Below are 72,089 nucleotides of genomic sequence, written 5' to 3'. Positions count from 1 at the left end.
CTCTAGGAAACTGTGTAGGTGGAAACTGGATCCTGCCATGGGTCTTTGGTGATTTTGCAAGAGGGACTCGGTGTGGGTCCACTTACTGTTTTCTAGGAGTGAGAAAGCCACTCAAGTGACAGCCTAATGACCCTTAACTCAGGACACCTGCCTGGAAAGGAGCCTGGAATGTCCTTTGAGATACATCAAAGAAGGACAGGAGGAGAGACAATATCACCAAGACTCTGCTAGAGGGGAAAAATGAAGAAGAAATGAGATTTTAATCTTCCTTCTAAGTCATATTATGCATAATAATTACTAATTCTAATCTTTTTGTAAGATGAGCAATAATTTAGATGCACTAAAGTCAATATTTAATTACCCATGAGTTCAAATAATTTCCCTTTGCTAATGTAAAATTCTTGCCATTAGGAAGAAAAATCCAGTTAAAAACGAGTAAGCTAAGGTTTAAATAAAGGCTGCTTTCAAACATGGTTTAACTTGTTGGGTTCATCAAATCATGGTTTTATGTTAAATAAGACAGAAAATGCCCAGAATACTGGCTCAGAAAATGTTCATTTATTTTTTAAACAAATTGTTATAATTAAGTTATAACATTTACAGATACTGTTATGATGAAGTTCAAAGGGGGACCTTGGGTGGGGGGACCATGGCAGGCAAGGGTGACCGAGGTGAAGAGGCAAACACGCCAGGCAGACAGAGCTTACGTGGGAAGTTTCATTAGAAAGAGGAGGGAGGGGGAAGGAAAGAGAAGAGAGGTAAAGAGACACAGAGACAGAGAGAGAACAGAAGAAAAGAGGGGGACAGGAAAAGTCCTGTCTGCCCCAGGAAGAAAGCAGGAAAGAGAATGGGAAGAGAGCAGAGAGAGAGAAGAGCCAGAAAGAGAGCATAAATGAAAGGGGTTCTTTGCACCTATATGCAGACTAGTAGTCATGGAACTCTGGGATGACCAGGGTACTGCCTGAGTGCATTCTGCCAGGTAATGGGGCAGGCCAGCATAATGCCTGAATCCTTACAGATACAAGTTACTGGCCTTTCCAAATTTGTCAAGAACTCCCTCACCCCATGCTTCCTCATTTTGAAAGAATTGAAAACGTTTAGCTTTTAAATTCTGCTGGATCCTTTCCACAACTCTTATCTATCTCAGATAAGGTAGAACTCACTCTGATTTGTGGGCTGGAGAGGCCAGATGGTCTCAACCGAGATCTCTGATCTGCAACTTGGATTTAGCTTCCTATGTAAAAGGGGTCTCCGCTGCTGACAAAGCAACCCGCAGCCAACACAGTTTGTCAAACACACCTACAAACAACACAACTGCACTCAACAGTTTCTAAATACACCTGCTGCCAACACGGTACATGCAATATACCTGCAGCCAACAAAACGCCAACAAATTTCAGTGCAATACAGGGATGTCTGTCTGTCTGTCCTTTATCTTTAACAACCCTGCCACAGATCAGCTGATCTCCACAGTAGTTACAACAGCTGATATTCTTTAGCAGGTGGTTAGTGTCATTGGGAGCTTTGGCAAATCACAGGGGACAGCACCCTTGCCCAGTAGGAGGCCTTCAGACAAATACAAGCAAGCCATGTATTTTGGATGCAATCAAGCTTTCCAGCAAATCTCTAGCTGCTCCTCTGCAAAGTGAAGGATTCTCTTACAAAGCCAATAATTACTTCCTAATGCACACGGTTGGCCATGCTGGAATACCATCCCCCAGGTTTGCTTAAAATGGGTATTTGCTAATCTGAGGGTTGGCCTCTGGGCTTAATTTTAATGAAAAGGATAAAAACAATCAAGGGAAGTGTGCTCTCATTGCATTCGTGTTTTGGAGGAGTTGGTGATAGATGGGTAGAGATGAAAATATCCTAATGGAAGGGCATTGAAAGTGGGGGTGGGGTGGATTGGTGGGTCACCAAAACCACCAAGATCACAGCACAGCCAGAATCCAAATGCCTCTGCTCAGTATCAAAATCTTTGGAATGTAGCAGTCTATAAAACAACCAAACCCGATGGTTAAGAGCACTGGCTGCTCTTGTAGGGGACATGGGTTCAGTTCCTAGTACTCACATGGTGACTCACAACTGTCTGTAATAAATATTTAAGCAACAACAGCAAACCCCCGGTTTTCCACACCTCACCAAAGGAAGGTTAATTCAGCAGCTGAGTGCCAGCAGGAGCTGGGGACTCCAGCAGAAAGAGTTACTTAGACTTGGGCAGTCAAGCACAGACCCGCTCACCCCACACCAGTTGATGTCTGTCAAAACCATTAAGGTGGAAAAAGATGCAATTAGTTGGAGATACACAATTTCCCAACCCAGAGAATGGAAAACTAAAAATAAAACCATTTTATCAAGCAGGGCCGGCCTGTGCCCTTTAAACTAATTCTTTGTACCACACATTCCCATGCTCCTGTCCTGTCCTGCTGCCATCAGACCCTCTGGGGAGGAAAAGAATCCAGCTTTGTCTCTCCCAGACCTTTAAAAGAATGTCGCCTTTTTGTCTCTGAGTTGTTTCTCCTTCACAAAATGCTGATAGAGTTTCTACAAACTGAAAGAAACCTGGTGGTGCGAACACAAAAAGAATTTTCCTTCCTGTGTCCAAGATAGGATGCCTTTAACGCCATTGTCTCAGGAACGGAGGGCATGTCCAGCTGGTTGCCTAGATCCTGCATGCTTTAGGGGTTCCTTGCTAGGACCCTAAGGCCAGCACTGTGAGAATTGAAAAGAAAAGTAAGCCTGCCCCCATCTCTGTGTACATTGAGGGTTTTAGTTCAATGTTCTTTTAGGTGATGTGGCATTTATTTATTTATTTATTTATTTATTTATTTATTTATTTATTTATTGAGACAGGATTTCTCTTTGTAGCTTTGGAGCCTGTCCTGGAACTCGCTCTGTAAATCAGGGCTGCCTCAAACTCACAGAGATCTACCTGCCTCTGTCTCTCAAGGGCTGGGATTAAAGGTGTGTGCCACCGAAGTCTCCATCCTGACTGCTTAGCTCAACCAAGCTCTTTGAACTTCCCTTTGGATTTTCTCAAGCCTCCATAGGCTGGACTTCTTGAAGCTGAGCAAGAGGGCGTTTTAGGAGATCAATGGCAGGAAACAGGAGACTGCTGGGCATCTCCAGTGTATAAGAGGCTCCAGCAATTGGGAGCAGAGTATTCGGATCAGTTCATTATTTCTGTGACTACGTTACTGACTCCTCCATTGCTAGAGTGTAATGGTTAAGACTGCCTTCTAATGAAATTTCAGTGAATGTCATGTCCCAGAAATAAGACTTAAAATTCAGGCGGGCAAACAATGGCGTCTGCCCTTCTTGGGGTCCTCAAAATAGAAATGTTCCTAAAGTGGGAGACACGACACAGATATAACTTCTACCCCAACCCCCAAACCTAGTTAGGCAACTCCAAGGATATTATGAAATCTATTTTTAAATTTTATTACATTTATTTATTTATTCATCTGTGTGTGCATGCGTGTGTGGGCATGCATCCTGTGATATGCATATACATAAATGTAAGCAAACATTTAAATAAATCTTAAAAATAATCATAAATGCAAATGACACACTTCTGCATTTGATAAAGTTGGAAGGACATAAGTCCAGAAAAACAAATTCTATCCTGAGACCTAACCCTACCATAACCCCAACCCAATGCTTATTTCTATACTTACTTTAGATACTGGAGCTCAAACTATGTGTATAATTTAGCATCTGGCCCTTTTTGCTACTGCCACCATTTGAGAGCATTGAAACCCTTTGCAAACATCTGTATTGATGGCTACATACTATTTCATTGTAAAGCCGTATCACAGCACCTATATATTTAAATATATACCCTTGCTCATTTAAAGCTGGCAGAAGAGTTATGTTTACATTGGTGATACATGCTTCTACTGGGAAATACCTTTCATTCCACCTATCTTCCTTTAAACCAAAACATATCCAACTTTATTCCTTACTAAACATTTTTACATTTATTTTAGGTGTGTAAGTGTTTGCCTCCATGTATGTATGTGCACTGCGTGTGTAACTTCTACCCTTAGAGGGCATTAGATCTCCTGGAACTGGAGTTACAGATGGCTGTGAGCCACCATGTGGGTGCTGGGAGTCAAACCCAGCTCCTCTGCAAGAGCAGCCTGTGCTCTTAACTGCGGAGCCATCTCTCCAGCCCCTACATTTGTTCATTTTAACCGTTTTAAGAGATAAATTCATGTCCTCGCCATGCTAGCACCAAGGGATCCCCTGGGCTGTTGTTATTATTGTTTGTTGCGTGTGTGTATTTACGTGGTGTGCATGTGTTCATGGGACACGCATATGGCAGTGAGAGGACAAGTTGCAGGAGTCAGTTCTCTCCTACTGCGCAGGTCCCAGGATCGAACTTCGGATGTCAGGCTCGGCGGCAAGCGTTTGACTGGCCCCTAAGGGAGTCTTAATTCATCTTTTTGTCATTTTTGCAAAGCACTGAGCTAAAGAAGTCCTGTAGGTATTACACAGAAATCCCCAAGGACTGTTGTTCCATAGAGACAGAAACCAAAAACGTAGCTCAGAAGTAAGCCACCACGCTCCCTGTGGCGCTTCAGTCAGCGGCGGGCTACGTATACGGCCGCAGTGCCCCCACTATAACTGCTTAGTTAGTGCAACCTAGGATGTTCCCATAAGTGCAGGGACTTTGGCCAAGGGATAAGGGAAGACTCTTAAGCTTTCCTGGAGACAAAGGGAGAGACCCAGAGCTCTGAGCATCCATCCGGAGGGACCTGCAGAGAGCGGCAGTGCTAATTAGCTGGAGTCCCTCATCCGGGCTGCAGGTGTTCCTGGGCATCACTCAAATGTCAACACTTAATCATGAGATGTTATCATTGGCTTTTCTGTAAGCTTTTCTCCTGTATGACTGTCTGTAACTGCGATCCTAGGCTGAACCCGCCTAGAGGGGCGAACATTCTAGAGAGATCTTTGCACCTTTATCTTCCCCTACCACTCTGTCACATTATTTTTTACTTGCAAAATGATTGTATTAATGTGGCTTGCTGGAGTTAGAGTCGGAGCTGTTTGCCAGAGAAAAGATTCATAAGGCTTCTGTCCTACATCTGCCAAAGGAATGGTCTACCAGATAAAGAATTCCACCAGGCAGATTTGGAAAGAGTGTGACCCTAGACCCCTCAGAATCTGATCCTTAATGCATGATCTGTTTTGAAGTTTATTTTTATTTGATGAGTATGAGTGGTTTATCTGCATGTATGTCTGTGCAGCACATGTGTGCAGTTCCCAAAGTGGCCAGAAGAGAGGGGGTCATGACCTCTGGAGCTGGAGTTACAGGTGGTTATGGGCTGCTAGGTGGATACTGAGAACCAAACTCAGGTCCTCTGCAAGAGCAGTCAGTGCTCCTAACTGCTGAGCCATTTCTCCAGCCTCCTCATAATGGGTGATCTTTTAGATCCCACTTTCCTCGGCCTAAACTCGAATTTAAAAACCTCTGTGTAGTGGAGAATGGCTATAATCTAGGGCCACCTCCCCTATCCAGGAGAGAGCTACTCAAAATGTCTGGCACTTAAGTTTCCATCTGTTTAATCTCCCTTGGGGCTTTCTGTCAAGAGTAAGGTGGCCATACGGGTGGTGAGACAAAAATTACACTTATTTTTACTCCATTTTGGCCAAACTGTAAATACTTTGGTTTTCCTTTGCCAATTTCTGGTTCCTAATTTCTTTTCAGACACTGCAGGAAGCCGAGACAGACCCAGCTGTTAGGTAATGTTGCTAGAGGTTTGTGTGTGCGGCTGATCAAATTGTCTCTGCCTTAAACACATCCAGAACCAAGTCACCTGTCCTCATCTGCATCCTTCCACCCAGTTAGTCTCCTGTACTTCACTGGGCAGGTTAGAAATCCTGCCTGCAATGCCCCCACAGGGTCCCTGCCAAAGTCTAGCTGTGAGAAGTGTACAGAGCAGGGCCAGTTTCTAAGGGCAGATTCTTATAACTTAGGTGGCCATGACAGAGTGTTCATTTCAGAAGCGGAACCTTCGGCCGTGGTCTCCCCGCTCTTCCAGCCTTAGCTGTCATCAACCACGGTTTTATTCTCTACTCCGATACATTGACATGTGGTCATAAATACTCACCTAGTCTATGATAAAAGTCTCCAAGAGCTTGTATGCTGATACAGACATATAAACTGTATGGCCACTACAGTTTGAATCCAGTGTGATCCTCAGCGGCTCAGGTGTTAAAAAGACCTGGTACCTAACTCAGCTCAACTAAGAAGAGGGTGGGACCTTTAAGGGGCGGGGCCCAATGGAGGCTTTAAGTCAATGGAGGTGGGCGTTGGAAATGATAACAGGACAGGGGACTTTTTTCTTCCCACAAAATGAGTCTTGTTGCTCCACCATACGCTCCCCACTGTGACGTACTGACTCACACAGACCATCAGCAAGAGAAACCTGTGACATCAAAAGCCAAAATAAATCTTTTCTTGTAAGTTTATTGCCTCTGGTATTTGTTTCAGGAACAAAAAGCTAATGGGCCAGGGCAAATAGTCAATGGCCTCCCTGTGCTGGAGCATCAACCCAAACCTTCTGCTGGGTTGCCAAGGAACAGCCTGACATGCTGACCTCCGACCTTTCTGAGGGTACATTTTCAAGCCCCTGCTTCTACAGGCTTCTGTCTCATCCTGAGTGCACTGGGCCAGCTATGAGATTTCAATTTTAGCCCCTACTGGTGGATTTACTGATGAAATTTATGCCTTTCTTCTTTTAAAAAAATTAGATTTATTTTATGAGTGTTTGCCTGCATATATTTATGTGTACCGTGTGCATGCAGTTCTCACAGAAGCCAGAAGAGGGTGTCAGGTCTCCTGGAGCTGGAGTTATAGGTGGTTGCCAGCTGCAAGATCAATAGGCTCTCTTAACCACGGAGTCATCACATCCCTCCAACCTTTTTTTTTTTCAGTTACCAGGTTTGTTTTTTTTTTTTGTTTATTTTTGTTATTGTTGTTTTGGTTTGGTTTTTTGAGATAGGGTTTCTCTGTGTAGCTCTGTAGACCGGCTGGCCTCAAACTCGCAGAGATCCACCTGCCTTTGCCTCCCTAGTATTGGGATTAAAGGCATGGGCCACTACTGCCTGGCTCAACCACAAGTTTTAAAATGACCATTTTAAAGTACTTTGTAAAATCCTATCATTTTCCTAAGCAAAGTCATCATAATGTGCTTTCAACTATGCATGGTGGGGTGGAGTGAGATCATGTCAGAGTTTACATGGGAGAGCACAGTGACTATCCCCGGCAGGTCTGATAGGTGACATTGTAAGCGGTCCTGGTATAAATGACAATATTCTACAGAGGCATGTGCGCCCTTCCCATTAACTGTCAGGCTGTTGAAACAACAGACTTCAGGGAATTGAAATTTTCTGAGAATCTCTTAATGTGGGAAGGGAAAGGCTGAAGTCTGCTGCCAGCCAAAGAAATAACTTGCCTTTTAGAAAGAGATTCCACACAGTTCTGACCACCTTGCAGGAGAGACTGGAACCAAGATAATGCTAGGTCAATGACAATGGACCATGACTGCTTAGCTATTATACCTCTCCCTTCTATTAATCCTGAACCTTATGTTAGGACCCTGAGATGAACCTGTGGGGAGGGGGCTCACTGAACCTCTTTGCTGATCCCTCTTCCTGAGGTGACCACACTGGATAAATCTCCTTTCTCTGGTTTTCACTATTACATGTTTCTTTACTTGATCTACTAATGGCAGGTGGCCATGCTTAGCTTGTTACTGTCGCCAGGACACAGGCCCTGTTCCAGCAGCTTCAGCAACAATCTCACAGGAACTTTACCAACATCCAGGCTCAGACCTCAGATCTCTCCTTTGTCTTCCTGTGGCTTGTCTTCTTGCCATAGTGCTCAGGGTAGATATCCCCCTTCAGAGACGTTCTCCCAATTATTCAGTGTAAGCTAACCTGCCCCATCATTGTTTTTGTCGGGCATGTCAATCGGCACAGCCAATTAGGTTAGCTGAGCTACAAATATAGACTAATACAAACAAACAAACAACATGTTTTTAAAGACTAAAAAAAAATATTCCCGGGGTTGGAAAGATGACTCAGTAATTAAGAGCACTTGTTACTCTTGCAGAGGATCTGGGTTCAGTTCTCAGCACCCACAAGACACCTCACAAGTGTAGCCCCAGTTCCAGGGGGATCTGACACCCTTTTCTAACCTCTGAGGGCACTAGACATGCACATGGTACACATACATACATACATACAAGCAAACACTCATACACGTAAAAATAAATATTTTTAAATGTCCTATTTTTATTCCGTGGTGAATTATCCCATAAAACTTGGCCCTTTCCAAAACTGGTAGGACTCTATCTCTGATATATCTCTGTCTCTGTCATATCTTGCTGTCAGCAAAGAAGTTTTTACAAGAATGAAAATAAACACATCAGCGCTGCTATAAATAAGAAGGAGCGTGGAGCCAGCTCAGAGGCATTCCTACGCTCCAAAAGCACAGAAGTTCACCCAGCAGCTGTTCGGGGGCATCACAGCACACCCTTGACAATGAGCTAACTGTGGTTTATAATTAAGAAGATGCATTTTGTACTTGGGCCCCATCACTCTCATTGTGTGTCAACCTGAGAATTCGCACATCTGAGTTCCTGAGGGAAACAAGACAAACACATGCCCAGGTATACTTAGTTATAAGTGGCATTTACGTTTTTGGAAAGGAGGAACATCTCCAACAACAGCAACAGAACCCTCCCCAAAGTATTTTTGGGCCTGCAAATTGGCCCCTTCCAAAGGAGTGACCTTATTTATAGTAGGTTAGGCTGTTAATTTAATTACTATGCAATGCAAGCCCAGTAAAACCACCACGTAGGACGTAAAGCACAGCCGGGTGTCCAACAAAAATCCCCATTCATTTGGCTCAGTGGGCTGTGCAGAAGAAAACCTGAGTGTGAGATATGACAACCACTCTATTGGAGCACTTTTAAACGGCAAAAGATCTACTTACTCATGCCCTAGGGTCTGGGCAAGAGAAGAAAAGCTAAAAAGTCACTTGGTCTGTTTAGAGCACCAGATGTGCCTCAGCCTGCCATTGTTTTATCCTAAATAAATACTAATGGTGTGATTCATTTCCAGATAAGCAATAAACATTGATTCTGGTTTTTGTTTTTGTTTTTACAGACAAGGTTTCTCTATGTAGCTTTGTAGACCAGACTGGCCTTGAACTCACAGAGATCTACCTGCCTCTGCTTCCCAAGTGCTGGGTTTAAAGGCGTGCGCCATCACCACCTAGCCATTGATTCTGTTTTTATAAAATTACTTCACCATGCAGAACCACCTAAATCAATCTTATATGAAGATAGAAATATCTTCCTAGGAAAAAGACAAGCCCAGGAGTGAATTTGATGAATTAACCATATACCTAAGAGAAAGAAGAGAAACCCAAAGGCCAGCATTTCTCTATGCTAATAACTTATTTCTGAATCATGAAACTTCTTGCCCATTTGTCTGTTTGTGGAAGAGAAACATACTCACAGTCATGAGCTACCGAATGGGAAGCCTGTGTTCTGAGGTTTTAAATCAACTCTGAGTTACTGAGTCAGTATAAACGGCCATATGGCGCATCTAAAAAGATTTTTATTCCCTTCAAGACAGTGTCTCATTCTGTTCTAGACTGTCTTGTAGCACACACTATAGTTCAGTCTGTCCTAGAACCCATAGAGATCATCTTGCTTCAGCCTCCCAAGGGCTGGGATTCCAGGCATGTGCCACTAAGCCCTGCTTAAATGGCATTTGGCCCAACTTTGTCCTTCTTCATCCTTCTCAGTGTGAAACAGACCTAAGTGAGAACTTCAGGAACTACAGGGAAGTTGCTTGAGTGTCTTGTCATCATTTCCAACAGATGCATGCACATGTTATATGACAAAACGTTTTTCTAAAGAGACACAGCACACCATGTCTGCTCACCCCAGATAGGGAGCCCACACCAGATCAAAGTATGGATATCACCAAAGTCAAACGTGGTAAACCAATGAGTTTTATTGGCTTACTTATAGGGGTATATCTGACTCAAAGACTGCTGCAACACAAAACCTATCCCAGCATGGGTGACAACTCACAAAGCTGGGAACTTGGAGCCCACTGCACAGCCTGCAAGCAGCTCAGCCAGTTAAAGAGTGTCCTTTCCAAGTGACTCTGGTGTAAACCTCTCCCAGGCTCTCCCAGGCTCTCCCAGTCTCTGCTTCTACCAGGCAGCTGATCTTGTCTCAGAGACTGCTTTGCAGCTCAGCTTCCTTCCATCTGAGGGGACCCTCAGCCTTTATTGTTTATTCCAGCAGGGTGGGAGGGGCCTAGTGAATCTGCTCAGTTCTGGGAACTTCCTGAAGCTATTTTGAGTCGTTTTCCTTCCTGTTTAAGGAGCTTCCTGCAGGGTGGAATGTTTTAGCCTCAGAGGAAACTGTTTTGCAACTGCCTGACCTAGTGATGTTGCTGAACTGATTTCATGAAACAGTTTGCAAAGCCCCAGGTACTATCTGACATAGGATGATTGCTTGTGTCTAGTCAATGTCATCAACATCCCTTCCTTTTCTTTCTACTCCTCTTTTTCTTATTTTCAATTTGTCTTCACCATCCCCTCCTCACCACTACCCTGCCCCCAACACACACACACACACACACACACACACACACACACACACACACGCAGATCTGTGGTAGAATTCAAGAAGGCTGGCTGAGTACATTCTAGGTCAGTGGTTCTCTGTTGGAGTGTCCTGCACTTTAGGTTGTAGTCCACCATGCCCAGACAGCTCTCTGGGCTCAGCACAGAATGGAGGACACCCTTTCCAGCAGGACTTCCTTCCTACCCGGAGAGTGTCTCTAGGCTTGGAGGCCTGACCCTATCTGGAAGCTGTCCCTAAGCCTGGATGCCTGACCTATCTCTCAAGAAGACCTTTGACACAGATCTCCTGCTCTTCTCCTGCTGCCCATATGATAATTAGGTTTTGTACTCCCAGCTGTATGGTAGGACAATACTGCCAAACACAAATTGGGTGTTGCCCCAGCTGCTGTTGCCCCTCACTCTGGAATAAAGCCAAGTTGTTGTAACACTGAAAAATGTCTCCCTGAAAGGACAAGCCATCAGAACACTGTTCCCAGCTTCTGCTTCCACCTCCATGGCAGACCGGTAGTCAACATCCTCGAGGAAGAAGGAGACCCACAGTTCTCAACCTTCCTAACACTGTGACTCGGTAATACAGTTCCCAACCATAAATTATTTCATTGCTGCTTCATCATTGTAATTTTTCTATCGTTACCAATCATAATGTAAATATCTGATATGCAAGATGTCTGATATGTGATCCCTATGAAAAGATAGTTTGATCCCTTAAAGGGGCGGAAACCCAAAGGTTGAGAACCTCTGTCTAGGCCCTTGCCTTCTGCTGCAGCCTTTGAAGCTGGAGGAGGATTGAGAGGTGTGCACAGGGCTCAAGCATTGGTTCCCATCCGTGCCCTGGGGACGGATGTGATTCCTCAGAGGAGAGTCAAGACAGGCAGGGGTACCCATGCCCCTTTTGCCTCTTGCTCATGTTGGCTGCTGTTCTATCAGCTGGCTATTCTTCTGAAGCTTCTTGCCTGGGTAAGATCGTTCCTCACATCTCCATTCCTGTTAGCATCCAACCTGAATTCTACATTGCACCTGGAAGTTTCTGGTGTGGCGTGTGCTCTGAGCTCACTAAGAGCTAGGGGAAGATAATTTGTCAAGTGTTAACTGTGGATAGTGGAAACTGCCAGGGCTAAAGTTTTACACCTTCCTATCAGTATGTGATGTCATCTGTGACTTCTAGTCTATTGTAGCACTGTTGGGTGTGCATTGCCTACATTGTGAAGTGTGCTTCTTGGCTTTTAAAAAACATTAACAGGGATTGGAAAGCTGGCTCCACAGTTTAGGGCACTGGCTGCTCTTACAGAGGACTTAGGTCCAATTCCCAGCACCCACATTGCAGCCCACAGCAGTTTCAGGGGATCCAACACCCTCTTCTGAAATCTGTGGACACGAAGCACACACGTGGTGCACAGGTATGCGTGAAGGCAAAATCTCTATACAGAGTAAAAATAAAATGAAAGAAAATTGAACTATAACAGGGACTAGTGAGATAGCTCCTCAAGACCACCTATTGCTGCAGCATAGGAAGTGAGTTCGTCTTCCAGCACCCAGGTCTGATGGTTCACAATTGCCTGTAACTCCAATCCCAGGGGAATCTGATGTCTCTGGCTTTGATGGGCACGAATGTGCAGGTGAACATATGCACAACTCTCCCCCCACACATGCAATTACATTTAAGAACGACAGATAAACACCCAATCACCGTGTTGCCATCTCTTCCACGAGCACCTTACTGAAGTACTGCCAGTTGTACTTTAATGTCACTTGGCTGTACAATTGGGGTCAGACAAGTGACAATAGAGAAAACAACACAGAAAGGAACATTTTGAGAAAAGCATACCAAGTACCGGAGGAACTTTGAAACTGCTGGACTGTGCCTACTCAGGGGCAGAGGTCAGCTTTGATCCCGAGTCACAAACAACTTCCCACCCACACCCCATTCCAATGCCATCCAGTCCTGCACCTCCACAACATTACCCTCCTCCCCACCTCTGCTTTCCCTGCCTACCCAAGACAATGCAACAAATGTAATAAAGGAATGCTTTTCCAATGGGAAGATGGTAGGAGACTCTCAAAAGATAAGAAACAAAAACAAAGACAACAGTTTTTAACACTTCCTTATTTTGTCTATTTAACAGTCCAATTTTCAGTGTCTCCTGAGGAGTTACTATTCCTTAATCCCTGACATCAAAGGGTTGCTTTGCTGTCTTTCACATGGCTGCTTTATAGGATAGGATCTGCGTGAGGGAAAACAGTCAGTGATTTTCTTTCTGAGATTAGTTTATTTTGCTTAACATTACATCTTCTAGGCCCATCCATTTTCCTGCAACGTTCCTGATTTGGGTTTGGAAGCACTGAGGAACTCTGTAATAATTCTAAAATGCATCATTGTTGCTGAATCAATGCACTTTCCGATTAAAAACGAATATGAATACTAACTAGCCTTCGTCAGACCACTGCAGGTCTGTCGTCATGGATGTAAGCCACATGCAGACCACCAAGCTGGCCAGGATATCCAGGTTCTGAGTAGGACCAGCACTCAGTACAGTGTGTGCAATGAGCTGAGGAGTTTGCAGATGTGTAAGGTCTCTATTGGAGTCAGATCCAGAGAAAGGAGGCAGCCCCGAACTGGGACTGGGGTTCCACATATGGACCATTTGGCTCACATAATGATGGGCAACTGTCAAACAATGCACTTATATTCTGTGTAATATGCATATTTAAATATAGGTTAAAGATAATATATAATAATGTCATATATATACATATTAATCAGACTCACCTCCCCATTGCCTTTTTTTATTTCCCTCCCACTCTCACTGAATCTCTTCTCAATAAGTCTCTTCCTATTCTCGTATGTGTGTGTGTGTGTGTGTGTGTGTGTGTGTGTAACTGGAGTTTCTTGTCCCGCCAGGTCTCGCCACCCTTCAGCCCCAAATAAGCACACAAAGACATTAATTATTAAACTGTTGGCCAATGGCTAGGGCTTCTTATTGGCTAACTCTGTCTTAATTATTAACCCATTTCTATAAATCTATGTATTTCCACATGGTCTTGGCTTACCTGAGAATGCTGGAACCTGTTACTCTTTTGGCAGCTACATGATGGTTCCTTGTAGTCTCTCTCTGCCTTCCTTTCCCAGAATTATTCTTGTCTCTTAGTCCCACCTATGTTCCTGCATCTATTGGCCAAACATTGTTTTATTCATCAACCAATAAGAGAAACATATACAGAAGGATATCCCCCATCATGCATGTGTGTCTGTGTGTTATGTATGTGCCTGTGTGTGTATGTTTGTGTGTGTTTGTGTATGTGTGTGTCTGAGTATATATGTATATGTGTGTCTGTCTATGAGTGTGTCTCTGTGTGTTTATATGTGTATGTTTCTGTGTGTATGTGTGTTTATGCATGTATATGTGTCTGTCTATGAGTGTGTCTGTGTATGTGCTATGTGTATCATGTGTCTGTATGTGTGTATGTGTGTGTGCATATGTATATGTATGTGTGCACGTGTGTTCCACAGAGTTTAATCAGGCTTTCTTGTATGAACACGGGGGAAGAGCTATTTAATGCAGCATAGGCAACTAAACAGCACCTACACTACCAAAGAAAAAGACTACCCTTTCTCTGGAAACCATTAATTTCCCCTCACCCTCTTGGTAGGTCAGGGTGGGGACTTACAAACCCTTCTCCCGTGCCTGATGGACTGTAGATGGGTCTAAGCTTCAAAAGCAGTAGTTTTAACATCAGAAAGACAGGAAGGAAGGCGTGGAGATGCAAGCAGGAAGACCTGATTTCAAACCTCAGAAGCCGCCCTTATGAAAGGTTAATGCTATGGCCAATGCTTGCAATCCCAGCATTGCAAGGTAGAGACAGGTGGATCCGTGGGGCTCACTGGTCAGCAAGCTTAGTCTACTTATTCTGTTACAGAGAGATAGATAGAGAGACAGAGACAGAGACAGAGAGACAGACAGACAGACAGATCCTGTTTCAAAACAGCAACAATAAAAAAATATAAAGTAGATGGTGTTCCTGGGAAACCACACCCAAGGTTGTCGTGATTTGCACACACACTTATACACTTGAACATCTATCTATCTATCTATCTATCTATCTATACATCAGAAAAGAATATTCTTTTTCAACAGAGGACACATGTGAATTGGAAAATGTTTTCCCTGTGAAAACTACATTGCATTATTTTCAACATTTTGCTACAAATTAATGACCATTCTGTCTGGTGCTTGGGACCTCTGACTGTTAGTACTCAGGCATCTGTACTGGCCTGTCCTTGGGGTTCTGATAGGATACACCCTCAGCTGCAGCCACTAAGACAACACCAGAACCACCTGTGTACATTCATGTGTTCCCTTTTAAAAGGTCGCTGCTCACCTCCCATCCTTTTCTCATTCTTTCCCTCTCTATGTCTGTCCCCCTTCTCTCGCCTCTCCCTCCTTCTCCCTCTCTCTCCCTCCCCTCCCCTCTCATCCCCTCCCCCCTCTCTCCCTCTCTCTCCCTCTCTTTCCTCTCTCCTCTCTCCTGCTGCTCCTGTCTCCAGAGGCTGGACTCCCCCTCCTTCCCTTTCCCCCTTTTATGATCCATTCCCCCCCCAAAAAAACAAAAACCCTCTGCTTGAATCCTGTCGCATGGCATCTTTCTCTCATATGCCACTTTTCTTAAATTATAGCACTTTCACCCATGATGCTCTCCTGGGTACCCAGACTAGATGATATGAGTCTGGGTACCCAGGAGAGTATCATAGGTGGCAATTGATTTTGGGAAAAAATGGTGGAAAAGCAAATTAAGGATGAAAACAATAAGTACAAAATATAATTGGTCAGCATGGGATATATGAAGAAGTAGCCTGTGTAGGATGTGGGTGTTAGAGTTGAGCCATGGGGAAATGCTAAGGAAAAAGAAGATGAACAACAATGTGGAGAGGGAGGCTTAGGACAAGTGTGGGATGCTTTGGCTTGCAATGTGTTGGCTTTGGGACTCCAGCCAGACAACCCCATAAAAAGTCTAGTAGAAGCCAGGGTATCTGGCTTGAGCCCAGCGGGGCAGGCTATGCCTGAGCCGTGAAACCAGACAACATCAATGAGATATTGGCAGCTTGTGGAGTGGAGGATGTTCAGACTGACAAAAGAGGAGAAAAGAAGGAAGGGAGAGAATGAAAAGAACTTACAGTTAGGCACGTGGATGGAGAATATTAACATCCAAGGGTCAAGTACAGTGTAGACATCAATGAAAGTGAAGGAGAAATAACAGAGAGGTAGTCCAAAAACCAGAAAAGGGGTCCCCATTCAAACCGTGTGTCATTCTTAAAAAGATAACCAGCATGATGATTTAACATTCCTCTCTCCTGCACTGTGCTAAATGCCTCCCAAACCACTTCCTTTGGCCCGCACAACAGCCCTATAAAACAGAGCACATTGTTGGCCATATTTTACAGCCTAGATGCTCACATTTCACCTGGATTCAGTAAATGTGTTCATGGTGCCAGTGAGTGGAAAAACTGGAATCCATCCTGACTCCAGAGCTCAATCCCAGGCGAGGGAGTGGCCCATGATGTCAAGAACTCAGGGCAGTGATCCAGAGTGACAAAATATTAAAGATGCCCTTGGTATTTGGCAGTTGAACATCTTAGCTCACGAGGTGGGATGAAGTGTACAGGATATGAGAAATCAGTTGCACATTGAAGTGGGCAGTGCCCCAAAGCATGATTTTGACCTTGACTGCTGCGTTGTTCCCAGGGACACCATGCATGTGAATTCCAGTGTGACCTGCTGCCACGAAGCACCTTTGAGTTCCAGCAGAATTCAAGGCGTTTCTTTGTGAGTGGGTCCAGAATCACCGCAGATGCCCAAGCCCTCAGATGCTCAAGTACCCATATAAAATTACACAGTGTTTTCTGGCCAGCTACACACATCTTCCCATGTCCTTTAAGTCATCTGTCATTAATATGTAATTCCTAACATGGTAGACATATGGCCCAAGCAGTTGTTCTATGGTGTTTAGGGAATCACAGGAGAATAAAATTAGCACCTATTCAGTGAAAATGCAGCTTTGTGTACCTTTTCAAATGTTTTCAATGCATAGTTGGTTGGCTCCATGAATGTGGAGCTTTGGATAGGGAGGGTGGCTGATTGGGAGATTCTTGATATTAAGGGAAGGAACAAGAGGGGAGGAGGGGGAGGAGAGGGGAGGAGAGGATCTACAAATAAGTTAGCCTGTTTTTTTGTTTGTTTGTTTGTTTTAAGAAAGACAATTGCAATGTGTTTCCATTCTGGTTTGTGTGGGGTAGAGCCCGCTCTCCCGTTCTTCTAGCATATTTATCAACGGTGTTTCTTTTTCCTCTACCATTTCTCCTAGAGAGAGGGTGGGGAATGGAGGGGGGTTGGGATGGAGGTGGGGGCGGGGGTGGGGTGGGGTGGGGTGGTGTGGTGTTCAGTCTATAGTCAACTCTCAGTGGAAGAGATGTGAGAGAAGGAAAGCAGGCCGTTGAAGGAGAGAGGAAGGCTGCTTTATTGGGACAAGTTGCAGAGGACAGAGCAGATACCTCAAGTGGGTAGAGGTAGAGATCTGGAAGGAGGAGGGAAAGGCTCCCTATGGACTAGAGTAAGGATGGATGCCACCAGCTAAGCATATGCTCCAAATCCACTCAATCCCTGACGTGACTGACCCCTTCCTCTGTGAAGTGGGATCCGTGGGGCTTTCGGTTTGAATGTACATTCGCAGCTTTGTTTGCTTACTGTTTTAGCCCTTGAGCTAATCTTCCCATAATGCATTCCCATTGATCTCTACTAGAGAAGGCAGCCAGTGTGAGTAGGACTGTGCTGAACTTGAAGGAGTAGGTAAAAACACGCTGTGAGGGGCCAGCTTGGCTGAGATCTTATCTCATGTAAGAAGCAGCAGCTTGCTTCATTAAGACCAGTCCAACAGTAACTTCTTGAACACTTATGACATGCTAGAAAATGCCCTAAGCTTTAAATCTCTATGATTTTCAAGAATATATATACATATATGTATGTATATACATATATAGTTTTATTCTAGGCATAGGAGTGTTTTGCCTACATATACGTGCACTATGTGCATGCGGTGCCTACTGAGGCCAGAAAAGAATGTCGGCTGGCTCCCCTGGAATTGGTGTTCAGGAGGTTGTGAGTCACCCTATGGTTGCTGGGGATGGAACCTGGGTCCTCTGAAAAAGCAGCCAGGCACTTAACCTCTGAGTCATCTCTCTAGCCCCAAATTCGTATGTTTTGGGGAAATGGTCCAAATATATACTTTTCTGTTTTAATTTTGTTATTTCATCTTAAAAACATTGATTGATGAGAAAACAAGTTACCTGACTTCCACATCTAGCATGTGTCAATCATGTTTTGAAAAGTGGGTCTACACTCTTAGTCAAGATATTCTCTATCTCTCTCACGTTCATTTTAGGTCCTTTCTTCTCTGTGGCATCAAGTCAAAGGTTGACATCCTGATCAATTAATCATCTCTGAATCTTGCAAAAAAGATGAGCATGTAATCTGATAGGCAGGCTCCTGGCAGCCAGGCTAGATGCCAAGTTAGAGGGTGATCAGCTCTTTATGTCACTGTCCCCGTGAGCCGGTGAGGATGGGTTCTTACCTGAAGTTTCGGTCAGTGTGCTGGAGAAGGTGCATGCTAACTGGGTTATTCAGCACAGGAAACATGGTCATGAAATGCACACATGTGAGCCCTTGCCCAACAAGGCTTGACTCAAGAACTGAGTCAGACACAACAGAGAGGCCACTCTTTGGCTGTAACCATGTTCCCTCTCTCACGACCTCTTGTCAATGGAAAACCTTCAAGTATAAGCTGGGTCACAGAGAAACCCTGTCTCGGAAAAAAAAAAAAGAATAAGCTGGGGTTTGGAGAGACATATCATTGATTCTCAATGCAGCTCTTTTAAATATCAATATAATTTCAATAGCTTTATTTACTTATGTATTTATTTGAGCCCAAGCTGGCCTCAAACTTGTAACCCTCCTATCTTAGTCTCCCAATCACCGAGATTGTGGAAGGATATTGCCACACTTAGAACTTGATGTTCCCTTGCTGAATTCAGAGAAACAAAATTTGACTGTGCAGAATAATGATGGATAATAGTTCAACCAATAAAATAATAAAAATAAAACACTCACAAAACTACATACCATATTGGGGCACAAGAGAAACAAAGTTACAACCTTAGTGTTAAGGAGAATTTTGCTTGCCTTCACTGAGGGGAATATATTGCTTACATAAAGTTTGAAAATGTCCTGAATAGAATTTTACTATTTTTGGCATTACCAGTTTTTCATGAAATAGCCTTAGAATTGTAGATGATTGCTTATGACAATGTAAACTAGGAATAATGATCATTGTGTCTTGTGATACTAATTTGGTAGTAAATTCTTTACTTGGGGGCATAATTGTCATGACCTCATATAAAGCTGTGTAATAACTCAACAAGCCCATAACGCTCCAGGAGTCCTTCTGCCTTTGTTTCTAGGAACACCTTAGAGGGGACACATTCATAGGTGCCTTAAAAATTACCGAGAAAATGTGACTGCTTCTCTAGAAGTCTTCATTTCCTCATTTGTTAAAAAGAAAAAGAGAGAGATGATGTCATTGCTAAGCTTCCTTCCCACCAGCAACTGCTGTTTCAGTGACCCCCACAGTGAAGATAAAAGTGGGGTCACCTTAGGAAGAAGTGTATTGTGGGACATCGGTATAGGATAAAACACAAGCAGCCGTCTTCTAGTGTCTATGGGTTCTTGGACCACCCAGTTTAAACTGTTATGTGCTCGTAAAAGTACCCATGGCCATATGTCAGTGGTCCAAGGAGAATCATGTCCCCCTGATCTTTGCTCTCCTCTCCTCACAGTATCTAGCTACAAGACATTGACCTCTTCCTGACACCAGACAAGTCCTTATCCCAAGTTGGTCCCCACCCTCCTTCACTTAAAGTCTATTAAGAGATACAGACCGGGTGAATAAAAGCATCATAAGGGCATGAATACCACTGTAGGGATATGCAGTGAGCCCTTGAAAGCACGAGGGAGACAAGGCTGAGAACCTTTGAGGTGGGTGACATTCAGGTTTGAGAAGGACAGATGAACAGATGGGCTGGCTGGTCAAGAGGAGAGTGCCTGTGCCAAGGCTCAGGGCAAGGGGTACCAGCAGGGCAAGTGGCCGAAGCTCTCCCTTGCCTCAGTGGCCATTGGGAGCTGGGGCTGCACTGGGGCTAGGAAAGGCTAGAGGGAGGAGGCAATTCATGAGGGACAGGCAGGGACTCAGGTGAGTGGCTTGGAGTTACTCTCTGAGAGGAACAGAGGACAGCAAAAGGTTTTTAGTGAGGTGGACACTGTCCTGTTAAGCTGGGTTTTCATAATAGCATGGAAAGAGGCTTCCAAACTCATAGAGAATCTTTTGTCTCTGTGTCTTAGGACATTGCATAGCATGATATGATTTTACAATTAAATATTTGACGTGACTCTTATGCTGGCTTGACTCAATGGGGAGACTCACCTTAAGACCTTTAGGCATGACTAGAGACCTCCTTGGTCCCAGTTCCTCTCACTGGGAAATCTTGGTCTATGCCTGGGTTCTGGGTACCTGAAGACTGGATTACCTTAACAAAGTCAGATAGAGGTGGCCCAGACCCTTCTCACCCTCAGGCACTGAGGAAGCCTTTCTGTCTCTTGTGGCACTGTCTTACCGTGTGATCATTTTGTAAAAGATAACGTACCGCATAGTGAAGTGACTACATAAAGGAATACCTCTCAGAAGGACATGGTTTTCCCCTTAATTTTATGTTTATTTTATTTGTGTACACAAGCACAATGTATGTGATGCTACAGGGCAACATCAGGGGTTTTCTTTAGTCACTCTCCACCTTTTGTCAAATTTAATTTGTGAGTGAGTGTGTGTGTGTGTGTGTGTGTGTGTGTGCACGCGCGCGGGCGCTTCCAAGTCTGTGCGTGATGTGAAAGTGTATGGGTGTGTATATGTGCATATTCATGTGTGACTCGAAAGTCTGTGTTCATGTATATGATATGAAAAGTGTGTGTGTGTGCATGTGTGTGACTTGTGTGCACGTCTCTGTGTGTGTGTGTGTGTATGCATGTACAATGTAAGTGGATATGCATATTTTTGTGATATTGGTGCCCGAATGCCCTGGCCTTCATGTGGTGATCAGATGTTTTCTAGCTGCTGTTCATCTTCTTACCTTGTTTTAGATCAACAGTTCTCAATCTGTGGGTTGTGACCCTTTTGGGGGGGGTCAAATGACCCTTTTACAGGGGTTGCCGAAGGCCATCAGGAAACACAGATATTTGCGTTATGATTCATAATGATAGCAAAATTACAGTGATGAAGAAAATAATTTTGTGGTTGGGGGTCACCACAACATGAGGAACTGTATTAAAGTATCACCACATTAGAAGGCAGAGAACCACTGCTTTATATGGTCTCTTCCACTTTGTATAACCCAAGCTGGCTGGCTAGTGAGCTTCCAAGCTTCCACTGAGTCTCCTACCAAATCCTTAGATGACTATAATTGGCTTTTCTATGGGACCTAAGGATCTGAACTCAGGTCCTCGGGCTTTGTGGGTAATGCTTTTCTGGACTAAGCCATCTCCTTATCCCCCCACCTTAGTTTTTGAGACAGAACCTCTGAGTGCAGAGATCACCACCCTTTGGCTATGGTGACTGGCTAGGGGGGTCTGTCTGTCTTCCTCCCCCACCCTAGGGTTCCTTGAGTACTGGCTTTTTATGTGAATGTTGGTGGTCTATCTCAGTTCCCAAGGATGCTTTTCTGACTGAACCATCCCCCAGCTTAAGTCAAGTCATTGTTTCTATCCAGGTGGATATCTGGGTCTGGTGGGCAGGCTCAGAAGGGTTCCAGGCCTTTGTGTCTTAGGACAAGGAAGTGACCAGGGAGATAAACCGATGGTAGCAGAAGCGGGGGCAGATTGTTAGGACCATTGCAAAGGATGAGGCAGGACAGAGCAGAGACATTTAGAAACACAGCAGCTGCACTGCACAATGGACTAGAGCTTTTATGTCACATAGCAAAGGCTTGGGGGGACCATTTGCATAGCACAGGCTTTCTGTGCAAGTTAGTTTACCCAGCTCTGCATATTGCTTCATGTATCACATGTCTGGTCAGTGATCTTAAATCTCCACCCAGGGGTGTGCAGCTTAGTGTATCATGAGCCACGGGTCACCTTCAGACACCTGAAGTGTCTCTGTGACTATACCAGTGGCTCCTGCTGTGTCTAGTCTACCTTGGCTGGCAGGTTTTTCTCCTATGCTAATTTTGTCGCCTGCTTGCAAGGCCTTCCAGACTTCATTCTCCACCCTACTCTCCAGGCCTCACTTTCATCCAGTTTACTTGAGAAAACAAAGAATAGCTCTGAGATTTGAATTGCTTTAGACCCTTTACATGCAACCGGGGCTGATTTTGTGCAAACTGTTTTATTGAGATATGATTTAATACATTGTTAGATCCAGCCAGTTCTCAATAGTGAGAAGGTTTATCGGTCGATATATATGCATACAATGGAATGTAACTTACCCTTTAAAATGGAGAGCATTTTTTTATAAGCTAAACTTGGATGAACCTTGAAGATATTATGCCAAAGGAAGGAGGTCATTCACAAACACACAAATGCTCTTTCCCTTCACATGAGGTACTGAATAGAGTTGACAACAACTGTCTAAACAGAAAGTAGCGGGGAGGGGGCTGTTGCTTAATCAGTAGAGTGGTGGTGAGGGGGACTCTTCCACAAATGAATGTACTGAATGTCACAGAAATATACAACTAAACTGTTATGATGGTCCATTTTATTTAGATGTATTTTGCTCTTCGCTGCTATTAAAAACTAACTTCAGAGCCAGCCTAGTCTACAGAGCAAGTTCCAGGACAGCCAGAGTTACAAAGAAACCCTGTTCCAAACCAACACAAAAATAAGCCAAAACAAAAAACCTTTTAGGGCTAGAGAGATGTCTCAGTGGTTAAGAACACTGGTTGCTCTTGCAGAGGACCCAGACTCAGTTCCAGGCACCCACATAGGGTGCCTCACAATTGTCTGTAACTCCATTTTTAGGGGATCTGATATCCTTGAATGGTCTTCAAGGGCAGCCATATGCAGAAGGTTCTCTCTCTCTCTCTCTCTCTCTCTCTCTCTCTCTCTCTCTCTCTCTCTCTCTCTCTCTCTCTCTCTCTCATACACACACACCTCCTTCAGTAGTTTCCAGAATGTTCACAGTTTTGCCAATTTTGTTCTGTTTTGTTTGAGACAGGGTCTAGGTATGTAACCCAGATTGTCCTGGTATTAATATGCAGCTCAGTTTGGCCTCAAACTCACAGCAATCCTCTTGCCTCGGCCTCTGAAGTGCTGGGATTACAGCTTCTATCCCCACACCCAGCTGTGACTATTTCTAACATTTTCTTCATCTCCCTGCCCCTCCAGGAAACCCTTTGATCTCTACGAATTTGAGGAAGCTATTTTTGACAGACCAAGGTGTCATCACAGATTCTTAGAAGGGCCCTTGGAGATTTAGATGAGGCTCCCACCGGAAGAGGTTTGGAGAGGCATAGCAGATCAGCTAAGAGCACACAACTCGTTTGTGGCAGAGTTAGCTCTTTGATTTCTTGTGAAGTTGGTTTTTCCATATCAAAAATGCTGTGTCATTCACTTCCTCCTGAGTGGTGCTGACAATAGATTCTCAGCACACAGAGATGCTACTCTTCCCTGCTGTGGACAGTCAGGCTCCTCTCTGCAGGCTCTCCCTTCACTCTCTAGAAAGACAGCACAGCAGGAAAAAAAAATCTGTATGTCTTCTGAAATGCTCCTTCATGCCTTGGTTATGTCTGAGAAAGGGTCCAATGCGTTTTTGTTGATAATAATATCTCAGCCTGTCTTATTTGAGTAATTAGAAATGCAACCAAGCTCAGTGAGTTCACTTTTGAAGGATGTGGCCTTATATAAAAGGGGCCAGAGCAAACAGCATCCTATAGCAGAAATGCCAAAGTCTTGGGCTTAAGTAGGAGTCATTACATCCCTGGGAATGAGGCATGTGGACAGCTTTGCTTGGCCCTGCCACCTTCTGCATCTTGCCTTTCAATAGCATTAGGTCTTGCAGAGCTATGGTCAGGGAAACTACTGGAGGGGGGGGGGAGTGTAGGTGTGGCATGGAGAAATAACATTGGTGAGTGTCTTTAAGTGGTAATCCAGTATTTCTTCAGAATCTGTTGATGGACTGAAGATTTGCAATTGTCCTGATTTCTAGGAGGGTTGACGGCAGAGGAGGGTCCTACAGTTATTAAACACAGAGAAAGAGAAACCACATTAATAGAGGCTGTGGCAAGTCATGGGACCCACAGATCCTGAAATAGCGCGAGTATGGAAGCCTCACTGGGTCTGTATTCCTGTGATACAGGCCCCTAGGAGTGCATGGAATTTCTTCAGCCAGGCCACTCAAGTGACAAGTAGGTACTCTTCAGTGTCCTGTGAGTTCCCATCCGATGAGGAAAAACCTGACTGGGGAGATGACACAGGCTCCTAGACGACGCTCCCTACAGATAGGGGCTGCACAGCTCATGTTTGAACTCTCAGTGGCGGAAGAGTGCTTGGTACATTTGTCTGCTGAGAGAGAGAGAGAGAGAGAGAGAGAGAGAGAGAGAGAGAGAGAGAGAGAGAGAGAGAGAGAGATGTGCAGTTATTTACAAAATGACTTATGTGCCACGCATGCGTGCATCTTCAACAGCACTCAGACTTTAGCCCTGGAAGGTAGACAAGGCTGCTTCTCAAGTGAGGTCACACAGCTGTAGGCGGGAGAGGTGGTGTCATGTTGATTTGCCGTTCCAAAAGGCCTGAGACATTAATAAGGACCAACAGGATACCTGTGCTTTCTGTACTTTAAGGCTGTATCCGTGGTAGACATATTTTTCACCTAAATCTGACACCAGCATCATATTAAGCTGTTTTAAACTCATAAGGCAATTACATCACCGGGTCAAACAGGGGCTAGACTGGCAAGTGGGTGAGCCCACGTGTAGCCTCTGCCACAGATCTGGCATGATAGCACAATTGTGCCCAATATCATTTCTGGTCATTTCGATTAAGTAGATTGTAGTTTTAAGGCACTCAGTCTTCAGGAAATGTGTTCAAACACTGCCTCTTGCTTTCACGAGAGCCTTGTTTCTGTTGAACTTCCACGGCCTTATTGGAAATCAATGATTTCCTCAGATCTTCAAACTGTCATGTTGAAGAGACCTAAAGATTAACTCACTCAATAAAATGGTTTGAGACTGCAGGATGTGAAGAATTTGCAATAATTAAAACGCATGCTCCTGCACCAAGGTGTGTCCTGTTTTAACTGTGTCTACGTCGTGCGCAAAGGAATCTCTCCGTGCAAGTTATTTTCCTCCAACAATCCGCATGATCATAGCATTTCAGGGCACTCTCTGGTAGGGCCTAACTCCAGGGTAGAGTGGCTAAACTACAAGGGAGCTATCCTTTCCTAGCAACTGTTGCTACGCAGGGGCGTGGCATTCTGCGAGAGAGGACGCCCTTGCGCCCCCCCCCCGCCACCGCACGAACTACATTTCCCATGACGCTCGGAGACCTCCGTTGTGACGAAAGGAACGAGCGCGGTCGGGGGCGGGGAGGGGGCGCTATTCCCAAATCCGTTCTTGGGCTCCGGCTGCCGCCACCGCCGCCGCCATGTTGGGCTGAGGCGATGACAGGAGACGGCCAGGGCGTGTGGGATTGAGAAGTGGAGGAGGAGGCGGAGAGTCAGGACTCTGAGGGGGAGCTGTTCCCTAGCTGAGGGAGGAGCCCCCGGAAGACGCCGCTGAAGGCAGCGAAGCGGAGGCGGCCGGAGCCCGGACGCGATGCAGCCGGAGTTGCGCGGTTGCGCTGAGGCGCCCGCGGTCTGAGCCCCACGGCGCTGCGCTCGGCTCGGCTCCGCTCGGCCCGGTTCGGCTCGGCTCGGCTGCCGGCGAAGTCGATGCCCTTGAGCGCGGCTGCGCGCGGTCCGGCTGTGCGGCCCCGCGGTGCGCGCTGAGCCTCTCGGCGGCCCGGGCCGCCCTCAGCCCCGCGCTCGATGTGTAGCCACATAGTTATCTGTACACTTCGTCGCCGGGGTTTTAATGAGGACTTGAGTCGCGAGCGCGTGTGAATCACCGCCTGGGCCCGGGAAGGAGGACAGCGCATTTAACCCCCTCCCACCCCGCTCCATGTCCGTGTGTCACTCGGCTCCGTCCACCTGGCGCGGCGGGTCCTGGCGCTGCCACTGCTGCTGACGATCGGCTCCCCTCGCGCCTCTCGCCCCAGAACCTCCTGGGCTCCCACGGAACTTCTACTTTTTTTTTTTTTTTTCGTTTTGGGAAAAGCTCATCCACGAACCGATCAGAACTGTGAAGGTGTTTGATTCCCCGTAACTCCAGCACTTCTGCTCTTGGTTTTTGTTTTGTTTTCTGCGTAAATCTCTGGCCCACTCTCAAAAGGCAAGATGTCCAGTCATGTCCCGGCGGATATGGTAAGTGAACGATAAATTCTGACGTTCGGATTGCATTGTGGTTTCCAATCTGATTTAATCCGGAGACGACGCCGGCGTCGGGACGAAGGTTTCTGGGGCCGAGGGGAACGGGGAGGGGGGGCACTGGTGTGAAAGCCACCCCGCTTGGCTTTGGAGAAGTTCGAGCTTCGGCACCCCCCCCCCTTTTTTTTTAAGGAAGCACTGGTTTTTTGGTGTGGTTTTGCTGCTGCTCCTCCTTTTTTTTTTCTTTCCTTTTTTAAACCACGGGGAGTCAGTGGTTCGGTTTTGTTTTCTAAGTCGCCGGAGGCAGGGAAATGCATCTGGAAGCGGAGAAAATTCCTCCCCGATTGCTAGAAGGCTCTGAAGGCTAGCATTTAAACGCTTCGAGAAAACAGTCAGGGGCAGTGTGGGTAGAGCCGGGGACGGGCGCTGTGCTGGATGCCTAGGTCAGGAAGAGGCGATCTCGCTCAGTGACAGACAAAATCATTCAGGTGCACGCCTGATAGGTTTCAGGGACAGAGGCGCACCTCTTTGGAAAAGTCTTGCTGCGAGCCCTTCGGAAGGTCTGACTGAACAGCTTTGGACTACCCGAGCGATTTAGGTGTTTTTCGCTTCTAGGATGATCGCATAAGGGATCCTTATTTTAAATATAGATATTCCAAGGTTTCTTGGTAGCAGATATTTATTTAGCAGGATTGAATGTTAGGTTTTTGTTTGTTTAAGCCAATGAAACATGCTTATGGAGTCAGGGAGATGAATAATCCTGTTTATGAAAGAATTGAAGTTAATGTAATCATGCCCACTTACGTCAAGTTGACATTTGGATGTATGTGTATTACAGCGCAAAACCAAAATTGAACTTTGCTAATGATTACATTTTTAAAATGTCAAATATTTCTGTTGGGGGCCTCTTTTATATATCTTTAAAAGAAAGTGGCCCTAAGCTGTGTATTTTGACCTTGGCTTAAAGACATTTTGTTTGTTTGATTTTCCACTTAATACCCTATTCAAATGCAAAGGAACCACTGGGTCTGTCTCCTGGGCGGCCACACTGCACACAGCCTTCGCTTCCGGAGTCTTTAAACTAAGGCTTGCTCGTTTCAGTTGTTCCTTCCTTCTTGATGGGCACAGAGGAAACGGTCTCTTGCCTGCTGGAGTGGCTGCCATGGTTCCCTTTACACTATTCTCAAAGTTGCCTGGAGAGGTCTCTACACAGAACTGCAAATGCTATTTCCCCTGTTTGATGAGTGATCTGTGGGCTCACAGCCTCCGGCAAAGATTTGCTCTTTGTAAAGCCTCCATTTTACATCATCAGCACAGTGCAGGCTACACCCACCTGAGTGCCTTTTATTCTGTCAGAGAAGTTGTAATGAAATAGATTTGTGTCATTAAAGCAGTGCCACTACTTTCTTTAGGCCTAGTGATAAAGAAAAAGTGGGTCGTACAGCATCAGTCACACATGGAGGTGATTTTTGGGGACTGCCGTCTCTGAAGATTGGAAGCTTTGTTGGGACTGGGGGACTGAAGTAGGGGCAAAGATTTATTAATAGCTGCATTTACAAACTCTAACGACTTGTGTGTTTGAGATTGTGTGTTCAGGCCCTGATGACTCAGTAGTGCTTTGAGATCCCTGATTAAAGGTGATATGCAAGGGCAAAGCAGTATTATGTAATAAACATAGAATGCCTGATGATGCTCTTCCGAGGTAGCCTGACACCATGCAGACTTCAAGCTCTCAGTGGGTTTTGTGTCTCGTATTCATCTGAATGAGTATGCGATTGTGAAAATCTTTTAAACCTCCATTTCCCATTACTTAAATTTTAGTTTTCCTTCAGAAGTGTCTTTTGTTTGATAAGTTCCTAGATTCCCCAACTTAAAAAATACATGTATTACATTAAATACTGTCTTGAAGTTGTTGATTTAATGATTCATAGTTAAACTCCTCATATCAGTAACTGACAATTTGAGTTTGCATTGGTGACTTAAAGTGAGGACAGTTACCACTTCTTAATTTGAAAATCATCTCTTCACTCCCACAGATGTTCCCACAAAGTAACATTTCCGTCCGTGCAGCCTGACTCTAAATTGATTAGGATACTAGCTGTCACAGAGCTCTAAACTTGAACTTGCAAGTGTCGAATCATCTTTCTGTTAGGTGCTGTAATGTGAACCTTTGAGTGTTGACAGCTCCTCTGTTCTGGTCAGAAACAGATGTTCTTCTGTCCTTTACATCTCAGTGGTGCTTGTCAGCCCTAGGGCACCTGCCCAGGAGGTGGGGTGGAGCACTGGTGTGAGAGCCCTTCTCTGTTTCATTTGCCATAATTCCTTCCAGACAGATGATACTTGCTAAATCAATTGATATTTGGGTAAAGTCTTCCTATGACTATCATTGTGACTCATTTGCAAATAGAATTCGAGTTTAAAAATTACTTTTAAGCATTTAGTATGTTTTGTTTTACTATAAAAACATTTTTATAATCCAAATTTAGAAGTACTTCTGTAATGAGTGCATTCAGTTACACCTTATGTAAATAATTTGGAAGTAGCCTTCTTATTACCATTTTGCAGTACACACACACACACACACACACACACACACACACACACACGAGATGTGCGTGCGCATGCATTCTAGAAACATAAATGTATTTACAGGAGATGATGGTTTTCTTTCCTTGTTAATAATGATAGAGTTGGAAGTACATTTACTAATATCTCAGTGTAGCAACCTGGATGTGGGGGGGAGGGAAAGCTGAAAATATTGGAGTGGAATTTCATTATAATACATCATATTTAAATAGTAATTCCTTTTATGTTTTTAAAAACTGAGTTGACAGTTTGTGGTCTTTCTTGGCATTAGTCCTCACTTGGAACTGGGAAAGGTCTCAGTGTGTGTTTGTGTGTGTGTGTGTGTGTGTGTGTGTGTGTGTGTGTGTGTGTGTGTGTGCGTTCATAAAAACGACTCTTCGATTGGGAGACCACTTAGGACTTTGAGCTAGAATTGCACTTCATGACTTTATGACATCTATTACATTAAAAACTATCTGCAAATCACCCATGAGCTGGGTGTGGTGGCCCATGCCTTTAATCCAGCTCTCTGGAGGTGGAGACAGGCAGATTCTGTGAGTTCGAGGCCAGTCTGGTTTACATAGTAAGTTTTAGTTCAGCGAAGGCTACATAGTGAGACCCTGTCTCAAAAACAGAAAGAGAGAGAAACTATCTACGAAATAGATTGTATGAGGACAGCAGACTCAGGCTGTTATCTAACTGCTTCTTAGGTTAATAAACAGTTACTGATCAACAGATTGTAGTCTGGAGACAAAAGATATCACGACAATTTTGTAGTGTATTTCGTGTGTTTAAAAGAATATTTTAATTATAATGCTTGTTTTATTTCTTCTGTTCAAAAAAGAAATATTTTTGGAGCCCTCTAGTGGGCAGGGAATAACTAAAATAAATTTTCTTTTAGTGTGAACTTTGATCAATTTCATAAATTAAAGTGAAATGATATGTGAGGAGGAGCCATGCCCAGAAGGAGATCTTGGGAACAGAATTGACTATGGGAAAAGTATCCAAGATAAAATGCCAGACTCCCTCCTTGCTTAGTTCTTTTCATTGTTTCTTTCTCCTGCCACATGCACTGTTTTTCCAATTGAAGTCTGGAGAGCCCTTCAAGCTAAGGAGTCAATGAGTACAGCTTGCAAGTCCGTGTAATGTGATAATGGCACAGTAAGCAGCAGCTCTCTGTTGAGTGCTTCTCTGGATGATTTACTTGCTGTGATTCCCAGTTTTCGAGCTGAAATGGATTTTAGTTTGTTCTAGGTCCAAGAGCACTTTCCTTTCTCTCTGAATTGTTTTCTTCAGGGCTTTTGTTGATGTCTTATACTTGGTCAGGTTGCAGGGACAAGTGTCTTAGATTTGTTATGTCTTCCATGATTTCTAAATCAGTATTGGTGTTTAAAAACTTTTTGATTCATTCAAGTGGTACAGTTTGTTACTTAGAGAAAAATAACCGATCTGCTGGTAGTAGATTGGAAGTTTATGCTGTCTGCTTTGCCTAGCACTTTGAATGTGGAAAGCATACTGTTAAAGGTTAGATGTCCTTATATTAGTGATAAATGATGCTGGCTCTGCTAGTCTTCATAATGTAGAACACATATGTGCTTTGGTTTTTAAGTTCCTTTTTTTGTTTTTGTTTTTTGAGACAGGGTTTCTCTGTATCCTTGGCTGTTCTAGAACTCACTCTGTAGACCATGCTGTCTCCAACTCACAGAAGCCTGCCTCTGCCTCCCAAGTGCTGGAATCTAAGGTGTGTGCCACTGCTACCTGTCTATCAAGTTCCTTTTTTGGGAGAAGAAGTTGGAGTGACTTCAATTCATCATGACCTGGGCAGGCACCTGGAGTCATTCTGAATTGGTGAAACACTCACCACCAGTTCATGTGTTTTGAAACTGCCTGGTGTGATCATTTTGAATTGCTGCTTGGTTAGAATAGGATGTAGAGACTTAGTCTAACTTTTCATTGTTTGGCTTTTTGAGTCAAGTACTTGCCAGGCTGGCTTCACACTAGTTATCTTCCTGTCTCAGTCTTAGTGCTGTGATTATAATGTGGGCCACAAGCTTGTCTAGCTGAGTTTTAATGGCTTAGGGCCAACATTTGAATGCCGTCAATTCTGTTCCAGGTTTACTGCAGACACTGTAATTGCAAACTTGTGTATGCAAATGTGAGACCTGAGTTTTCTGCCCTTTTTGGATCACTGCCATAAAGTGAAGTGAGGCAAGTCAGTCAAGGTCTGAGAATAAAAATACTAGCACTTGCTGTCTGTCTATCTTCTGGCACCCATGGTGCTGGTGAGTTTTTTCTACTTCCTTCCTTCCTTCCATCCATCCATCCATCCATCCATCCATCCATCCGTCTATCTATCCATCCATCCAGATTATCTGTGAATGAAGTTTTCTAAGGAAGATATACCAATTCTGGGAGGAGGAGGCCAGTAGCATCTCTATGAAGTGCAGCTGCTCAGAGGTTTAGTGACTGATCCCTTTTGGCATCTAGTTCATAGAACCTTCTGTTACTTAGTTCTGAGCTCTGTGTTTAAAGACTTTACATCCCAAGTGACAAAGAACTTACAGCTCTGAAGAATCCAGTACTGTGGAGAGAACATTACAAGAGCACGTTTAGATATTGCCAATCTCTTGAAAGGCCTTTTCTGGAAAGAATCCCAGTGAATTTTAACTCATCAGAAGCAAAAGGCAAAACTAATTTGCAAAAACTAAGACATCAGGACAAGTTAAATTTTATTAACAATTTCGTTAGGTAACTGACTTTTAAGATACACTAAGTTGGTAATGGACTGGAAACTTTAATGGCTTTGTGAGCTAGTGACATGCCCTTCTCTGGATCTGCCCTGTTTGTGAGCTAGCAAGTGACATGCCCACTGTGGATCTATGCCTCTTTGTGAGCTAGGGTTTTCATTTTGCCTTAGGACAGCTCTGGAAACCACATGTCAATAATCCCAGCCAAAGGGAGGCTGAGGCAGGACAGTCACAAGTTTGAGCACAGCCTAGAGACCTAGTCTCAAAAGCCAGAACAAATAAAATAACAATAATGGAAGAAAAACCAATGTCAAAATAAACTTACCTTCTTCAGGAAAACCAGTTTTAAGAACCAGAGAGGCATGTTCAGAAACAGCACTTTTATTAATGTGCTAATATTTTTAGTGATTGCAAGATCAAAACAGATTCATATGTAATTAAATATAAAGTAACTTAGGCATTTTACTCTTTTAATTTGTTTTGGTTCTGTGAAATAAGTGTGTTGTGTGAATTTGTTGCAAATCTGTGCACAGTATAGCATAGTGCAGAAGCCAGTGTAGTAAGTGACCAAGTTTTCTGGGCATTTTAGCTGGTGTTTGATATGTAATTTTTCCTAGAATCAGTATGCTTGCTTACTCTTTTCTATTTATGGGTGCTGACTGTAATTTGCTGTGGATGTAAAAATTAAGCTCTCTATAATATAATATATGTTAAGGAAGAACAAAAGATGTCTGAGCAGATTGCTCAGGAGTGTGTCTTCAGTAAAGTAAAATGTCCTGTAATGTTATCTTTAGCTCATGGTCTTGATCTGTCTTTGCTTGGCCTATACATTTGGGAGTTTACTGTCTGGCTCTTGGTTGTGTTTTAGAGCTATATAGGATTGTTGAGGTTTGAGCCTGTAGTCTCCCTTATGTTGTTTAAACTCGTGAACACCAGAGATCCTGTATAGATCGACAAACTCATGAAGAAATTTTTCATGCCCATCTGGAAAAGACCACCAGGGATATATGCATGGTGAAAGAAATTAGGGTTTGCTTTTGTAGCAAGGGTATTCATAGCTTTAAGGAACTGCAGTCTCCGGAAAGAGGGAGGGGCCTGAGCTGTCTGTACCTGAGGACCCTAACTCAGTACTGGGGGAGACCAGGATTGACTGTCACCATTCGTGAAATGGAGGTAGATTAGTAACTGGGTCTTTCAGCAGCCTGCTCCAATGGCAGGGGAAATGAAGGAGGCTGACAAGACAGTGTCAAAAAGTAGGAATAACTTCGAGAAGAGGAGACTGTTCATTTTGAGTTGTAGTGCAGCCTTACAAAACCTCACTATCTGCTGCTTTTCTTTTGGCCTTCTGTTGGGATTATCAATAGAGCCCATGCTACATCTTAAACCCTGGGTTCAGAGAGGATGAGAAACTTGAAGTCACAAAGCTAGGAGCACTGAGTCATGATGGAATTTGGGTCTGATGGCATCACAATGGGCATTCTGTACTTCCCCTATCCAGGCAGGCACTGCTGAGTTCCTTGAGCACATTTTCCTACTGTTGCCCAAGAATTCTTCCCAGACCGTGCTTTGGGTCACTGCTGCTTGTTCAGAGTTGAGATGAATACCATGTTGTGCAGCTTTGCAGTATGCTTGGTGCCTTTGGGGTTGGCATGATTTTTAGACCAGTCTGATGCATCACTAATTGCTAGACTTGGAGTATTTTAAGTGTATTGGCACCTTGACTCTTTGTTACATGGTAGAACTTCACTGTCCAGATACCTGTTGGAATGCTTCATGTATATAGCACATAGGTTGACATGTAAAGAGATGAGTTTTACTGAACTTTTTTCTTCTGTCTTCATGCTATAGCTGCTTATCTACAATGTGGACTGTCTTTGACTGAGTCAAACCTAGTAGTGTTTTTTAGTGGTCTCTATTCTCTGGGCAGTATATCGTGACTGGATTTTCTTTTTGTAATGACTAGCTTTTGAGAAGAAAATGTTCTTCCTGGTGAAAACTGTTGAAGTTTGTCATTATATCTCATTTAGATGATTAAATTAGGCAACACTTCACCATGTCTAGACAAAATGTTTTCATGATATGTTTAATTTTCTTTAATAGAAAAGTAAATTTTGTCTTAGAAACACTTGTTTCTTTTCATACAGTCACATATTATAAACATCATCCATACAAATAAGGATAGAAACACATTGTTTTTTAAAAGTGATTCTAATAGATGTAAGTTATTTAACTAATTGTAAGTCTAGAGAGCACGTGCATGCTGAAAGAAAGGAGTAGGATGGGAGGAGTGGGGGCAGAGGGTCTAATCCCTTTTAAGCCCCCACCTTTCACCACTGCTACATTCGGAATGGAGCTCTTAATGCCTGGCTCTTCAGGACACATTCAGATCACAGCAGGAATTTAAAAAGTTGTGGGAAGCAGTACTATAAGGACTTTCCAAACATGTTTCCTGTCTTCTGAGTAGTCCCTAAAATAAGGTTCAAGGGATATATAGTTGCTGTACCAAAATACATGTTAATTTATTGAAGTCATGGGGGGTACTGGTTTCATAATTTAAAAAAAAATCTGACTTTTCGGATGAATCTGGCTGTTTCACTATGCCTTCTCTCTTCCCACTCCCTTTGGTTTTTGTTTTGAGACCAGGTCTCCAGTGTATCTGGATAGCTCAGGCTAGCCTGGAACTTAATCCTCTTGGTTCAGCCTCCTGAGTGATGGGACTAAAGAGGCATGTGCCACCATGACTGGCTAGCTGCATTCTCTTTATAAGCATACTTTATTTTCAGATTTACTTCTTTATTTTATGTGTATGTGTTGTCTGTATATGTGTGTGCACCACACACATGTCCAGTACCTGAGGAGGTCACAAGAAGACATTGCATCCCCTGAGACTGGATGTACTTGTAGTTATGAACAATCGTGTGATTGCTGGGAATGGGACCTGGATCTCTGCAAGAACAGTAAAGTGCTCTTAACTGCTGAGCCATTTCTCCAGCTTCACAGCTTTTAGTATTCTAGCTTATCCCTCACATCAAATGCATGCAATTTCGTTCATGGAAAAGGTTGATTAGCAGTTTTAATTTCTTGTAAAAAAAATGTTTGGGAGATCTAAGTGTCAAGGTTATATTGACCTCATATGATGATCTGGGAAATGCTTCTGAATTTTTTGGAAGAGTTTGTGGATATTGATTTTATTTCATCCGTAAATGTAAGGAATTCAGTAGCAGGGCCATCTGGGGTTTTCTCTGGAGATTACTGGTACTGTTTCTTCAACTCATGCAGAACTCTGCATTCTTACTGTGTCAGGTTTTGCTTTTTCAGGGTTCTGACCACTCACCTCCATTCCACCTTGCCTGAAGTTTTTCATTGTCTCAGTCATTTTGATGACCCCTGCTCTTAAAAATCTATCTGCTCATTGGTGACTTGTGTCTCCTTATCTTGGAGATTTCTGGAAGCCAATTTAAAGCTCATTTTTTTGCTAGTTTGTATTTGAACTTTTCCCTTCTACTTCAACAGAATTTAACTTGCTAGTCTTATTCATTACCAGCCACTCCCATTTTAGTATATACATTTGTTCATATAGGAAATCTCCCTCTAAATATAGATTTAGCAAGATCACACAAGTTCAATCTGTGTTCTTTTTTTTAATCATTTAATTCAAAACATTTTTTGAATTTAAAAAAATAATTGAGTATACTTTAAGATTTACATGCTGGTGTTTGTGTTGATCCATGGGTTACCTAGAGATGTGTTATATAACATTTAAGCATTGTGGATTTTCTCCATGTATTTTGTTATTGATATCATGTTTAATGCTGTTATTACCTGGGACCATTTGTCCTATGACTTCACAGATGGGTTATTTGTTGAGGCCTACCTGCTTTACAGTTTTTGAAACTAAGTCAAATTTACTAATCATGGCCAGTCTACTATATCTGTATTGCTTGCTTTTGCTTTGTGATTCTGGGATTCACACTCAGGTCTGCACATGCTAGGCAGTCACTGGGCTGTACCTGTAGCTTGCTATTGCCTCCCCCGCCTCCAACATCAGTTGAAAGAAGTGTATTACAGTTTCCGTGTTTGTACTGACTGTATGATCTGTCAGTCCTCTCCAGTCCTGCCTTAGGCCTGTGAGACTGGGTTATTGGCACAGAATGAATTCATGGCTGTTCCATTTTCCTGTTGGAGCAATCTACTTACAGCCTTTGCCATCTTTTCACTTTTATTTTTGGCCTTGAAATGAGTCTGTAACCACCCAGTGGGCTCTGTTACAGACTGAAAACTGCTATGTGCTTTCTCTGGGTCAGTTTTCCATCAGCTCTTCCATGTCTTGCCTTCTTTTGGAAGTACTCACTCTAAGCACCCTTAGTGTGTTTATCATTAATTCTCTTACTGTCTTCACTACTTATACTGAAGATGTTGTGTAGTGTTTAGCTTTTTGGCCCTTTTGAGGGACCCACCACCCAGCTCCCAAATAACAACACATGAGTGTCCGGCCTTAGCTTGGCTTGATTCTAGCCAGCTTTTCTTATCTTTTAAAAATTTACATATTTATTTAATATACATTGATGTTTTGCTTGTATATACTCTGTGTGAGGGTGTCGGATACCCTGGAACTGGAGTTACAGACAGTTGTGAGCTGCTGTGTGGGTGCTGGGAATTGAACCCAGGTCATCTGGAAGAGCAGCCAATGCTCTTAATCGCTGAGCCATCTCTCCAGCCCCAGCTTTTCTTATCTTAAATTAACCCTTCTACCTTTTGCCTCTGGGCGTTCCCCATTCTCTTATTTCTGTAAATCTTACTCTTTTTCTGTGACTGGCCCCTGATGTCCTCCTCCTTCTCTTGTTCTCTCCTTATTTCTTCTCATTTCTCCTTCTATGTATTCTCTGTCTGTCAGCCCCACCTGTCCTTGCTCCTGCCTCCATATTGGCCATTCAGCTCTTTATTAGGACCACCGGGTGTTTTAGACTGGCACAGTAACACAGCTTCACAGAGTTAAACAGCATAAACAAAAGTCACACACCTTAAAATAATATTCTACCACACTCTTTGCCTTACTTGGACCTGGGCTAAAGTAAGTGCCTTCAATCCCAAGAAAATGGAAGAGCTTTACTATATCTTAGTCCAGTTCATTCCTCTTTAACTCTTTGCTTTATTTTAAACTCAAAGACATTGTTGTTGTTGGAATAATATTAACAGTAGTAGTAGCAGTGATACTGTTGTTTAGAAAGTCAGTACTTAAATTATTCTAACAATTATACTGTGGGGGCTTCATTTTTTTCTATGTTACTGCATTTGTATATTGACAGTTTTGCTTTCACTTAAAGAATTCCTTTCAGTGTTGCTTCCAGCGTACAGTCTCCTGGTAGTGAAATCTCTGTGTCTGTGCAAACACTGTGTTTTCTTTCATCTTTAACTTTAGGTTCTGTAGCTTGAGTGCCTTCAAGTTGCCCTTTGTGGCTAGTGTTTCTCTTTGCTGCCTTTGAGATTATCATTTGTTTTTGGTTTTCAGGCTTTATGATGTGCATAGAGGCTTTCCTGGTAGTTATTTTGCAGTTTGTAGACACCTTCCTTGACGTTGCCTTTGGCTTGCTACCTTTTGTCATTTGGAAATTTTCTTAGTGTTTTCTCTTTTAGTTTTTGAGGCAGTCTTTGCTGTGTAACTTTAGTTAGTCTTAAACCCATGATCCTCCTGTCTCAGCTAAGTGCCAGGTATACAGGCATACCTGTATTAAGTATACGTGTTCAGTTGTCTTCCCTTTTAGACTTGAGTTATATGGATGTTAGACCATTTCACTGTTTCCATTGGTCTGTCGTTTCCCCCACCCCATGTCAGTTTTGATATTTTGTGCCAGCCTGTCTTGTGATTCATTTTATCTTCTCTTTCCAATACCCAATTAGTGAGTTTATATGTTAAGTCCTAAAGTACATGTCGGTTCAGTTTCTTATGATATACTTGTGTTTTCTTGGGTGCATTACTCAGTTATGAAATGTTTCTATGTTCTTGTTTTTAATTATCTGATTCTTTTTCCTTGGATTATGATGAAAAATTATAGAAGATCTGAATAACAGTCTATTTCCCCCAGGTAGGCTCTCATATTCTCACTTGGCAGTTAGAGACACATTCTCAAGTGCACATGTCTTTGATTGAGATGTGACATGTGGCCGAATTCAGCTTATTCTGATAGCCTCTCTTCTGGTGGGTGGCAGCCTTAATAAGGTCTGAGTGGAAGTTGGTGTATTCACCAAGATGCCTTTTCCTGGTAAATTCTGAATTTCAAGTATAGCAAGTGAGGCTAGATGAATTCCCTTCTTAGCTTTCTATCTTTTTTGGTTTTCAAGACAGGGTTTCTCTGTGTTGCCCTGGCTGTCCTGGAACTCCCTCTGTAGACCAGGCTGATCTTGAATGCACAGACGTCCACCTGCCACTGCCTCCCACGTGCTGGGATTAAAGGCGTGGGCCACTACCACCCAGCTCCTTATCTTTCTTTTTAGCCTTTTTAGGTTTTCCCAACTCTGAGCTGTGTTATGAGTGATTCACACATGCTTTTTAAGACAGAGGCTGAATGAATGCCAAGCTTACTACTTTGATAGTCCCTTTTACCTGGATTCCTCAATGCCAGGCTACTTTATTAGTACAGAATCCCAGGGTTTGTCTTTGTGGGCCAGTATGATGGATTAAGCTCTCTCTGGCACCTTTCCTTAGCCATTGGCAAGTGCCCAAAGAGGATGGCATCTTCCCATGCCCTTGCTCCTGTCTCCTTCCCTCCCTCCCTCCCTCCCTCCCTCCCTCCCTCCCTCCCTCCCTCCCTCTCCTCCATCTCCCTCCTCTCCCATCCCCTCCTCCCTCCCTTGTCTGTCTTCAAAGAGCTAGATTATTGGGGACAGGGATAGTCATAGCATGTTGTAGTTGTTTTCAGTGGAAAGTTAGGTATGATGTCGCTGGTCCCTTATAGACAGTCTTACTGTTCTGCCAGTCCTTTAAAGTTTTGTTTTGCTTTCGGCTTTGCTTACTACTAATACAAAGTGATCTCATTTTCTTCCTCGTTAATTCGGGCAGCAAACATATTTAGCTGCCACTGTGCTGGGTAGAGCCCATCAGTAGTCGGAGCCAATTATTTTCCTCCAAGTCTCTTAAATCAATTCCCTTCCGTTGTCCTTATCACCTTTGTGTCCACAAGACTTCTGTTACTATATGCCTCACATCCTTTCTCCAGGTTTGCTTTTTGAAAGCCTCATTATCTGGCTGTTTTGCTTGACAGTGGCGGGTCTTCATTCACTGGTAATGGGTCCAGGCTCCCAGCCAGGGAAGCATTCAGACTTGGGCAGTTGGGGTTACAATTCTGTCTCTGCAGTTGCCCTGCTTGTTGTTTTGCTTTTCTTTCTTTACTTCTCTTTCCTCCTTGCAGTCTAGTCTTCCCTTTCTGCCTAAAATGCCCCTCTCCTCCTTTGCAGTCTTAGTTCCTGGGTGCTGTCTGTAGTGTGACCAGGCATCAGTCACTTAGTACACTCATGTTGTGAACCGGAAACCAATGGAGGCAGTCGGTCAAAGCTGTCTCCTTGGAGAGACAAGAAAAATACTAGAGTGACAGGATGGTTTTCCCCTTCGGTATAAGGTACCTGAGAGACAGAGCTAACCTTCTCTCCCGATACTGGCATCTTTGATTCTGATAGTTCAGGGATATGTAGGGAGCAGTCACAATATCACTTGCTGTGGAAGGCTGCATGAACATAGTCCGACCTGCAGACAGAAGGCAGATTCAGGAATTGATAAAGGATGAGAGTGTTGCTCACTGGTCTAGGGTAGGCACCACAGAGTCGGTTGCTCTTATGAATACTGCTCCCTCTGTCCTAGCAATTGTAAATATTGGTATTTGCCCACTATAGAGAGTGTACAGACACGCTTTAAAAACAAAAATGGCTTATCTTTTCTGTACCCCTGCCTGTGCCTAGCAAAGATCACTGACATAAATTATCATGACCAAACTAAGTAAAACAAGCAATTAATTAAAGTAAGGTTTTTTTTTTAGTCCCGTACAAGGGCTGCTTCCCCGAGGCAGGGTCCGAGAGGTCAGCACTGGCTGTGTGGAAAACAAGGCTCAGGAGTCAGCGGTTTCCAAATGGAGGAGTTGGTGGACAAAATAGGTGGGGTTACAGGAGCAGAACAAGTTAGGTATAACCACGTCCTGGAACTAAAAGCTGATTGCAGGATGGTCGGAACAAGGTAGTCGTAGCAACAGATTGTCAAGGTAGTCATAACCTTTTGAAACAAAGGTAGGTTTGCAGGATGGCCATTACAACTTTTTGAAACAAAGACATGATTGTCATTCCTAGAACAGGCATTTGTAGTTAAGGTTACAGGTGGGGAATAGCCCAGTCCTTGAGAAACAGGTTTAATCATAAACAGGATGAACCTAGTTTGTCTTTACTATAATATGGCCTTCAAGCCTAAGATGGAGGCAGGTTGGATTATCAGTATCTAACAAAGACATGGAACAGCTACAAAGGGTCAACTCAGTGTCTTTAGCCTGTGGTCAAGTTCACTGCACATATAACCTAATATGTTATTTATATGCACATATAACCTAATATGTTATTTATAGTTAAGGCTTTAGGACAACAGACCAAGAATAGAGTAGAAAAATCGCTCACAAGAAAAAAGTGAAACATATTTTTGAATGTTAAATACAAGTAAGGACTATGAGTGAAAAACTCATGGGTTGCAAAGAGTATGGAACATCTGTTCTACTATAAAAGTAGTGAGGACCTCTCCCTGAGATGCTAGTGATCCTGGTATACCTCATTGTAATCACTGACATTCTACTGTCACTAGGAACTTCATTAGAACTTACCCTCAAAGCAAGAAAGAGGCCTGTGTTAGTGGTAGGCTTTATTTAAACAATGGAGACAGAACCTTTCGGGGTTCCCTATAGAAAAGTTGAGGAGGGGTGATGCTCTTGAGTTATCACCCGTGACAGGTCTCAGATCTTGCTGCCCATTCCTTGACATTGATGACAGTTAATTATTAATTCTTTGAGTGAAAGCACATCCTTGGATTCTTTCTAAATTATTTCTGATTTGCCAATGTGATTCTTTTCTAACTTTTTTTACACATAAAAAGAAAACTGGCGAAATACATGATTGTATAACTACATTGTAGTTATTTTTAAAACATTCATAACTCGCTGGTCATGCCTTAAAAATCATCAGTAGTAATATTATCAAGAGTTCAAATACAAAGCTTTTGTAGTCACTATTCTTTCTTTTAAAAATGAAATGAAGGCTTTGAAAAGTGGAACATTTGAGAGAATGTCTTTTTTTTAATTTTTTTGGTTTTTCAAGACAGAGTTTCTTTGTATTGCTTTGGAGGCTGTCCTGGAACTCGTTTTGTAGATCAGGCTGGCCTTGAACTTACAGAGATCCACCTGCCTCTGCCTCCTGAGTTTGAGAGAATGTCTTTAAATGGCTTTTGTTTTGGGACCATTGAGAAAGGGGAGAGCCTTACAGAGGAAATTTGCAGTTCTTGAATTTTTATTTAAGTCTGCTGCATGAATATGTAAACTTACATACTGTTAGTGTTGACCACAAACACTTTGTTCCATACATGTTGTATGAAATAAGCACCTTTAAAATATGGCAACTTTAACAGTTACAGAAAGTACACCATTGTTTAGAAATAGCTCTTGGTCAGAGAAATATCCTTAAAATGATCGATTGGTTTTATTTGAGAACTCATTAGGCCTCTCTCTGCCTTTTTATTGGCAGGAAAAGGAAGGAAGCATACAGTGTTTATACTCTGGTCAAGTGACCTAACCCTCTCTTTCCTTTGCTCTATAAGAGACTAGCTGTTTCTTCAATGATCGATGTGAAGTGTCTCTGAATTCCTGTGGTTTGAAGGCTTTACAGATATTAACTTTCTCTTCCTGGCTGAGAAGGATGCGTGTGATAGTATCCTTTCCCCTCAGTTTAAATTTAGATGTCTTGATCTCGAAAGCTTGTGAGGGTGATCTGGGCTTGCTGTCTTCCTTGCCCCAGCTAAATGGTGGTGTAGTGCAGCTTTTGGGCATTGCCTTCGACATAATATGTGCTATACTGGGGACCTGAAATGAGGACCTAAGATAGAATTTCTGAGTAAACCACAATAATTTGCTGAACTGGAAGCTGTGGAGGAAGGATTGAACACATATAAATTCACACATTCATTCATTCATATTTGTATGTGTGGATTTGTACTTAAATATTCCATTTCATAAGCTTGATTCTAGCATTGATCTTCTGATCATGTCACTTTTCAAAAGCATCTATAGTTATGTTCTAATGTAAGGCTTGGGATACAGATGATATTTTTTAAAAAATAACGAGAAAACCAGGCTAGTAGCATTGGTGGGGCTTTTGTTATTTTTGTCATTGGGGAAACCACAGCATGCAGCCACTAAAACTTGAGTTCTGAATCTTGGAAGACAGGCTAGATGATTCTAGTTTACAGCAATCTCTACTCTCAACAGCAAAAAACACAGATTCTTAATAACCACATTTATAAAATACACTCCTAGTAGTTTTCAGAGGTTAATATGGAGTTTGCTTTTTGCTTTTATTTTTGACATATTTGATGGTAGTTTAGACAATAATTTGAAATTCAGTCCATTGCAAGAGCTTTGCAGTTATAGTATCAACAGACAGCTTCTTGAGAATGGTTGCTTCCTAAAATAAGTACTCCATGGGCCGTAGTTATTTTCCTAACCTACACAGCATCCTCAAGGCCAGAATGCTTTGAGAGGAGAAAGGGACTACACACAGAGTAGCATAGCTAATATGAATGATATTGCATTGTTTCCAGAAGGCCCTACAGTTAAAATGATTTCATTCATATTCATTCACATATCATTGTAAGTCAACCCTACTGAGGGGTGGGGGTGGGGTGGGGGGTGGAGAGGGTCCAAAGAAGTTGGCAGGGTTCCCAGCACAGCATCCTGAAAGTGTAGTGTCTACCGGGTAAGGACTGGAGTCATCATTGATTAATAAATAATGTTTGTGATGATTCCTCACAAAAAAAATGGTAACTATGGGAGGATGCTGAAATTATCCACATTATAAATGTAGAGATTACTGAGCTTGAGGTAGCCCCAGAAAATAAAGTAAGTTCAGTCCCTACACTGCAGGAAGGAGGGACTTCTAGACGTTCTTGGTAGTTTTCTCTTTGGATTGTAACCTGTTATGTCAGAGTTGTTCAGTAGTTGGGGAACCCATCTGAAGCCTCCATGTGGGTCTTAGGTGTGAAGACCCATCTGAAGCCTTCACATGGGTTTATTTGCATGCAATCTGAGAAGTACACCAAGAATTCCCCCAGATGTTTGTTCCCCACAAACATTGCCAAATGCTGTTTGTGGTTGTAGGCAGAGGAAACAGCTTGTGTTTGGGGACTAAAGTGACCTTTAGATGAACAAAAGTAAAATGAGGCTTTTTGTTTTTTGTTGTAAATTGCGCATATTCGGGCTTCTGGCACTTTCAAACTTATTTTTTCAGGGCATTAACAGATTTAATGTCAGAATGCATGAACTTGGGTAAAGTAATTTTTGTGTTAGCATCTTTGCTCCACAGTAGATTCATGGCCATTTCAAATGCTTATTTATGTTTTTTGTTTTCTAGCATTCCGTCTATAGGATCTCAGAAGTCTGCAGTAGATTCATCAGGAGCATTTCCCTCCTTGTCTTCTCTCTCAGCAACTCCTCTTGGGACTCTCCTTTGAAGAGCCCTTTTCCTAAGGGACTGGCTATGCAGTGTGCCACAGTTGACACAGCTCTGTTTGGTTCTTAGTCACACTGGAGCAACATTGCAATTGCTCCTGAGCTTAGGGATGGGCCACACTGTTGTCATCGGGAACCAATAATAATATTCTTTAAATATTTATTCAACATGTATTTAATGGAAGAGGAAGAAATTGATTTTCTTTTAATAACATTTCCATGCACAGGCAGATGCCTTCCTGAGTTGTTCCTATCTACCAGTGTGGACCGGTTCTCTAAAATAGGCAAGACAGCTCCCAAGGCATGGCAGCTTTGTTTCCTTTTATTTTGAGATTTTCTGAAGTTGACATTAAAATTAGCTAATAAAATGTATTCTGGTAAAAACCTCTATTATTCTGTCTTGGGACTTTGACTGACGACTAGTATATGTGACCAGTTATCCCAGGAGTGCTGCACTGTCTCTCATAAAGCTTTATTTGCAGACACAGCTTAGGCCATTTGCCCCTGGTGCTATGCTGATGACATGGGTAGAATGTGAATGTGTCATTCCTGAGTCCTTAGCCTGTTATGTTGTTTCAGAGAGGATGTGCTCGTCCGTGTTTGACTGGCTGCTAAATGTCTAGATCTTCTCTTCTCTGCCTGTGTGCTTCAGAAATGAAATTGTCATTATTTTCCATTATGCCCTTGCTGTATCTTTCACTGTGTAGAGAATGGTCTCTGTGTGAACAACCGTAGTTTCTGTTTTATTTTCAGTACTTTTACATTGCTGCCATGAATTTCTTTTGTAGATTAAGTTTGCTGTCTGGTAAAATGTATTTGTTTATCTTGATAAAATCTGTAGGCAAACAGGCAGTTTTAGGTAAACACTAAAAGACATAATTGTTGAAAAACTTAATTGCTTGTAACATTTTAGGAACTAGGTCACAAAACCTGTAGCAAAATTATATATTCTACTTTTAGAAACATCATAAATGGGGCCTCTATTTTCTCTTAGAGTAGGCCCAGTTACTCAGAATAGAAGTTAATCTTCTTGAGCACATAGCTACTTTTATTTTTCTGAACCTCATTTCATTAGACACTCAGAAAAGTGTCACTAACTCTGTGATGTCTCTTTCTTCTGCTTGCTATACTCGGGATTCACCTCCCCAAGCACAGCCCTGCACTGACTGAAGCCTCCTTTATTCTCATTGAAAACAGTGAATTGAACAGTGAATTATAAAATAGCAACTTGAGTTAGTGACTACAACTTTCTATATTTTATTAAAATATGTTTGCCTTTGACTTGCATTGGTTTTAGTGTTTATCTAGATTTTGGTTCTGATGGACAGTAATTTGCTTTCCCTTTAAAAAACATTCATAAATTCCCAGAAGTTGCTACTGTTTGTCTGTTTCTCCAAATGTGCTGAGTACCTTCCTTTTCTAATCTGACGCCTTCACAGCCTGCAGTGTGGTGTTGTGCAGTTTCATCTGCCTTCCTCTTCTGACTTTAGAGCTGCCTGAATAAAAGCCCTGCCCAGCCCCGCCCCTGTGCCCTCTTCTAGAAGGCTACAGTTTCTATTGGTCACTGTGCACAGTTGCCTGGCTCAAGACTTGCCTTTCCTGTCACATGGCCACACAGTGAGCTCCATGTTGACAGAGACCTGTGGGTACTTCTCATTCCATGTTTCCAGTGTGTCTGTGATAGGTGCTGTAAAGAACTCATGAATGGATGATTAATGCTTACATTATTTTGGAAAGAAATCAATCGAATTAAATATATACTGTTTTAATGTTCTTTAGGTAATTGGAATCTTTTTTCCTTAAAAATTTTTTTTCAGTGCTGTGAATTGAACACTGTTCCCCACTGAGCAGTGTCCTATGCCCTAAAAAAATCCATTTCTTTCCAATTAACTTTTCTGATAGAAGAATGCATGTCTCTTAAACTTGCAGTTTTACATCTAGACTTAACTTTGAGGGTTGGAGCCACTGCCTCCTTCATGGTCCAAATAGAACCATTTTGTTAGTCATCTACAAGCCAAGGAATGAGAGGTGTTGGTGTCCCATGAGCTAATATTCATACAGATATTTTGTAAAGCTGTGCTGTGCAGCAGTGCAGTGGGGTAGCTACACATTGAGTGTTTAACTGCTCTTTTTCTACTCTAGGGGTCATTGAGGTGGCATAGTGGCTAAGGGTGCTTGCCACCAAGTTTGATGACTTTCATTCGATCTCTAGGCCCCATATAGTGGAGAGAGAACCAACTTCTGAAAGTCCGCCACGTGTGCCCTCACACATGCAAAAACAAAAATAAAATGATTTTTTTCCCAAAATCGTAAGGACTTTGGGAGGTGATTTTAATGGTATAGAGTAGATCATTAATGACTGCCTTGTAAATTGGCATTACATAAATGGCCTTGCAGTACTTCACTATGATCATGGCAGACATGACAATCAAAACTATTTACACTGACCCAGAATGGCTTCAGGATTCGATCCTTAATGGAGTGATTTGTTGTGCTACTTTTCTGGAAGCTATTGTAAGTCGGTAGGAATTGGCAGAGTGCTGAATCCTGCTTTCCAGCCTGGCATTGGATATTTTCTGATCATTTTCCTTTTTGAAAAAGAACAATGTAAAGGTTAATGAGTCAGTCATTCTTTAGACATGAGAGCTGTCGTTAGTGGAATACTTTTTTTCTTCCACTGCAGTTTATCATAACATTGGCTACCATTACTGATAACAGAAAGTGGGACTGTACATTGGGAGCACACCAGTTTATTCTGGAAGTGTTTCTGATGCCCATAGTTTTCTAGAAATGTTTACACATATGCACACACAAAATTATAGTACACGTGTGAGTGAGTTGTGTGTTCAGGTACACCTGACTGTGTGCAGGCAGAGGCCCAGGGGCAGGGGGATTGTCTTGTGTCTTCTGTTAGTCTTTGCCTTACTCCTTTGAGGCAGTCTCCCTCATCCCAATTTTTTTGGCCAGGCTGACAGTCAGAAAGACCCCACAGCTACTGGGGACACAAGCGTGCTATGAACCCATGCTTGGCTTGTGATAGGGGTGCTGGAGAACCCCTTGTTGTTCCTTGTCAGTTCCTTGTGGTTGCACAACCAACACTTTTAACCATGGAGCCATCTCCCCACCTACATCTTAACATCTTGAACATTACACTTGTTTCAACCATTCCATACAGTAAAAATATGGGAAGACAAACTTGTGAAAAGAGCAATAATGTTCTTAGTGGTTCCTGTGGTTGCACTAAGTAAGGGGGATTCTTAGGTGACTGTTCTTTTGAGAAAACACATACTGTACAGCCATATTCCTCAAAGAGAAGGGTGGACCAATGGGATAAGCACCTGTTTCCAAGGATTTAAATACAGACTTTTGTTTATAATTATTCATCTACCTTAAATGGTCCTGTTTCTGATTCAGATGGTGGTTTTAATTTTCTGAGTCTTCCAGGTTAGTTCTGATGCCCTGAAATCCAAGATTGTGTATGACTGTGTTGTGTATGTATGTGAGGCCATATGTTCATACAGTCAGATCATTGTGATGTGGGCTGACTTACTGTGCTGTAAGCTCTATTTCATAATCTGTGCACAGAAAAGTATATCAGAATCCTTGTACAAATTTTGGGAAAAGGGGATAAAGCAGAAATCTGAACTCAGATTTCCTGTCTGTCACCAGTTTTATGCTTTGAATTTTAAGGTGACTACTGTGAAACAATCATTTTCTCAGGATAGGGAAATCTCTTTAAAGGATAACTGCTGAGCCTGATTAGGAAAAGCACAGTATGCAAGATGCCTGGCCGGTACCTGCCGCATGAACAAGCAGTAACCACATGTGAGCTCTCAGAGTCTCCAAGGCTTTAGGTTGTCCTGCATCTGGCTCCTTGTGAACATGAGTAATGGGAATGGGAAAATGACTTCTTTATAAACTAGCTAGTTTGTCTCTTTCCTACCTCTGTCTTCCCTTTGTCCTGCGTATGTCCTGAGGAAGGTCAGTCCTATGCAATTCGCATGTGGCAGCTTTCAGCTCTGTGCTAAGGAAGATTGATGCCTTCTTTCTGTTAATTTTGCCTCTATTAATAATTTCCCTCCTTTCTTATCTTCTAATATAATATAATTTTTAAACAAAATTAATCCAGTCTCCTCTTTAATATGTATTTCCTCTTGTATAGGTTTTAATTGTTAATATAATAATATATAATTAATATAATGTTAATCATAGTTTAGATGATTGATTTCAATTTGGGTAAATTGCAAGATCCCCTTCTATTTTTCCTTCTGTGTCTATAGAGTACAATTTTATTTAAAAGTTAACTTTTTCTTATAGAAGTTCTAGTATTCAGTGTCTATAGCTGTTATTGGTTTTATCTTTAAAGAATTAAAAAATTAAAACAATAAAATTCAATTTTTATATAGTCATATTTTGCAATGTTGAGTTCATTGCCTTGCATGTACTGATAAACACTCTAGGCAATTTTAACGTTGTCTTTCCTTAGTATCAGATGAATCTGATAATAGTTCTATAGTTTTCATTCATGAAATTTTAAAATCTCCCCTCTACTGTGTAACAGTCCTGACTGTCCTGGAACTTGCTTGGTAGATCAGGCTTGTCTCAAACTCACAGAGATCCACCTGCCTCCACCTCTCCAGTACTGGGATTAAAGGCGTGCACCATCACTCTAATTCTATCCAGAGATTTAAAATCTTTCCTCTTTAGCCTCCAGCAAATGGCTATCCGTTACCTTTAGGCCCCCATGTTGATGGCACAGTGAGCTGGGGTTGGGGCTACAGTTGGTTAGCAGGCTCAAGTAGGTAGTCTGTGGTTAGCTTTTGTCACACAGTGAAGGGAAACTAAAGCAAAGTTTTCATTGAATATGTGTAATCTCCTTCCAGTGTGCTCATTGAAAGCATCGCTTACCTTGAATACATGTGTCACTAAGGTGGTGCTGCTCTAACAGTATGACAGATTGGCACCTATCAAAAGGTTTTATATTTTTATTGAAGCATAAGCACTGTCAAGTTGACACCAAATGTAATTTTTAATCTCCTGTTTTATGTATTTAACTCATTTACATGCTCTTTTGCACTTTTGGGATTTTTTTATATTTTGTTGAGATGATGTGTGGATCTGATACAGGTTTCTTTTCCATGGACTTAGGCTATTGTTTGTCAGTCTTGAATTCCATTAAGTCTTGACTCACTTGGTCAGAGTTTCCATGCTGCCCTGCTGACACAGCAGCACAAGTCTTTGAAGAGGCTCCAGGAGGAGAGGGTCTGTCCTGGCTTCTCCTGTGGCTCTTGCTGCTGTGACCCGGATTAGCCATCTCCCCAGCTGTTTGAGTGCTTTTCTGATGGCTGGTTTTCAGCTTTCTCAAGATTTTTTTTTTCTGGCAACACTGCCTAGAGTTCTTGAGTGTCATCTGCTGTTTGGGGCTCATTTGGTTTTGTTTTGTCTTGTTTGCCCAGTATCTACAATTGTAACAAACTACATCCTTTCAAATTAGACTTCCTGTGAAAGCACAAAAAAAAAAAAAAATCAAAACAATTTGAAAATAGTGGTAAAACTTCATAGCACTCTAGGCTTAAGAAAAAAGTCAAGTGTGATTTTCGTGACAATAAGGCATGGCTTGTATGTGGGTGCTTTGGGGAAAGGAGGTGATGCAAACAAGAGAGGCAAGTAACTCTCAGCCACTTGAAACACTTCTAAAATTATGATTTGACACTTCCCTCTCCTGCAACAAAACAACTGTGTACATCTGCCCCCACAAGATTACTTTGAAGGATCACATTCATGCAAGTAAAAAGTTTTGGTGCTGTTATAGACTCATGATTTTATAGTCTTTATATATAAATGCAAGAAAACATGATAATATAATTTATTGAGTTTAGATACTATTAAGACTTTCTACTTAACCATTTATCATCAGTTTGAAATACTTTTCCCCCTATGAGGAATTAAAACATGAAAGTGTCCTCCTGCTGCCAGCAGATGTGCTCTTGATGGCCAGCACCATGACTAAGCCTGCTACCAAAGCAGTTTTGCTCCCAGGAAATTTGGCAGTGTCTGGAAAGAGGTCTTTATTACCGGGGCTTTAGGGGTGGGGTTGAACATCATTCAGCTGAAGGTAGTGTACATCCTACAGTGCTTGAAACAACCCTTTGATGAAGGTTTTCCCAGAACATAGCTTTAGACTGCATTTGAGACATCAGACTTTGCTTAAGAACGTGAATATAGAAGTAGGGCTATAGGACCAATTAAGTGGCTAGTAGGTAGTGTTTGCCTAGCATAAGTGCAGCCCTGGGTTAGAGCCCCAGCACCCCACACACTGGGTATGATGGTACACACCTGCCATTGAGGACTTGGGAGGTGGAGGCAGGAGGATCAGAAGTTCAAGCTTATCCTCAGCTACATGGGGATAGAGCTGCAGTGGATATTCCACTTTGACAGGATGCTTAACCCCACTGAAGCTGAATTTTGCTAATGGAAATAAAGGGTAACAATTTTCACCTTGTTATAGGCAATAGTTTTGGACATGTAGTAAGTAAACAGTATTATCTTTCCTGCTATCACCACCAATTAAAATATGTCAAAAGTTACTAAAATGATGAGGTTTGGTGAAGTCTTAAATAGATCCTAAAACTTGGGGTCTTCTTTACAATTTATTTGATAAGGTGTGCTTTTGGAAGACATTGTATTAATTACTTTTCATTTATTTTGTATTGACATGCTACTACTTTTTAAAGAACTATGTTCTCTTTCTATAATATGTGTTCCCTCATCTAAGGGCTTTCTCTAACATCTTTCTTTAATTTTTCTGAATCTAGAATATGAAATCTTAGGGATGCCAGTTGAATTCAAAACAGTACGAAATAAGAGATTAAAAGATCTGCAAGTGATAAACCTTATCTCATGATAAATAATAGCCTTTATGTAATGGCATGTTGCAGCAAGTGAGACCACTAGAAGGAAGCTTTTGCCTTCTGTGTATTTTCTAACCATATGTGTTTCATGAACACTTATTCTCACTGAGATGGTCTAAGGGACTAGTAGAGACACTGTGAAAATGTAGGGTGCTGCTAGCTCCTTAAGAGGACATTGTGTGTTTACCATGGGAACTCAGCCACTGAGGCTTATGGAGGCCTGGTCTGCCATGGCAATTATGGCGTTTCCTTTCCTCTTTAAATGGCCCCTGGTGGTTTTATTGACGCACTTTAGGGAGGATAGTCAGCTGGTGCAGTTCTTGTTTGAGTTTTCATGAGAATATTTATTGCCTGTGCTACCACAGATACTGTGAAAAACTGGCTAATAGTGGGAAGAAGAGTAGAAAGGAGCAAAGAACCAGGAGTCGAAGGCATTGTGATTCTGCCCTCGGAGTTTGCAGCCTAGTTGTGGAGGTTTAGTGTGCATGCATACTCAATTTGCACTCAGGATTTACAGGCCTAAATGTACGCCAGACCACGAGAGTCAGGTAGAAAAAGGACACTTAAGGTGCAGCCATTTTCGTTGACGATAATTACTCTTTGCACACAAATCTAGACTCACAACACTTTGAAGATGCAGACTTCATAGTAAGTTTTTTTTTATTTCAATAAGCACAGTTATATAAGTGCATGTGGCTAGTGTATAATGTCAGCATTGAAACTGTGGCAGAACATTGCTTCCACTCACTCTAGCACATTGGTTCTCAACCTGTGGGTCAAGACCCCTTTGGGGGTTGGTTACATATCTGATATCCTACATATCTGTAGCAACAAAAGAATTTGATTGGTCATCACATCATAAGGAACTGTATTAAAGGCTCACAACATTAAGAAGGTTGAGAGAAGCACTGGTCTAGCATTAAAAAAATCCTTTCTCCGCTGTTCTGACGAGTGGGAAGAAGTGCATTGGGAGACTCAGCCATCCTTGTCTGACTGACAGCAGCACAGAGACAGTGAACTTCCTTAATGTTCAGATTCTCTGATCCCACACACAGTGGTGCCTGACTGGGAGCGTTACATCTCTGGTCCGTTAGAGTACTTTGCACTTGGTTATCTGTCATCCTCCCTTTATCCGACTGAAGGAATGGAGTTTTGGTTATGAGGCAGAAAACAGGAATAAAATATGGAGAAAAGATAAATACAAAAACTTGTCTTTATAGTTTATTTGATGTCTGAAGGTGTGTCTTCAGAAAACATTTTTACTAATTGTTAGTCATTTGTAATTGATATGTCACTGTTTGAAGCAAAGACACCAAGCTGTTTTCTCTTTCTGTTGTATGTGTTCCCTCATTTGATGTTTTTCTCTAATGTCTTCTGTAATTTCTCTAAATCTAGAATATGAGTTTTAAAGGATAGTAGTTAGATTCAGAACAATCCCTTGTAGGAGGTTAAAAAGAATCTGCAACTGATACCTCTTCCCTGTAGTAACAGAATCCAGATTAAGTTATGAGAGTGACATGATCAGATCATTTATTATTTTACCTAAAAGATTTGAAGCCCTGGAAAATGGGAAATATTTGAAAAGATGTATATTCTAGAAAATACCTGTATGAACAGTTTTATCAGAAAACAAAATTAATCAGTGTCATAGACAAGAAAAGTTTATGGATTTCCTTCAGTCATCGGAGAAATTTGTGCCTGCATGTGTTGGTGAGCATATGCAAAGTGGACATGGGTATGTCTTTGTGTGTGTATAAATAGTTGTTCACGTGAGCACCACTCACCAAAGGAATCTTTGAAAGATTTTTACATAGTTTTATTATAGTTATTGGAAGATTTGATTTCTGACCGTTTCCCAGTAGCTGAAATCAGGGTCTTATCTATAGCAGGGAAGGCATTGTGTAGATTCATGGTAGGTACTGACCAACCTCTCTCTTGAGGAGGGAGTCATTGGCATAACAGTTTGTACAAACAGCTGGTGTTGAGCAGACAGGAATCATCCTTATCCCAACAGGCCTCCTGGATCCTGGAGACACTGTAGCAATCTAAGGATTCCATAGAAAAGTCCCTAAATTATGATGGCAGAATTATTTTCTTTCTAGAAAAACATCTTTTACTCTCTGGAAAATTAACAGCCACCATATAATAACAATTTAAATTGTTTTTCTTGTAGAAAATTACAAGTATTGTTAGAAGTGGAAGAGTTACTCGATGGACCCATGTCTGTCACCTACAGTTACAGCTGTCCATTGTCTCCTTTCCCCAATAATTGTTTTAATTTGCTATTTTAAGAAATCTAATCTGTTTATCACTTTTCCCTGAGTCATCATATAATCCATCCCCAACAAGTAAAGGTGTGTGTGACCTCTGCTTTGTTACTAGTCAGGAGAGTGGACTGCACACAGACTAGAGGTGTTGTCAGAGTGGCCACCCCATTACATTGGACAGCAATTGAGGGGTGGAGTTTCCACATCTGTGCCAACTCTTCTTTGCCCATCTTTGTGATGGTAGCCATCCTGGTGTGTTTGCAATGGTTTCTCCTCACATTCAGCATCTCTTCTTATGCTTCCTGCTTGGTGTACTTTTAGTGTTAAACAAGCAATGGATACTGTCTTAGGATTGCTATTGCTGTGATGAAACATGACCAAAAGCAAGTTTAGGATGAAAGAGTTTATTTCCATAGAACAGTTAGTTCATCATCAAAAGCAGTGAGGACAGGAACCTGGAGGCAGGAGCTGATTCAGAGGCCATGGAGGGGTGCTGCTTACTGGCTTGCTCCTCATGGCTGCCCAGCCTGTTGTCTTATAGAATTCGCAATGGACTGGGCCCTCCTGCATAGATCACTAATTAAGAAAATGCCCTACAGGCTTGCTTGCAGCCCAAACTTATAGAGGCATTTTCTCAGTTGAAGCTTCCTCTTTTTTGATGACTCTAGCCTGCCTCAAGTTGGTTTAAAAATAGGCAGTACAACTATTGATCTTACTTTTCAGTATGTTTTCAATGCTGTGTTTACTGTAATTTAAAATCTACCCAGCTCCTAAATTTAGTATATTACATTGGAAAGAATTGGTAATTGGGAAGATTTAGTCAGATCATTAAAATATCTGAAAAGGAAGTAGAATCTCAGTTTATAATTGTAATTCCAAGTCTAATCACAGCTGTCCTTGGTGTGGTAGGGAAGTGTCAGGACCCCCAGTGGGACCCTGAAAATCTGGTGAATCCTATGAAATAGTAGTTGTGCCCAACCTAGGACAGACATTTTCTACACTGGAACCACCTGTAGATGCTTGTATAAATAGCTGTAGTGCTCTATTATTTAGGGACTAGTGACGAGAAAAAAAAATGCCTGGGTATTCAATACAGATGACTTTTTTTTCCTGAATATTTTTGATCTACAGTTGGTTCATGGAGGTGTGACTAGCTAATCAGAACCGCTCATCCATGGTAACACACAGACTTAAGAACTGAGAGCCAACTTTAAAACTAGGACTACATTAGAGTTTTTACCTTTTGTAGTCTGGGTTTAAAGGACAAATTAAGAGAGACTTGGAAGTGGCGTTTTCTCTGCACAAAGGCCGTCTTGGGAGCTCTGTTTCTCATGATGAGCCAGCTCTGCCAGCATCTCCATTTGCAGCTGTCTTTAATTCTTCTCTTCTTTCGCTCTGTGCTTGGCTGTCATAAGAGCTGGGTAACAACTCATTTCCTTTGAATTCAAATGTTAAAGCTATTTCTTTTAGAAACAAACACCTATCCTAATTAACACCACTCACAAGGTATGCAGAAATGATCCTAGATACTGATGTTACATGCTTGCTAGAGACTTTGAACAGTTTGGGACAAGTTACTTAAGTGTGATTTGAAGATGCCAGCATGATCCACAAAGGATTATACACCACTTTCAGGGAGATCCGAGTATTCCGAAGCCAGGCCAGAAGGAGGTGGCACTCTAGTGTAAGGCTCACTCCTCACAGTGAGCATACCGTTTTGCTCTTGCACTTCCACGGTGGGAGCAGAGGTTGGGGGGCAGATTTCCAACTGAGCTGTTATTTGTTCCATCCAAGTCAGATCTCACATGGAGTGGTTCAGCTTCAATTACTGGCCTCCGTTGTCTGCTACGTAAGGGGCAGTCTACAAGTGATTGACACATCACCCCTGTGGTCTCCATAGACCCTTTGCTCCTTTTCACTTGGAGAACTGTCTTCACGTCTTCCCTTTTGCCTTCACTATAAAGTCTGCCTTTTACAGAAGTAGGAACAGCACTCTGATAGAGGCCTGTGTTCTCTTTATTCCCCTTTTGGAAACCATCTGCTGTCTCTGTTTGGCTTTACCTTAGGGTGAATGTTTTTAATGCTGCTAGATTTGTCTATAACAAGTATAGCTTATGATGCAGGGATCTTTAAGTGATAGTCTGAAGCAGTCACCTCCATTCTCCAGCACCAATGCCCATGCTGGGCATCACTCTTAGCTCAGGAAGCTCCCACAGATGCAGTTTTATGCTGTGTTTTCCCAAGGATGATATTTAACATTACAATATTGACATTGATGCATCCATTATTCAGTTGTTTCTGTCCGTGTTTGTGTCTTTCTTGAGCCCTTTTGCTGAATAATTTGTTATACTAACCCTGAGTATGTTTGGGTTTTATATTTTAATTAATGATAACAAATAAAACACCATTGTATTAAAGTCAGAATTCATGAGTGTTCCAGAGACATTAATTAATAAATGAGATCCTCAATATTAAGAGCCCATGAGGTCATAGCTATCTGGGGCACCACTAAGTGACAGTATCACTAGTCACAGGTTGATGCAAATTGTCTGCAAGCTGAATAGAACTGCAGAATTCAGACAGCATTAAACAATTGCTTTCTTCATAGCCAGACAGAATGTCTTCTTCATAAACAGGAGTGCTTGCTAGCACGTTGGAATAGTGAGTTGATAGACATAATGTAAAGAATTAGATGGCTTCTCAACTTTTTTTTCTTTCTGGAGCAACTGTCTTCTATTATCACTGTGGTCTTTGTCAGAGTTCGAATTCTAGAATGCATGTAGAATAGTGAATTTATTTATTTTTTACCTAATTATGCTTAAGAGCAAAATAGTAGAAAAAATTCTTTTCTTGGTGATTTCTAGTAGATTACTCTCTGCTTATACGTAGGTGTATGTTCCTGAGCTGTTGACACTGAATCTAGATGTAATCTGACATACCCTGGCGTGTTCTTGATTCATCCTTCCAGCCACAAGCTGTGGTGGTGCATGCCTTTAATCCCAGCCGGGGTCATACAGAAATCCTATCTTAAAAAAAAAAAAAAAAGGAAGGAAGATATCTTCTCTTTCCAGCAAATGACTGTATGGCTTATTTTTAAATGCGTTATTTTCCCTATTTTGAGCTAATAGCAAGATTCAGTCAAGAAACCATATGGTCAAAGGCACCTCATCTCGAATATCCATGGTAGATGTGATAATTATGTTTGGTGCTACCAGAAGTAAGTTTTTAATATTGAGTTTTCAAAGCTGATACTCTAAAAAAAGAGAAAAACTAAACTTATACTTTTCTAGATAACAAACCTTTTCTGATAATTCATTTCTGTGAGATTATCCTGTCTTCCTCATACACTTTAGCACCAAAGCTTGGAGCTATCACTTTCCCCACCCAATTTTCTCCTGTTCCCTATTCTCTAACTCTCAGATTCTGCTCACTTTTGGTCTCTGAGCACAGTCTGCTCTGTATATCACCAGTGTGCTCTGAAATTGTTTCGAACAATTATTCTGTCTTAGGGTTACTATTGCTGTGATAAAACACCATGACCAAAGCAGTCCAGGGAGGAAAGGGTTTATTTGACTTTTCCACATCACAGTTCATCATAGAAGGAAGTCAAGACAGGAACTCAAATAGGGCAGGATCCTGGAGGCAGGAGCAGAGGCCGTGGAGGGTGCTGATCACTGGCTTGCTTCTCATGACTTGCTCAGCCCACTTTCTTATAGAACCCAGGACCACTAGACCAGGGATAGCACCATCCACACACAATGTGCTGGGCCCTCCCACATGAATTACTAGTTAAGAAAATGCCCTATAGGTTTGCCTACAGCTGATGTTACAGTTGAAGCTCCCTCATGTCCAGTGCCTAGCTTGTGTCAAGTTGACATAAAACTAGGCAACACACAATCTTAAAAACTAATTTCTGGTAGTACCAAGTATAATTATCATATATATATAATTCATTGTGGCTACAGAAAGATTTTGGAGATGAGGTGCCTTTGACTGTGATGTTTCTTGACTAAATCTTGCTATTTGATGGCCCGGTATGGATCAATTGATTGGAAAGTAAGTGTAGGCACATTATATCTTGCTACAGTACCTGGTATCCTCTCTGTAGGATTATTGTATAACTTACTGTCTAACTTGAGGTATTTTAGGGATTTAAGGCAGGTCTGCTGATAGTAGGGAGTGTGTATACGCCTGGGATTAAGGTGAGCTCCCACTAACAGGCAAGCAAATGTTCTACCTCAGTCATAGCCATGGCAGCAGAACGTCCTTCTTAGAAGTAGGACTGTCAGAAATAGTGATACAAGATAAGCCAGTACATAGTAGTTGAAGGTCATTATCAAGCATTATATGCTGCACATAATTGTATGTATTGTGTTTTACTGATCAACACAGTGACTTGTTTACAGTGTACCATCACAATCATGAGGAATTTGCTGTGCTCTGACAGAGTGATGGCAGTACCTTACTTGTCAGTGATGGGACTTTCAGCTCCGTTATAATCGGCGGGTCTGCCATCACACATGTGATTGTCTCTGAACTACTTGTTGCATCATGGGTGACTGTTCCAAATAAGTGGCTTATCTTTCCTGTGCACTGTTATGAACATATGAGGAAATGGTTCAGACTTGATACTATAGTTTTATAATTAACTTTTAAATTGTAATAAAATACACGTAAGACAGAATTTAACAGTTTAACCATTTATTGTTATTTAAAACATTGTTAATGATTTTTAACATTCTTTTATGTTAATGTTAGTGATTTTAACCTTCTAAACAAACCTCTTTTTCAGTAAATAATCCTTTTTTTTCCTCTCAGAATCTATTCCTCTGAAGACTAGTTTTTAGTTTGTGTTGCAGATTAAAGAGGACTTTTGCCTCAGAACTTGTTTTCTCTCCTAAGAGAGAAAAAAGTGCAAACCCTCTGTATTACTGAGGAGGACTGGGGTCAGGTATTGAGGAAGTCCTAGGGGTTGGGGAGAGGGGCTTGGCCTTAGTTGAGGAGCACTGGAGCAGATCTCATCTAGGAGAAACCTAAGGTCTTTATTACACTTTGCTGTAGATGGCTGGCCTCTCGGGACAGTTCTCTGTCCCTTCCTGTCCAGACTTGAGGGATTCAGTTCTGAAAGTCCATGCTAAGTAACAGGTTCCAGCATCTAATGTAGATGCCGGCTTGGTGGTGATCTGAGTCCATAGAAAGAGACAGTCACCAAAGGGCAGACACCCCAAAGGGAATAGTTATCTATCACGATGATAGAACAAAGCCAAGACAGATTTAAGTGTGGCACCTGAAAGCTCTGTCCTGTGGCATGTTTCATGCCAGTATTTACCTGTAACTAGGTGGCTGGAGATGGACTGGAGAAAGTACAACATAAAGGTGTAGAAACATTTGGGGAATACTGTATAAGGAAAACCTCAATGCCAGTTGACAGTGTCTGCTTTCCTTCCCAGTGATTTCAAACTGACTTCTGCAAAAATTTGGACTGCTGTTTCTCCTAAGAGGAGGCAGGCAGAAGAAAGAGAGCTGTCCCCTTTCTAAAGTACATGACAGTGTAGGATGAGGGAGAAAGCCTCTCTCGTCCCCAGGGGCCTCTCTACTACTGTGCTATTGCCAACTTACTTTCTCCTGCCTTTGCTTACCTAGTTGTCAGGGACGGCTGTCCCAAATGAACAGCCTTCTCTTAGTGAGCTCTCAGTATAAGAGTCCTTTTAGAATCCCAGAGCAGGCACTTCAGTGTCACTCACACAGGTGACAGTGTATGTAAGAGCCTTGCATATTGAAATCAGTTTGAAGCAGCTAGTTGGTATCCTGTGTGCAGATTGTATAGGAATAGTCCATAGTCAGGCTGTAACACACTGCAAGAATTCACAAGCATTGAGGCTAGGAAGAGACAGTAAAATACATGAAGAGGAGGCATGAGAAGAATTAGGCTGTTGACACACTCCCAGCACTGGGGAGCTGTAGACAGGCAGGCTCGCTGACTGGTCAGGTAGCCCAGCCTGATTAGCAAGCACCAGGACAATGAGACCTGACCTACCTAAAAAAGGAGGAAGATTGTAGTGTCTTTCTCTGTCCAGCCAGCTCCCAAATAATGACACAAAGACTTCTTATTAATTATGAAAGCTCTGCCTATAGCTTAGACTTGTTCCTAACTAGTTCTTGTAGCTTAATGAATCCATTTATATTAATCTACATTCTGCCATGTGGCTCATGACAGTTACCTCTCCTCCTGCACATCCTGCTTGCACACCTCGATTATCTCCCGGAAGTGCTGCCTATGCTTCCTGCCTGACTATTGGCTGTTCAGCATTACATCTTCACACAGTGTACGTATGTCCCATAACAGGCTTTAACACATTGCAGAACCAGAACTTCTGTCCTGACCACCAACGTGCTCTCAACACTAGTTTCTCTCTCTCTCTCTCTCTCTCTCTCTCTCTCTCTCTCTCTCTCTCTCTCTCTCTCTCTCTCTCTCTCTCTCTCTCTCACACAGGAATAGAATTTTAATTTTACCAAGGTTCCCCAAATTTATTTCAAAATAAATATACATATAAAGTACTTAAAAGGAGAGTATTTTGTAGTAATGTTTAGTGACTTGCTAGTATGATTATAGTTATTACAATGTTCAGTAATGTATGATGTTAGCTAATTATAGCACTTACTATGTGACACATTAGATACTTTATATATCTTTACTGCATTTGATTCTAACCTTGTTTTCTTTGTTTGGTAATAGAAAAACCTACATATGAAAGCAAGTAAGCTAGCCACTGTTACCATCCATTCATCTTTATCACTTCATAGCTTCTTGTTTGTGTTATGATTGAATTTTTTAATCAATAAATAGTTGAGCAATTCAAGAAACATAAAATAATGTTTGGAACATGGTTCTAGAAGTACACAGTCAAGTAAATGGGGAGATGTAAAACTTTCTAGAGCAGTGGTTCTCGACCTTCCTAAGGCTGCGATCCTTTAATACAGTTCCTTGTGTGTGGTGACCCCCAACCATAAAACTATTTCCTTCCTACTTCATAACTGTAATTTTGTTACTGTTTTGAATTGTAAGTGTCTAATATGCACAGTATCTGCTATGCCACTCTGTGGGGGTTGTGATCCACAGGTTGAGAACCATTGTCCTAGAAGAACTTGTTAGCAACCTTTCTGATATTTTATCTCCACTTAGAATAGACAGATGAAACAGGGGCTCTCACTGAGTGTCCCACTTACAGGGTTTAATATGCAATGTATGTTTAGAATCTGTATCACATAAGGTGCTATCAAAGTGTAGAAGACCCAATCAACAGGTGTCAGTTTGGTTAGTCGTCACTCTGGGCCTTAGTCTACTAAAGGTGAGTGAGGTCATAGACAGGAACTTAGGTATATTTTGTGTAGCTTTAATGCGTTCATAGATGCCATGAGTAAATAAACTGCACAAATATTTTTGCTGCTCCTTTTCAAGGAGGAATATAAACACTTAATTGGCTTCTCCAGTTTCTCCTTGAAATTCTTTTCCACATTGTAGTTTTACTATTTCATCTGCAGTGATTAAGTTTTGAGGCTGGGCTACTTATGCCCTCCCCTCTCAAGCACACAGAAGCAGTTTGGTCATAGCCAGTGGAGTCTGGCAGAGATGTGCACTGAGATTTAGGTGTGTGCATGGGGTGGGGAATGCCAAGCATTCCAGTAAAGGACAGCCTGTGCCGAGGCTTTGAACAAAGTAGGACCTTGGCAGTTTCAAAGCCTGCAAGAAGATGCCTGTGCTTGAACAGGCAGAATGATTCTGAAGAATAAGAAGCAGGGCCACAGGGGACTGAGCACTGTGAGGCGCTGCCTCCAGCCACTCCCACAGCTGGGAAGTGGGGCTGTGGTCTCTCTCGATTTTGGCAGTGGGCAAGGTGTGGTGGTTAAACACAATGTGCTGTGCTCTGCATGGACGTGGCCCATGAATGCTTTGTCTTTGGTTTTTATTAAAACTCAACAAATCCTTATTGAGTATTTCTAATTTTGTATCTTAGACAGCCATCCTTCCCACTGTTGGCTTGTTTGTGTGTTTCTTGTCTTCAAGACTATGACATCAGGGTCTGCAGAGACTGCCCAGTGTTTAAGTACTGTATCACTGTTGGGTCCTTAGCACACATATCAGTTGAGGCACAGCTGTTATAACTAGAACTCCAGAATATCTCAAGTCTCTGACCTCCGTGGGTACAAGCACTTGTGTGCACATACCCACATAGACACTCAAGTAGATATAATTAAAAATAAGTCTTTTAATGAAAATTATGAAATCCTACTTTCATACCACATTTTTCATGATGTAAACACAAAGAACAGTGTGTTTCAGATATTTGAGTAAATGGATAATGAGTTTGTTAAATACATGTTTCTCATAGTTTAGTGCTATATAAGTATTTGGATAATTTTTTTATTTTAAATCAATCTTACATTCTTCCTCATTCTTTGTTGCTTTTATTGAAACATTAACAAAATTCAAAATCTGCCATTTATTAGCCTTCAGTTCTAGAAAAGGGAAAGCCACATATCTATTTTCAGTTTCCTATATTATCTTAGTACAAGTCTCTGATACAGGCTTGTCTCTTTTTTCTAAATTAAGTAGTTATTTTAATAAAATGTATACTTTAAAAATATTGTCATCTTCAAGTGAAAATAAGTGCATGTTAAATTCCTTGTATGTGTGTAGGAAGTTGGGCACTTGCATTATTTGTTGTTTGATTTTTCTTAAGATATCACCCAGGCTGGTCTCCACTCTCCTGCCTCCCCCTCCCAAGGGTAGGCAGGATAAAACTGTAGACACCACCACTATGCCTACCTGAAGAAGAGCCTTTTTATTTCGAAATGATTTAAAATTCAACATGCATGTGTGAGAAATAACAAATCCCAGATCTTACTAATGATAACATCTTACATAACTATAACATCACAATTGGAATTAGACATTGGTAAGATCCATGGGCTGTTCAAACTTGCTAATGTCATGGGGATGCAATAATTTAGTTTCCAGGACACTGCCACATCATGACACAGCAGTTGGGTCCACAGTTCCTCCTGGCCTGCTTCCATAGATAACAGCTCTCGCTTCCTCACAACTGCCCAAGACTGGCCTGCTCTCCACTTCCAACCCTGTCAGTTTAGAGTGTTTGTTGTAAGTGAACTCACACAGTGTAGACCCTTTGGGGTGGCGACCATCACTCAGTGAAATTCGCCTGAGCTGTATTGAGTGCTTTTAAAAGTGACTTGCTAAGAGGTCATCTAGGCCCTTTTCTACTCACCACTCGGTCATGGCCATTTATTTAAGAATGGTGGCAGGGTGGCACACATGGGACCTGGAGACACAGCACAGAGGCAGCTGTTTTTGCTGATCTTGTTACCCAAGGGAAACTTGGGGTCATAGGCCAGGCCTCACTGCTCGCCCCCCCCCCAGGGTTTCAATCAGGAAGTACAAATTCCTTTTCTGCTCAGCATGCTGGTCCCTTAGAGGGGTCGTCCACCTCCATAATTGTCTCTTTTCCAACGGTCCTCGTTCTAGTCAGTCTGTCTTTCATTCTTTCACTCCCCTAATTTTTCTGTCCTGTTCAACTTAAATTATGTGATTAAGTTCTAAATGAGGTGCCTCACATTTATGTTGTCTCAGAAAGAGGGCTGGTAGTCTGAAAGCCTGGGGCTCTTGTTCCGTTGGCCTTGCAGTGAGTGACCGTGGGCCCTGAATAGTCACCAGTGGTCACAGTCATCTTGCTTTGCTTTGCCTCAGTCATTAATTATTCATCTGGAGGCTCTGAATGTCACCTCTTGGGAACCCTAGTCTATTCTGCTCCATTCATACCAAGTCATTTTGTCCTGAGAGGCATGTTTAATCCATTGCTGTGTGGATGACCCTGTTACCTCCCTGGGTTGGTTGGTTGTATACAGGAACAGTTAACTGCTGGCCAGTCTGTGTGGCTGTGCCCATCTGAGTGATTGGAATTCAGCATTTTCCTCCGTTGGTGTTAACAACCCCAGACTAAACAAGGCAGGTTACACTTCTGATGAAGGACCAAGTAACTCACTGTCTTCATTTAGAAGCTAGGTCATAGGTCATATATGCGTATGGTAGCATAGAAGTGGCTTCACTTTGCAGAATATTCACTCAGCGACAACATATTGTAAGCTCTGAGGACTACCTATGCATCCACAGCACCACGCAGAAGTCATTATTCACCCCTGTGCTGCCTGCTGCAAGCACAGTTCAGTGTGCAGTCAGTAACTCTGAGGCATGGCTTCATGCCTTCCCTGTGACCTTTCCACTTTGCATCTCCATGAGAATTCTTAAAACCAACTGGCTAGACGCCCACCATGTGCCAGGCACTGCAGGTGCTTCAGGCAGTGAGTTACTTTATTCCACTCAGTACTTCCATTTGTTACCATTGTTGTCTCTAGTTTCCTTGAAGCAGCTTCCAGCAGTTTTAGCTATTTTTACTGTAAGACCGATAAATTCCTGGCCTTGGAGTTGTCATATTCTGTTGCTTCGCCATCCGAAGGATTTAGAAGGTTGAAAAACCATTCTTCTGTAGTCTGGAGCCACCTTCAGACTCCTCCAGTTTTAGGTGTTTTCTGGAGTGAGGCAGGGTACTAAGGATATGATGATGGCCTAGATGGCTAAGGAGGGGGTAGTAGGGCTGTGTAACTGAAATGTGTGTCTAACCATAAATGTCAAAGAAAAATAATTCTTCTTAAATGGTACCAAACACATGCAAAGGGCAGAAGTTTCTAGTATTGTGAATTGATAATAGATAATTGATGTTTTTTTGAACTGTGAAAAAGTGTATTATCTGCATATTGGTTAATGATGGTCCAAATTTTAAATGATAAGTGCTGAGAACATAGTGTGTATTTGTGGAGGAGAGGGTGTGTGTGCGCATGCGTGTTTCCTTCAGCCAGAATGTTTAATTTAGGCTCAGTGAAGAATCTTAAGAGAACACCAGTAGTGTCTTGTAACTTGGTGTTAAAATGTTACATTTCTATATTCATATAAGTATAGCTGTTTGGGTTTTTGTTGTTGTTGTTGTTTGTTTTTAAGCTCTGAAGAACAGTTTGTTCCCAGTAAAATTAAGACACAGATTTCCCATGTGTGCCCTCTCACATTTTAACAGCTCCCTCCAGGGTGGGAGGGGAGCAGTGACAGCTTTTTTGTTTTCCAATCTCAAGAATGTCTTCATAGGAAAATGCTGGGGATTAAACTAACAGTTTAAGTTTTGTACATGGATACCTGAGCTTGCCCGGTGAGACAGTTTCTGCATAGCACAGGTTCAGAGGACCCTTGTTTGGATGGATGGAGCCAGAGATGTTTCAGACTTGAAGCATTCCTCAGATTTGACTTGTTGAGTATCTCTAAGCTGAGAAGCCACAGTCAGAAATGAATGCAGAAAAACTTAGGTTAGGTGGATGTTCAGCATAAGCTTCTTTACAACAGTGAGACTCATTTCTCTTCCTGTAGTAAGGGTTTTAGTGTAATTTCATTTTAAAAGTAGCTCTAAATTCTTACTGATACATTAAGCTTTTCACTTGCTATATAGAGTTCTTTTTTCTCTTCTGTTGAGTTATCCATATAGTTACAGTCTATTTTGTCTGATAAGAATCCAATTGATTCTGCATTGTTGGTGAGTTTCCATTCTCAATTGTAGATATTCTGCAATTCCTAGCATATTTTCTGTGTGGTGAGGTGCCAGAGGTGCTGTTGCCATGGCTGATTAAAAAGGAAAATCAGCACAGTGCAGTATTGTGATATGCTGATGTGTTTATATTGACCATGGGGTCTAGAGGTTTTCTGATTGCTTTAATTTTTAAAAAGTACATAGTAATAGCTGAAGAGGAGAGAAAGTAACCTGGGCCTTGTCACAGTTTGCCCTGATACAGTGACAGTCGCTGGTCATATTTAAAGAAGCTGGACTAGATTGTCTAATGTACAGCTTGGGACCAGACCCAACTTTTTAGTAAGGTCTTTAAAAAAAAAGAATAAAGTGTGTGTGTGTGTGTGTGTGTGTGTGTGTGTGTGTGTGTGTCTGTCTGTCTGTCTGTCTGTCTGTCTGTCTGTCTGTCTGTCTGTCTGTCTGTCGTGGATATCAGGATGGAAACCTGGGTCCTCTGCCAGAGCAGTAAGTGCTCTTAACTGCTGAACCATCCATCTCCAACCCAACTAGTCTTTAAAACAGAGACCTGATGAAACCATCCGTGTATTTGTATCTTACAGGGAAATGAGTAGATACAGTGAATTTAGCAACAGCAATTTTTAAAAAGTTTATAGAAGATAAAAATTTAGAAGTGAACTTTTTGGAATATTTGCTTAGTTGGATGGAATTCATATTGACTCTCAACACAAAATCTAAGAGATGCAGAACAAATTGCTGGATTCTTCTTGTTTGCTTTTGTGTTTAGCAATAGGCTATATGGGCTGATGCAACTTTTATTAAGTTTTGAATTAAGGCAAATTATGTAATAGCGGTCATAATCTGCAGTTTAGTTGCCAACATTGTCATATATTCAAAACATAATGACTTTGGTTTTCTGTGCGTGTATATGTGTATGGGTGCACATGTGCCTGTGTGCGTGTCAAGGCCAGAGGTCAGTGTCAAGTGTCTTCCTATATCCTACTCCACCTTATTTTTTGAGACAGCTGACTCACCAGCAAACCAGGATCTGAACCTAGTCCTTATGCTTTCACAGCAAGCACTTTTATCAACCAATCTGTCTCCCCGGGCCCTATGAATTTGATTCTTTGACTCACACATGTATGTGTGGCACACTCATTATAAATAACAGAGTAAAAGTTACATGCCAATTCTCATTATAAAAACTGCTTTGAAAGAATTTAAGTAATGTGACAAGAAAGTAGTATGTGGTGGAAAGGCAGGGGGCGGGGTGGGGACATTTCAGCAGGAGGCTGAATAAGAAAAAAGTATAATGACTTAAATAATAATTAAAAATTTAAATGTAAAACACCAAATGGCATTGGCCCTCATAAGTGGAAACCTATGTGAACCATCTTGTTGTCAGTTGAGATGTCTATTCAGAGCATCACTGTCTACTTTCAGATTAATCTGCGCCTCATCTTGGTGAGTGGAAAGACGAAGGAGTTCCTCTTCTCTCCCAACGACTCTGCCTCTGACATTGCGAAGCATGTGTATGACAACTGGCCCATGGGTGAGTGTTTGGTTTGTTGTCCCCGTCTTGCTTCACACGTTTTGAGGAAGTACTGAGGGCATAAGATCAATGTTTGACAGGGTCACTGCCCTAGATTTTGCCTTTCTCACCACAGAGCAGCGAAGGAGCAAGGGATGTAGAGGCCACGTTTGCCTTAGTGCCAGTAGAGTGTGTTCAGTGTGTATCCACTTCCATACCAAAACACAGAAGGAAAGAGACTATCTTTACCATGGCAACAGGCTCTGTGAGCTCCTCTGTGTGGGACCTATTGAAAATGAAGCTTGAAACAGACTTGACCTACAGTTCATGTTGCTTGTGTTCTGTGAACAAGTTCAGAAAGAGTGAATTCTCTGCATTCTGCTTTCAGCTATACCACAGTGAATGCTTTGGGGGAGTGTGTGTGGTAGCTCCTCCCCTCTCTGCTACCTCCCTATCTAGTGAGACTCTGCCTTGCCTTAAGTAAGCAGGTTTTCCCTTTGAACTTCTAGGGTTTGCCCATAACAGTTTCCATGGCATGTGCCATCTAGTAACACTGTTTTAACCCATCACATTTAACTGTTTTCCAGTACAAAGGTTTGAACCCAGGGCCTTGCGCATGCTAGGCAAGTACTCTGTTACTAAGCTGTATACCTTCCTCCCTTTTAGAAAGTCTTGCAAAGTCAAATTTGGAATCCTCCTGCCTTAACCTCTCCATTATCTGGGATTACAAGCATATGCCCCCATGCTGAGTCTACAAAATATGTTTAGCAAAATCAATTCTAACCTCTTTTCTGTATGGATTAAGGTTACTGTCAGTTGTCTCTATAGCAAAGGAATGTGTGGCCAGACATAGTCTATAAACAATGGTTTTAAAAGCAGTGTATGCAAAGTAATTCATACTTAAAGGGAGGGAGTGATTCACCTGATCTTATCTAGAAGAGATAGTGCAGTCAGAATTCCCAGGAGAAGAGGGGGCCCTAGGAGGGGGCAGGTATGGTACAGGTCCCTGTTACTCTATTGTGCTTGAGTTCCTGAGACAAGGAGATATTGTCAAGTGCACATACATTGTTTTGAACACTAAACAAAACAAAGCCATTGCTTCCCTTCTTTTCCATCACTCACCCTCAGAATATTCTAGACTATTTCTTTGTTGTCCCACTAAAAGCAAAACCTAAGATTTTTGAGAAAGGTGCACAGGAATTCTCAGAATTCAGTTGTTACAGCAGCGAACTGATGGTACCTGCCAGGGGAAGTATATCCTGCCTGAGCAGCAGTCTCTCTGAGCTGAGGTTTTCAGATGGTGTGCCATAGCAGCTGCTGGGCTGCCCATACTACAAAAGGTAGCATTTTGTTCCAGCTTCCTGTCATGTTTGTCAGTTGACCTCAGAAAAACAACACCTAACGTATTGAGCTCTAAGAAAGGCTTTGAGGGACTTTTAGTGCCCTTGAGCATGCATTGGAGCATCATAATACTGTTAACTAATAACTAATTCAAAGGATAGATCCCTTTACTGAGACTAGCTTTTCCCCAGACCACCATTTAATTTCAGCCTACAAGTTGGCACTCTTTGATCTTTACGAGGCAGACAGTCTTTTGCAGCTCTTTGCTGCTACTTGAGGAAGGGAGAAGGAGCAAAGGCTATAGTGCCTGGACGGTGGAGGCTCTGGGCCATGCCCTGCCTGGTGGCCTCTGGAGTGTGACAGTGCACAGCCCTGCTGTCTCGCAGGCCTCTAACCAGCTCCGTTTCTTTCAGACTGGGAAGAAGAACAGGTGAGCAGCCCAAACATCCTGCGACTCATTTATCAAGGCAGATTTCTACACGGAAATGTCACGTTAGGAGGTAATTGACGTCCTCTCCTGCCAGTACTAGTCCTTTGCTTATTTTAAATGACAGTGCCTCTGCATTTACTAAAAAAAAGATGACTTGAGACTGAGGTTCCCCTGCTTTGGGTGTGCCTTCTCCCTGTGAGATAAACCCTACCTGCCAGTGTGCAGACCTACTGTGTTACATGTGTAGACCTACTGTGTTACAGGTGGATTTCATTGTGCTGCCGATGATGTAGTCTAGATGTGATGGTCCTAAGTTAAAACCCAGCACAGACTAGGGCACGATTATGACAGCAGGTTTTCATGTGCCTTGGGGAACTGCTCATTGTGTGGGGATAAACAGCTGCTGTGGACACAGTGACCGTCACTTCAGCATAGTCACTTTGTCGTCTAACTTACAGACTTTTTAAAACTACTTTTTAAAATTTGTTTTAGGATAATCAGCAAAATGGCTCATCTCATGACAATCATGTGACTGTCAGTCTTTTGGAAACAAATAAAAGGACTTCCAGCTTTCATGATTCAGACAGGTGATGCAGAGTACAGTGGCCCTTGGCTGGCCAGTGCCACCTGAGACTTGGTTAGGCTGTCTACCTTTTAGGCTGCAGGCTTTCTCTTTTGTCAGTCGTGTAAGGAGGTGGCACACAGCAATGGCAGGTGTTTTCCAGTATTTGCACGGCTACTCTGAAGGTGTGTGCTTGCTCAGTAACCTGTGAAATAGACTTAGGACCTACAGCTACACATCAAAGGCAGGGACAGCTGTGGGTTTTAAAATAGAACAAAAAATATTTGACAACAATATTTTTTATTATTATTACTGTGAGGGACAAGGCACAGGTATGGAGGTCAGAGAAACTTCATGGAGTTAGTTCTCTTCTCCAGCTTTACCTGGGTTGCAGGATCAAACTCAGGTCATCAGGTCCTGAGGTGGCTTTGCCTGCTGAGCCATCTCACAGCTTAGAGAAAAGAACAGCCCACTATGGAAACAAATGGAGTCCTTGTTGTAGGTGATGCTCACGCAGTGGGAGAGGGGACAGAAGTGAGGATACAGACAGGTGGATATCCTTCCCGCTGTGGGGCAGACACACACAGTGTGGGGTGCTCTGTTCCTTCTTCTCCTGTCCTCACCCCATTAAGACCTTGTCTCACTGCGTTGGGCAGCTTGGCCTAGCACTGTTGGGTCCAGCAACCCTCCTGCCTTAGCCTCTTGAGTCTGACTAGACCACAGCCCACACACTTCACCTGCATCTGTCATTCTGGGAGATGCTGTGGTTCAGTCAGTTTCGAGGTTAAATTTTTGGTCATCAGGTCTCTTTAAACATTGCTGAGTCTCCTTTTTGAGTAGTAGCCTTGTTAATCACATGGAATCTCACTCTCCTAAAGGAGAGCACAGTGATAACTCCACTGAATAGGATGGTTGTCAGCTGACACTGACAGTCAGTAGGGTTCAGAGAGAGTAGGGCATCAACCAGGACGCTCACCTTCATTCTTGGTCACTTACTTATTTATGTGGCTAGGAGTGCACCCCAGGGCCTCATTCATGCTGTACAGGTCCTTCGCCTCTGAGTTGCCAGTCCAGCTCCAGCCTGATACTTGTCTAAAATGCAGGTTTCTGTACTTCCCATTTCCCATCAGTGCTCCTTCTGAGTTGAAAGGCGGGTTTTTGTGTGTACAGGAAAAGTTGAAATCCTATCTTCTGGATGTTGCCCAGTATGTAGAAAAGTCTTCCATGAAGGAAGGCATTCCTGTCTCTGGCTTCTCCTTCACCTTCTGCTGCCAGCAGCCATGCCTACTGTTTTCCATTGAGTTGGATGCAGAAGAGAAGTGCCTGCCCCACGTGCTAGATGGCAGCTTCTAGTGCCGCTGCCCAACACTCTAGAGTGTGCCTGCTGCTGTGACTTAGTGATGACGCCACTGACAACGAGCAGTCAGTAGGTCTGTGTAGAACATGACTTGAAAAGCAGGGGCACTCACTAGTGCAGTAGTTTTATAGATACAACTCTGTGCTTTCTGTCAGGTAAGACAGATCCATGAGTCTTGCCAATAGCGAAGCTACAAGAGTCCCTTGTAACTGTACACTCCCCCCGACCCACTCCCTGCCATTCAGAAGTCAGCAGCTTTTAAGTGCTTTCAGCCCTGGCTCGTGATTTTACAGAATGAGGTGTATGTAACAGATTGTCTCTTTTTTACATAGCATTAAAACTTCCTTTTGGCAAAACAACAGTGATGCATTTGGTGGCCAGAGAGACCCTGCCAGAGCCCAACTCACAAGGTAAGCCTACCTTGGAATGTGCCTCATTTGAGCCATCAAGACATGCCTGCTTCCACTTAGACATTTTGCTGAAAAGGAGATTTTCGTAGTATATGAATTGAATTTATTGAACAAGTCACCAGGTAGTTTTTGAAACATGCCAAGATGAAAAGATTCCTTATTTACAGGGTTGTAATTTTTTTTAAAGCAAGCCTTGAACAAAACTCAGGCTGATTTGATTGACTATGCCTCTGCATTTTGCCTCTCCACCCAAGACCCACCTTGGCTAACCCAGGCTGGCTTTGTTTCTCCAGGTCAGAGGAATCGGGAGAAGACTGGGGAGAGCAACTGCTGCGTGATCCTGTGACGTGTGGCCAGCATGTACTGCAGTCTGTTGATGCTGCTGGAACAGAGGAGGTTCAACAGTGTCCCACACCTGTCGGACAGTCACCTGCACATCATGGGGCTGAATTACTCGGGAACTCTGTCATCTCTTCTTATAAAGTAAAAAGAACCAAGAACACTCTTCATCTGGTCCTTTATTCCTGTCTCTTGTCTGTGTTGAACAGTCTGAAATGCACAGTGGTCTCCAGGGGAAGTCGCCTTGCTGCCACAAAGACTCATCCACAGAAGTCAGAAATCAAGTATTGCAAGTACAGTTTGCACTAAAAAAAAGATTATCATTTTTTCCTCATCAGCAGAATCTGCCAGCGCCTGTGGTGCCCAGAAGTACTCTTGGGACAGTCCACACTGGAGGACTCTCGGCATCACTGAACTTAATCACCAGGCCAGTCTCACAGGGAAAATGGGAAGGGATCTAAGATGCTGGGTGAATTCTACCAAAGTCAGCCATGGTGGCTGTCCTCACAGGATATCAGAATGGGTGTGACTGTCCCCAGGGCAGCAAAGGAAAAGCCATGCCTGCTGCATATAGCGCTCTGCACAGGGGGTCTTTGCTGCCTGCACCCTGAGTCCTCTTAGAGCCAGGGGGCTCGTCCAGACAGCACAGAGGGTGGGTGGGCAGCAGTGTGTCCCTAGCCTTAATATGAAGGGCCTGTTGCTTGGGGCTGTCACTGTGCAGAAACGGTAGGAAACCTCGGCAGCAGATCCAGTCGTGTATTTGAATATCAGAAAATTGGAAACTCATCTGTAACCACGTCCTGCATTATGCTTACTCACTAGGACAGAGGAACCCTTTTAAAAAGTCTCCAGATACTAATTTTGTTACTTTATGTAGTTTGCATTTGGAATCAGTGCTTGCAATTGTATTAAAAATCACAAGCTGATTTTTAAGGCATACCTGATTAGTAGCACCATTCTTATTTTTACCAATAATTTAAAGATTGATATGCTATAAATAAACAATTTGCACAGCACTAAAGCATGAGCTAATTTCATCTAAACCTGTAAAAAAAAGATTTTATATTTTTTTCACTGGGAAGAAATCTTCCTGGATGAAATTACAAATATGTGTAGATTATATTTAATAAAAAGACATAAAATATCTAACTGTAGAACGCAAATATAGATTGGCGTGTAGCATATAGACCAGTATTCCATATCAATACCTTTATCCAGCCTTTCTAAAGATGAAGTTGCAGACTGCGTTGTGTTCCGTATTTAATGAGGGGTCTTGGCTCTCAGCAACATTATATGTCAATGGTCTCGATGGTCATCTTTGTTTAAATGCAATCAGGTTACTTTATTCATTGTTAATGGGTTGATAAAAAGGCTTTATATGCAGTAGATCTACGAAAATATTGTTCATACTGATCAGAATTAAATTTGTATAGAGCAGAGTTTTAAAATGAATGTAAATAGCACTAAACCTTTTCTTTCTGCAACCTGTACTTAATAGATTCCTTCTGTAAACTAAATAAAAAAATTGTAGTGCATCTTGGTGATTTATAGTCAGTAATTGTTTAATCATTGGTTCATCTATTGTACAATTCATTTTCTACCCTTCTCAGTATTTTAAAATTCATTCACTTATCACTCTGTTGCTACTTGGGAGTGCCCCAGCATCTTCACCACCTACCTGGTTAGTGTGGGAAGCACAACAGTGGGGTTCTGTCTTGGTTATCACTAAAGTGGTACATTCAGAAAATGTTACATATCCATCTGCTCTGTAGGCGTTGACTAGAGAAGAATCCAGCAGGTAGTGAACTGGGCACTTACTCATAATGGCTATAGTTTTTTGTAAATCAAGCTACTGGGCAATTGTTTTTAATACTTGATTCTACTTACTCTCTGTCCTCCCAAAGCTAAAGGCTTTCGGTTAATTGTGACTGCATTATGGACAGTTACAATTACTCTCTATTGGCCTTCCATATGTTTTATTGTGTCCCCACACTACACATCTCTTTCACGAGACTTTCA

The 72,089-nt window shown here is 42.4% G+C and overlaps 1 protein-coding gene across 1 annotated transcript; it reads left to right on the top strand.

Annotated features, from left to right (window-relative positions):
* Positions 1–25,685: 25,685 nt before the first annotated feature.
* Positions 25,686–71,605, top strand: Ubl3 (ubiquitin like 3). Its single transcript, XM_005083200.4, has 5 exons — positions 25,686–26,227; positions 65,544–65,652; positions 67,386–67,472; positions 69,654–69,731; positions 70,025–71,605. Exons 1-5 carry the CDS (start codon positions 26,201–26,203, stop codon positions 70,075–70,077), a joined length of 354 nt encoding a protein of 117 aa, XP_005083257.2. The 5' UTR covers positions 25,686–26,200; the 3' UTR covers positions 70,078–71,605.
* The last annotated feature ends 484 nt before the right edge of the window (positions 71,606–72,089 follow it).

This window comes from Mesocricetus auratus, unplaced genomic scaffold (genome assembly GCF_017639785.1).
Source record: "Mesocricetus auratus isolate SY011 unplaced genomic scaffold, BCM_Maur_2.0 Super-Scaffold_100008, whole genome shotgun sequence".
Classification (NCBI taxonomy): Eukaryota; Metazoa; Chordata; class Mammalia; order Rodentia; family Cricetidae; genus Mesocricetus; species Mesocricetus auratus.
Note: the sequence above shows the minus strand (reverse complement) of the source record. Positions and strands in the feature narration are given on the sequence as shown.

What these genes read in the sequence shown, in the direction of transcription:
- Ubl3 (XM_005083200.4), top strand. Translation starts at nt 26,201, where the DNA reads ATGTCCAGTCATGTCCCGGCGGATATG. An exon ending in CGGAAATGTCACGTTAGGAG is followed by an intron (nt 67,473 to 69,653) that starts GTAATTGACGTC and finishes TTTTTTACATAG; the next exon opens with CATTAAAACTTCCTTTTGGC. An exon ending in GCCAGAGCCCAACTCACAAG is followed by an intron (nt 69,732 to 70,024) that starts GTAAGCCTACCT and finishes TTGTTTCTCCAG; the next exon opens with GTCAGAGGAATCGGGAGAAG.